The sequence below is a fragment of the Macrobrachium rosenbergii genome, chromosome 13 (genome assembly GCF_040412425.1).
Source record: "Macrobrachium rosenbergii isolate ZJJX-2024 chromosome 13, ASM4041242v1, whole genome shotgun sequence".
Classification (NCBI taxonomy): domain Eukaryota; kingdom Metazoa; phylum Arthropoda; class Malacostraca; order Decapoda; family Palaemonidae; genus Macrobrachium; species Macrobrachium rosenbergii.
Genome location: NC_089753.1, coordinates 24,002,121 through 24,064,340, shown reverse-complemented (window position 1 = coordinate 24,064,340; position 62,220 = coordinate 24,002,121). Strand labels below are relative to the sequence as shown.

The 62,220-nt window shown below is 41.1% G+C and overlaps 2 protein-coding genes across 5 annotated transcripts in view; both read right to left on the bottom strand.

Moving 5' to 3' along the window:
- Positions 1 to 16,098, bottom strand: part of LOC136845036 (uncharacterized) — a 91,367-nt gene extending 75,269 nt beyond the window's left edge. Inside the window, 2 exon segments of the mRNA XM_067114745.1 lie at positions 6,990 to 7,382; positions 15,796 to 16,098. Of these exon segments, the coding sequence (XP_066970846.1) occupies positions 6,990 to 7,382; positions 15,796 to 15,943 (541 nt within the window). The 5' untranslated portion in view covers positions 15,944 to 16,098.
- A 10,084-nt stretch (positions 16,099 to 26,182) lies between these two features.
- On the bottom strand, positions 26,183 to 51,591 carry LOC136845035 (tigger transposable element-derived protein 1-like). 4 transcript variants are annotated; one of them, XM_067114742.1, is made up of 6 exons: positions 51,391 to 51,591; positions 47,775 to 48,155; positions 35,594 to 37,356; positions 35,374 to 35,474; positions 26,672 to 27,553; positions 26,183 to 26,350 (listed from the first exon to the last, which is right to left on the bottom strand). In XM_067114742.1, exons 2-3 carry the CDS (start codon positions 47,809 to 47,811, stop codon positions 36,383 to 36,385), a joined length of 1,011 nt encoding a protein of 336 aa, XP_066970843.1. In that variant the 5' UTR covers positions 47,812 to 48,155; positions 51,391 to 51,591; the 3' UTR covers positions 26,183 to 26,350; positions 26,672 to 27,553; positions 35,374 to 35,474; positions 35,594 to 36,382. The 4 variants fall into 4 exon arrangements, with proteins under 4 accessions (XP_066970843.1, XP_066970845.1, XP_066970842.1 ...); XM_067114744.1 differs by having other exon boundaries at positions 26,183 to 26,296; positions 35,374 to 35,471; positions 51,391 to 51,558; XM_067114741.1 differs by having other exon boundaries at positions 26,183 to 27,553.
- Between the last annotated feature and the right edge of the window lie 10,629 nt (positions 51,592 to 62,220).

Below are 62,220 nucleotides of genomic sequence, written 5' to 3'. Positions count from 1 at the left end.
TGGTAGACGTTATTGGAGGAAATGCATCTAAATTTGGCGATAGCCTCTGCTGCTGCTCTAGAAAAGCCTTTCGCTCTAATGAGTCTGTAGACAGTTGAAATCCTGTCAGGGCCAGAGAGGATAGTCCTTGATGAAACCTCCTGACATGGGGCTGTCTGAGCAGACTTGGAATTTTGGGAAGGAGCCCCGGAAAATCTACGAGTAGATTGATCAGGTCCGGGAACCACTCCTCCTGCGGCCCGAAGGGCGCTACGAGAGTCATCTTTACATTTTGATGAAAGCAAAACTTCTTTAATACTTCCCGTATCATTCCGAACGGGGGAAAGGCGTAAAGGTCTCGGTTGCGCCAATCCAGAATCATTGCATCCATCGCCCAAGCTAGCGGATCCGGGAACGGGGAACAAAGCAGAGGGAGATGGTAATTCCTGGAAGTTGCAAATAGGTCTATGCTTGGTTGACCCCAAATGGTCCAAAGGCTGGCACAGACTCGAAGATCTAACGTCCACTCTGTGGGTAGAATTTGCTTGCGACGACTCAGCTCGTCCGCCAGGACATTATACTTGCCCTGTATGAACCGGGTGACTAATCGTGTCTGGTTCCAATCCGCCCAACATAACAGATTTCTCGCTACTTCGCAGAGAGAATAGGAGTGGGTTCCTCCCTGATGTTTGATGTACGCCAGGGCCTTGGTATTGTCCACGTGTACCGCTACAATCTTGTTCTGTACCTGCGTTTCAGTGTTGCAGACCTAGATATATAACCTTCAACTCTCTCACGTTGATATGTAATCTTTTTTCTTCCGACGACCACTTCCCCAAGACTTCCAGGTTCCCCAGAAGCGCTCCCCAACCTACATCCGACGCATCGGAAAAGAAGTCGAGGTCGAGGCTCATTGGAGCGAGTGACTTCCCTTCTGAAAGTCTGTCTGTGGACCTCCACCACCACAGATCCTCCTTTATCTCTGAGGTTAACAGAAAGATCTGGCAATCCTGATGAACTTTTCGATCTCAGCACGCCCTTAACCCTTAAACGAACCGAAAGCCTCTGTTTACAAAAACGAACTATGCCTAGCCTGAGTTAGTTGTTCTGAAGCGGAAAAAACGTTTTTTCAAAAATAACAATTTTTATTTTTAACATTAAGAGTTCATTTTGGCTCCTTTTTTTGCCATTGCCTGAAGTTTAGTATGCAACCATCAGAAATGAAAAAATATCATTATCATATATAAATATTGGGGATATATGACAGCGAAAAAAAAAAAAAACTCATATAATTGTATACAAATCTGCTGTAAGCACAACCGTTAAACTAATGAGTTAATTTTTTTAGTTGTATTGTAGATGATTTTGCTTGTAAAACGATCAAAGCAACACAAAGAAAATATTATCACAAAATGATGCATGATTGAGTGGCACTGGGTGGCGGAGCACCATAAATCGAATATTGTGCTAGAGACTTCCAGTTTGTTGAAAAATGAAGAATTTATTGAATATTACTAGACTGTAAGTGTTTTAGCTTTTCGGTCGAGTTAAAGTTGACTCAATTTTCTATTTATTGAGATTTATATGATTTATATTTCAAAACTGATAAAGCTACAACCATGAGTTATTTTCTGTTGATTGTCTGAAATTGCACACATCATATATAAAAGACAATGTAATGACTAATATAAAACCAAATAAAGACAACAAGACGAAAAATTTCTGAGATGTTAATTAGAGTTACTTGCATGAAGCGTAAGGAAAATGTTTTTTCAAAATCACCATAAATCAAAATATTGAGACTTCCAATTTATTGCAAAATGAAGTTAAATGATTGAATATTACTAAATCCTGAGTTTTAGCTTACAAGAATTTCGATCGAGTTAAAGTTGACCGGAAATTGAAATTTTTATCGTGAGTATTTCAAAACTTAAAAGCTACAACCATGAGCTATCTTCTGTTGTATTCTATGAAATGCCACATTTTCATATATAAAAGGAACGACTAATGTAAAATGATGCAAATATTACGACAACATGGCCAGAAAATTCTCCCCAGAATTTCTGAGATGTTCTGCAGTTACCGCGTGCATCATAAGCAAAAAAGTTTTTTTTTAGAAATTCACCATAAATTGAAATATTGTGCAACTTCCAGTTTGTTGCAAAAGAAGATACATGATTGAATATTACTAGAATGTAAAAGTTTTAGCTTATAATTGCATTTTTTTACCATTTGGTGAGTTAAAGTTGGGACCACAGACCTTCAGCACCTTATCCAACATTTATATGAAAATATTTCAAACTGGAAAAGCTACAACCATGAGTTATTTTCTGTTGTATTCTACATGAAATTGTGCACAATATATAAAACTTTATGTAACGACTAATATAAAACAGTGCAAACATTACGGCGTGAAAGAATTTCTTCACGAAGTCAGGAAAAGTTTTTCAAAAATTCACCATAAATTGAAATATTGTGCTAGAGACTTCCAATTGGTTGCAAAATGAAGGTAAATGATTGAATATTACCAGAATGTAAGTACCATTTCGGTTGAGTCAAAGGACCGAAGGTTGAAATTTTGGCAGTTATCGAATATGAAAATATCAAAACTGATATAAGGACAACCATCTGGTATTGTATCCACCTGATGGAACAGTGGATGATCCCCATCCTGAATTCTTCCAATTTCTACAGAGTTACCAGTGAAAAAGTTTTTTCATTCACATAAATCGAAATATTGATGGACTTCCAATTTGTTGCAAAATGAAGGTACATGATTGAATATTACTAGAATGTAAGAGTTTTATGGTTTTTCGACCATTTCGGTCGAGTCAAAGCATGCTGAAGGTTGAAATTTTTGGGAGAGCATGACCACTTGGCACCCAACAGACAATTTTAGTCCAAACTCTCCTGAGTAGGCGTTAAAGGGTTAAGTAGAACTGGATAGGCCTTATGTGCACTTCCTTCTCACAAATTGTTCTAGAGAAGCTAACGTCGAGGAAGAGGTTTATTTTCCTCAGACAGTCTTCTACTCTCTCGGGTGTGAAAAGCCCAAAAACTCAGAGAGTTCTATCAGAACTCCAAATAAAGTGTCCTGAGGAGGAATCATTTGAGACTTCTCGAAGTTGATTGATAATCCAGCTATCCTGAGTCAAGAGAAGTTTTCTTTAAGTCCTTCATGCTTGTATTTCTATAGCCTTTTAGCCAACCGTTTGTACAACAGAGATACTCACTCCCGCTAAACACTTCTTGGATGGCGACAAAGCAAATGAATACTTCATGAAGCACCGGTCTCCAACCTCCTGAAGCTTTGGGGATGGAGTAAAATCCTTTGTCTGTTCAACTATTTCTATAGCCTTTTTGTTTTGAAGAGATGACACTTCCTTCGACAAAGCTGAATAAAACTCTGAGCCGATGGAGTCTTCAAAAAGACAGGGTCAATGGCGGATTCTCCTTGAAGGGGATAGAGTATTCCTCCTTTAGAACTTTTACTACCCACTGATCCGCTCCTCTTTTGCTCCATCTCTCCCAAAAGAGACGAAGCTTGGCCCCTACTGGAGCATGAAGGACCAAATCCTCACTTGCGTGAGGATGATCTTGCTGAAGATCTTTTGATTGCTCGGGGAGCAAATCTAACCGATCCTCGAGCCCTGGGGTGCGCTCTCTGAATACCTCCACGAAACATCTTAAGTTGTTCGAGCGGAGATGATGGTTTAGTCGAGAATACAGGACTATCCTTCTGGCGCTTCGTCGACAAAGTCAACAAATCCTGCGTTGACTTTTGGTGCAGGCTCGCTGCAATTTCATTTATGGTGGACTGAGGAAACAAATGCTGTTTGTCCAGAGGAGAAAATAGTGGAGCTGATTTCTGTGAGGCAGTGACACCCTTCAAAGTGAATGAGACCCAGAGTTCACGCTTCTTTAAGACGCCCATGGCGTACAGTGCAGCTAATTCATGAGAGCCATCTCTAATGGCTTTATCTGCGCAAGACAGAAAATTACCCAGGTCTGTGAGTTCATCGCACCCAAGAGCTGGTTCTTGAATTTTCTTGGCAAGAACTCCTAAACACCCGTCAAGAAAACTCAACACTTCAAAGGCCTTAAAAATACTTTTCAAAAGATGATCTATCTCCTGTGCCGAGAAGAAGGTTTTTGCCGATGCAAGAGCCGACCTCCGTGCCGAGTCAATGAGCGAAGAGAAGTCCCCCTGGGAGGAGGCAGCCACTCCCAAGGAAGGAGCTTCTCCCGTTGCGTACAACAAATACCTCATACGTGAGAGGCGAGAGGGGGGGGGAATGCTAAAACAAGCTCTCCCTTGAACCCTCTTCTCAGAAAACCAGTCCTCCACTAGTCAAAGAGCTTTCTTCGAAGATTTGGAAAGAATCATCTTGGGTAGTTGCGACGAATCCACAGTCTGAGAGGTCATCAAATAAGACGAACCTGGAGAGGACGGAGAACTCGGAGAGAAAAATCCCAGGAAATGCTGAAGAAGGCACTTGAGGAGAGATGTATACAGCGTCGAAGATGTCTCCTGCTCCTCTTCTTCATCCGCCGAAGAGATTGGAGAAGTCATTGCCACTAAATCAGGGGCAGCCTGAGTTGTAGGCTTTTGCAAAAGGTTAAGGATATTATCCAACTTGCGCTGCAATGGTTCAAGAGAGGGGTCCAAAGCAGGGGAAGGCTGATCAGAAGTTGCAGGGCGCTTGGAGACTCGAGGGGTTTTGAGCATTATGGGAAGATCGGCAGCTTTGGGGTGCTCCGACGAAAAGGGAAAGTCCGGCCACTTCAGGGCGCCTGAAAGCATCAGGGCGCTGAGCATCGGGGCGTTGGCCGCATCAGGGCACCTGACTGCAACAGGGCGCTTGTCTGCTTCCTGGTGCTCCACAGGACATTCCGTCGATACCAAGCGAGCCGAGAGGACAGGGCGCTTATTAGAAGATTGACGCTGTCCACCCGAGAGGAAAATCGGGCTAGAACCTCTTTCCTGGCGCAGACGAGAGGAGAAACGTTCTGGAGTGTCCCACTTGCTGCAAGACGGCTGAGGACTAAAAGAGGGCTCCCTCAACCTCTTGCAAGGGAGATGCGGGGACTGATCCTTACCCGAGAATCGTCTCTTCAGCGGGCAAGATTTGTCAGGAAAACTATGAAGACGGCTCTTGCGAGGCGACAACTCCTCAGAACTAGAAGAAAGCCGATGAACTTCCGAGACGCCTTTCCAGCGGCTGTCTCTAGTCACAACCTGGGATGCAACAGGCTGGATTGAGGGGACGACTGCTCGTGGGCAGACACCACTGACCTCCCTTGGACTACTGGTATGCCTCCTCCCAGGTAGCAGGGAGTATGGCAGGGACCTGGGCCTAGGAGAATCAGCAGGACGAACAGGCGCCTCCTCCACTGACACTTCACCTTTTGCACTATTCTATCAGGACACGCATTGATGCCCCTAACTGGGGCGTTTCTCGAATTTATTTGCAAGGCTGGCGAGGCGATCGGGTTCGGAAGTGATGGAGCCGGGAGAAGGAGTAGGTGGTTTTGGAAAATTAATTGATGCAGGTGGGGAAGGATTAACAGCTGGAGAACAAATAGATATGTCAGCCTTATCTGATCTGGGAGTTGAAGCCTGACTAGCTACTTTTTTTTTTTTAACGTTAGTTTAACCAGACCACTGAGTTAATATTAACTCTCCTAGGGCTGGCCCTGACTTTTCCGCTAGCTTTAGCGGCAGCTTTCCTCTTCCTATCTCTTTCTAGCTTTGCTAAATAAGAATTTAAGGTCTTCCATTTCTGTTCCCCCCCAATCTCTGCATTCGTCACAAGTCAAATCTATTGAACAAACCTGACCTCTGCAACCGGAACAAAGGGTGTGAGAGTCGTAGGTCACTTTTGTCATCCGAGTATTGCAGCCTTTACTGCAATACCGGAAACTAGAACTACTAGTGTCAGACATTTCCTAACTAGTCAAAAATTTCAAATCCGTGAAAAGTCAAATGAAAAAATGCCGAAACGGCTACAAATACTTCACCAAAGAAGAAAATTCAATGCCAATACGAATTCCAAAACTCTGAACTGTCTGTAACAAAGCCAGGTGTTGACTCTACAAACGGCAGAAACAAATTGTCATGTTGGCAGTGTTGTTCCTCTTTCGTACCCCAAAAGTGGGTGGCACATGGTCACCTATACAAACAAAAGAATTGCTACTGAGAATTCAGAATTCTAACTGCCGTTCGAGTAGAAACTCTTAGCTAAGTAATTACTGGGTAAGTTACATACATATATAAAAAGGTATATATCAATATCCTTTTTAATCACATTTTCAGTTTAGTGTGACGACTATTGTTTACAAGCAAACTGTATTTAGTGTTTAAAGTGATGCGGTATTGACAAAGGTAGAAGGGAGTAAGAGTTTGTAAATTTTTGTATGCCATAACAAGCAACAAACAAAATGACAAAGTGGTGCCGATTCTTTTTAGCCAACAACAACTGCAAAAACTCTCACAAAGTCAAATGCCTGTCTTTCCTCCCCTGCCCAGGAAACTCTTTCCCTGCCCTCCCATCCCCCACAACCCTTTCTCAGCCTGTTTATGCCTGTAAGTAGTGATACTAACATCTTTCTGCCCACAGTGTTGCCAACCATCAGGGTGCATTTTTTAAAAGTTCTTATGAATTTTACATACCCTGGACAGGCAGTCCCTGGTTATCGGGATCCGGTTTTACGGAGCTTGTCTAGTGACAAGATAACCAGATTTTTTACACTGATCTTCAGTTATCGGTGCTGATCCCTACTTGTCGGCGCCGATAACCAGATATCAGCGCCCATAACCAGGGATCAATGCTATTACTGGTGATTTTCGGTTATCATCACGCTGTCAAGAATGGAACCCCGCCGATAACCGGGGACTGCCAGCATATATATATCGTGGTGCTGGGGACCTCTGGATAGTACAAAATGCAGAAGCAGTGAAAAATCATAATCTATATTTTAAAAAAATGTATAACTGCTTTTGCACTTACCAGACATATCTTGCACAGGTGCATCTTCATAACCCATTTTGTCATATTGATCTGTAACTTCTTCTTTGATTGCAGTGTTGTCTCTGGCATGCTGCCTGTGGCTGAAGTCAAAATCATCTTCTTCCAAAGACTTTACATCTTTATGTGGTAACGAGTAAGAGCTCACCCCTTTATGAGATAGTTCATCCTTTCTTGGGAGTGATGTTGGCTTCTGTTCTGAATGAAGGTCTGGCTCTAGCTCATGGTCACCTTCTGGCTCCAAGTCTACAGCTGGATTGTTATCATGCTCTGCCTCACGCTTAAACTCAGGTTCTAGCTCATGCACTGCACCAGGATCTTCCTCTTCCTCTTGCTCATCTTGGTCTGACTCCAGTTCAGAGTCTCCAGCATCTTCTGAAAAACAAAGTGGAAAGAAAACAACTTCAAAATACATTACTTGGAAACAGGCAAAAGCTTATAAACACAAAAGATGCTGTTATTCAGGATGTTAATTACGATAAACAATTATGTAACAATTACATAACTTTTTTACAATGAGAAGGTAAAGTCTGTAATCAGAAGAGGAGGAAACATTTTAAACCTTCATTGGTCTACAAGAGAGGTAAGATATACATTACCTGAGCAACTTTTCAAAATTTAATACCTTTTCACAAAAATATCAAGTTTGAAAAGTAATTTTTTTCCTAACATATAAACCTGAAGTTCTTTACATTAGGGATATGCTTGCAAATGCAAGCTGGAACAGGTGTTAAAAACTTATGACAAGTAGGGATAGGGGGAATATGGAGGTAACTTACGCTGCTTCTGGATTGCTGACATTAAACCATTGCTCTTGCTCCATATCTTTAATTAAATAACACTGTTTCCAAGTGGAAACAAAAACCACAACAGTAGTAACCACTCTTACACTATGATTATTTGCCTTCATATAAGTATGATACTTGGATAAAGTTTTTCTTGCACTACGCTTAAAAGCTTAAAAATAAGACACTGCATTCTTAGACAAGAGATTTAGGCTTGCTAACACCACAAAATAAATGTTTAACTTAACTTTGCCCTATGCAAGCTTTAACCTATCCAATTAAATTTTAATTGTCCTAAAAGCACAGAGTAGAGCCTCTTCATTCCTCACTAATGGGGTTAAATTTGGAATCCTTTCAGTTCTCAGTAAAAGGTTAGCCTTGACATCATTCTTGACTGAATAAAAGCAAACAAGAAATAACATCCCCTGTGCAAATGCCTACCATATTGGAGAATGCCTGCAACTCATTCACTCATCACTGTAGCTAAAGCTACCAAAAATTTTCATAGAAACTTCTAAGAAGCTGATTCCAAAGGCTCATAGGGATCTTCAGATGAAAATTTCAAAACTATGTCTAAGTTCTATGAAACCAACTGATACTGAACTCTGGGGACTTCAATTTCAAATGATCTTAACACCACCTTAGGTCTGGATTGTTAGAGATCCAACTGCACATGACACAAAACTGAGGAAAGCATTAATCTATACTGTACCCTTGAATAGCAGCCACTGAAAGTTTCTTACTACGGTACATCTCAGAAAGCAAAAGAACTTAATGCTGTCATCTATAGAGGTATGGGTGCTGGAAATCCTTCTAGAATGACATCAGGAGCAGAACACAAACCACTGTCTCAGATACAAGACTAGGGGTGTCTCTTGTCTTGATTTAGGGATAGATTTCCCAGATACTTTAGAAAGCCCTCTCTCTCGGAGGTGTGGTCAAACACTGGGCACCATCATCCGGATGCCTTTGGCACCAGAAAAAGTTGGTTGTAAAACCTTTACACTGTACTAAGGTTAGCAGGAGGGCAGTCCTGAGCTCATGCTCAGGACTGTCCTCCTGTCCATCTGTGGTTTGTGTTATCAAAGGGCTACCTCTCCTATTCAGTGGTTCTTTGCAGCACAACTCAGCTCATACTTTCAGTCTAAGGTTTACCCAAAGGACTCGTGCAGTACCTGAATCATGCCCATCCACAGCCAGGAGGTTAAGGATTACCTACCAAAGCTCAGCTGGTTGTTCCAGTTGAGACAAACATTACGCTACAACCTCCATGAGCTTGTAGACATGTGTCCATAGCAAAGAATCTCACTGCTGCTGTGTGCTTGAGACAATGTAGTTCCTCATTGGGCGAGCGGGTTCCGTTCTCAGCTAGCACTCTGCTGGCCGCGAGTTCGAATCTCCGATCGGCCAATGAAGAATAAGAGGAATTTATTTCTGGTGATAGAAATTCATTTCTCGCTATAATGTGGTTCAGATTCCACAATAAGCTGTAGGTCCTGTTGCTAAGTAACCAATTGGTTCTTAGCCACGTAAAATAAATCTAATCCTTCGGGCCAGCCCTATGAGAGCTGTTAATCAGCTCAGTGGTCTGGTTAAACTAAAGTATACTTAACTTTAACTTGAGACAATGTGAGAGTACGTGGTCTCTGTTATGCATCTGCTCTGTTGTGGAGCAAATGTACCTTGGAGGATGCCACATCTAGCCAATTGTCCAGGTAATGCCCCAAGAGTAAAGTCTACCCTGCGAATGGATCCACGCTGATACCAAGGTGAACACCCATGGGCTGTCATGAACCCAAAGCACATACTTTGAATTGGCTCACAGTTCCCAATGCAAAGTGTGGGTACTTTCTGGAGTTATCCTTCACATCCACAGAAAGCACGAGGTCACCTCCTCAGTTGGAATCCATCATGGACGTTGTCATTTCCATCTTGAACCAAGTCTGAAGGACAAGCTCATTCACTGGAAAGAGATCGATAACTGATCTTCAGCTGCTGGTCACTTTCTTCTCTAAGAAGAGGTGACTATAAAAGCTTGGAGACTGTATGTCTACAACCCCCAGCACATTCTGTCCCAACTTCCCTTCCACCTCTGCCAACAGGGCCAGAGCTTTTGGGGATTCTGAGTGGTAGGTTAGGAACAGTACTAGCATTAGAGATGGGGTGGGAGGATGATGGTCCTTGAAGGACAATTTATACCCATCCAGAAGAACAGAAACTAACCAGAGCTCCTTCCCATCTCTAAAATATTGCCCATAAGCATGACAGGCATCACCATACTTATGGCAACTGGAGAGGCACAATACTAACCTCAGCATCTCCCACCCTTCCCCCCTTACCTCCCTTCCTAGTTGCAGTGGTGGATGGGTAATGAAATGTCAGGAATGACTCCGTCCTTCCTAGAGGAAGAAGTCTGAGCACCTGGTCTCAGTTAACCAAGAACAGATGGTATGGCCACAGTTCCATTTATACCCACACAGGGCTTGAAGGATACCATACAGTGGATTAGTGTGCCCTGACTGTCAGAACACCTCTTCTCCATCACTGCCTTTATCCTACTCTCCAGAAATGTTAAGGGTATACCCAGAACCAGACTGTTTTCCACTCCCTGATGAAACCTGTCTCGAGAAGAAGGAATATACTACATTCATCTCCTCAAGGCAAAGTTCACCCAAAAGTTGGTACTCTGCTGAAAAAGGAAGTCAATGCCTTTCCTCCTTACCACACTAGCCTCCTGAACTTCACCTTCACCTCAGGTGACTCTTGTGATGGCAGGGAATGGCAACAGACTCCCTTTCAGAGTAAGACAAGCCCTTCTAACACACTCCAGTAGCAGGTCAATTGTCTGTCTACCACTTCTGATGCCTAATGAGACATGGCAAGCTTCAAAGGTTTGGCCACAGTACCCTTCATCACCTCATACACCTTAAAAGGAAACTGCACAGTGGATCAAGATGTCCTGGCTATAATAATGCCTCTACTCCACCTCAACTTACTCTCTGCAAAGTATATAGTGGAAGCCAAGACAGATCTGGTTCTGCTGAGCACAACTACTGTACTGTACTCCCAGGTGAAGCTTGCCCAAAAGAGGGGCTGACACACCAGTCTGTTTGGTGAAATTTCTTGGACTACAGATCTGAACAATTGGACTTGGGGTAGCAACTGCTGAATAATAATTTGAGGTAGACTCAAAACTCATAACCTCCTGAAATTATGGTCCACATACAACAGACATGTGCATGATAGATCAAAACCATGCTTAAGGTTACAAGGAAGTGCTCACCTCACATACGGTACTGTGCAAGCTTACGGTTTGGACAAACTAGGAACACCTCATAGGTCTGTATGATCATGTACATGACCTTGTCATGATTCCCACAAACCTCTGCCGCATGTGCATGATCCAGGGATTGTGTATGAGCAAGAGGAGTTCTGGACAAAACAGAAACCACCCTTGGGTTCACAGAATCATGTGCATATAGCTGAGGATGACTCATGAACAAAGCAGTGTTCTGAACTGTAATTATCTGTCTTGTGAGCTTCCTATGATTGATGAAGCAGAACTAGAAGAGACCACAAGAGCGCTGGCAAGTAAGCTAATGAACAAGCACGCTGACCTATCGCAAGTGAGCCCCCATCTGCACAATCATATTCCAAAGACAGTGTATGTGGCAAGCTTTTGGTAGTACTCAGAGTAAAACTGTGAAAAAGTATACCTTAGTTTTACCAGACCACTGAGGTGATTAACAGCTCTCCTAGGGCTGGCCGGAAGGATTAGACCTATTTAACATGGCTAAGAACCAATTGGTTACTTAGCAACGGGACCTACAGCTTATTGTGGAATCCGAATCACATTATAGCGAGAAATTAATTTCTATCACCAGAAATAAATTCCTGTAACTCTTCATTAGCCGGCCGGAGAGTCGAACTCGGGCCTAGCGGGTGCTAGGCCACAACTCTACTGACTCGCCCAAAGAAGAGCTAGTAAAACTGCGAATTAGTTGCCCTGGCCCATATGAAGGGAAATACCAGTATGAGCAAAATACCATATAATAAAAGTCCTTTACTACCTCAAAATACAGAATAATATATTTTCAAATACATTTTTCTTAATATACTTTTTTGCTTTAAAACAGAAAAGCCAAGTTAATGGAGGTACTAACCTGTGACATGGGTCACTCCTGTCGGATCATTTCAAGGTCACCACTCACCTCATGGCTAATGAACACAAGCAGGTTTACATATGACCTATGATAACTGCCATTGCAGGCCACCAACTTTTTTGTGCCTACTGTGCACATAATATGGGTTGTTTCAAATTGATATATGATATTCTCAGATTCAGTTTCAAGCCCATCAAAACAACCAAAGGCCTCGAATCATGAACATTTTGATGAAGACTGGCTCACCTGGCTTAGAATTTTTTCTTTTGAACCACACGATATCTTTTTGCTCCCACTGTGAAGCAGCGTTGAAATTATAGAAATTTGCTCTGTAACAGCCTAATCATTTTATCATCACTAGGTAGGTGTATGTGCCCTTTGTGCAAGTGTGGTAGAGTTGAATGGAAAAATCTGATTTTGCTGACAAAATTACACCATACTTGCTGGGTAATGCAATGTGCTGTAGACTACATAGCTCCAGTTTGAAAGGCACATGGTTGGTGAAATCCCACTTAAGAGATAAAATCCTACAACTATGCTGGTGGTTCATCATATTTCAACTCAGGCAGGACGAACTTGCCAAACATTTGTTGAACTTGGTACTTGCACTCAAAATGGTGGGCCAAGAAAGACAGAAATTGACGAAGCCAAATTTGGTAAAAGAAAATAATAGAATGGAAGGGAACTGAAGGAGTGTGCAGGTTCCATAAGTTCTGAACACAATTCGAAACAAACTTTCACAGTCCCAGTACCTGACTGAAAACGTGAAACCCCAGCTTAAAAGATTCATAAGTGGATTTTCCCTGGCACTAAGATTATCAGTGACTTTTGAACAGCAAATTCCAAATAAGATATGGGGGCTATTTTTAAGTTAATTGTTGACCACATGACTAGTCTAGAGCTTCCACACAAAATACTGAGCATTGTTGGCAAGAACCAAAAGGTGATAATACTAAACCTTGATCAACGTTTGAAAATAATGTAGCCTATTTAGAATTCCACTTCCTCAGAAGACAACATCCACAAACAGTCACAAGATTACCCATGTTCACAGACACAGTTGCTACCCTAAACCCACCACTTATATCCACCATTAAAGTCAAGGGTAACCTCACCACCCAACAGCCTTGGCAATTTTTTCATGCATCATTTTAATTTCAGGTGAGCTTCAGAGACAGGTAGGTTAGTATACATCCGTGTTAAAACCTGGGAAGGAAGGGGGGTCCAAGGGGCCGAAGCCTTCCATCCAGGTTTGGCCACAATGCCCTTGGTTAGTTAAGGTTACGTTAAGTTAGGCTAGGTCTGGTTTGCTTTTCCACTGACCATAACTATGGCACAGCACCCTAAGAGTCTATTCACACCATACCTGCACATGAACGGACATGCAACTGACCTGTACTGGACCGTATCCTGCATAAACATTCACACTGCACTGTATACTATCCAGCATAATAATAATAATAATAATAATAATAATTTGGTTATTTACATTACCATTAAAGTTAACAACGCTCTAAATATCGATATTGTATGTTTCCCCAATTTTAACGACAAGGGAATACTGATAAGGAGAAAAGGCATAATTCAGAAAATAAAGTAAATTCAATATGCAGGCATCGGACGTTTGAACTACTTTTGTAACCCCCTCTATCTCTGTAGTCTCTCTCTCTCTCTCTCTCTCTCACCACGGAAGGGTGAGGCGGGTTATCGTAGCGTGCATTTGGTATGGGTGTTGGGAGGGTATGGGCTCCAGAGAACCAATATACGTATTATTTATTAAGCAAATTTGAAACAAATTATATACACAAAGGCCTATGTATAGGCTGTGTCTATATCTACACATACTGTATGGTAGCCTATACATATACGATGAATATATACCTGTTGCATCTACACATTTCTTTTCCTATTTCAACCCAAGCTTTATCCTTTTTCACATTCTTGCTGTAATCCTTATCAGCCATAATGTATAAGAACTTGTAGTTCTGTACTAATGTAATGAACTTTTCCTCGTCCACATGCCGCGGAAAACAGATCACCACTTCTAGCCAACATCTGAGAGCCCAACGACTCCTGGTACAGTAAGGGGGTAGATTACAGTTTCGTATGCTGGGCCGCCTAACTCATTCTCCGCCAAGGTAAGTAGTTCCACCCAAACAGCTGGCGACCAACGACCCGAAATGCCCCGCGACCTTCCTCAGTCTCTCCCGGGTTCAAGAGTTGCTAACATGGCTATATGTCTTCCGTGTAATATCCGACCCATATGGAATTTGGGGCTAAGAATCTAGTGACCCTTATGGATTTAGGCGTTTTGTGTCACGGTAAGATTCATTGCTGGTTTACCTAATGAAAAGTAATTATATTTCAGCGGGACTTGTGGCAAGTGTATAGGCTGTCCTTGCCCCTTTAAAGCTTCTCGAATTAATTAAACGTGGCATATCCCTTAAATAAAGCCTTTTCAACACCCGCCAAAATGCGGTCTAATGTCGCTGATTCCGACTTGAATGAGGTACGTGCTATTTCAAAAGTTATATATTTACTGTTTTCACGGCCCTTCTGGGGGAGGTCGGGGGGCAAGCCGGCCAGGTAAGGGCAACGCCGTAGGTCGGTTTCTTTTTCACACCTTCGCTGTAGGGGGAAGCCCCGCCAGGTAAGTACGCCGTAAGAGGTTCGGTTAGGTCGGTACTCCGGTTGCGTAATGATCTTTTTGTATCCGTCCACATTCTCTGGCCGGTACCCAGCCACCTGGTGGTGGGTCTCGCCAAATCGGCAGACGAAACCCACAGCATACTCCTGGTAACCGCTCCCAGTAAGGATAAAACTGTACTTTAGCTGCGTGGCCTGATTCCCGCCAGTCGTTGATAAGGACAGGTTCCTCATACATAAATAGACATAACCTTTCCTGTAATGCCAGGTCCTGACCTAACCAGATCTTACCTACTTAACCTAACTTGGGGTGACGTGCCCTGACCTGGCGAGGAGGGAATCAGGCCGCGCAACTAACGTAAAGCTTTACCACAGTAAGTATCCATGCAGGTGCCACGTTCATACTATCCAGCAGTGACGGGATACCTGAACGGAACGTGACCGTACCTGCAAAATACTGTCGCCAAGAAACCCCACCGGCATTTGAAGGTGACGGTCCACGCTGGTCCAGTATAGGCTAGTGTGAATGCTACAATGTATATCTCATTGAAAAACATTTTGCCAGTCTGCTACGGTACAGTTACGTGCTGGTGCATTTACGTATAGTATGAATAGACCCTAAGTCAGGCCACAAAGGTAGGTTCTGGACACTCTAGGAAAGGTTAGGTTAAGGTTGTTTTGGTTAGCCTAGGTCGTAGCCAGTGCCAGACCACGTGTTCAAACCTTCATTTATTCCCGCAGAGGAGCCGATCTGTTTCCCATACAGTATGCTGTTACTTGGGGGTCCAAGTGGAGCGAACTCCCCCCCCCCCCGCCAAGTTAGGGCACGGCGTCCTAAATCTTGTTAGGTCGGGAAGCGGCACTCTAATTTTTTGGTATGGAAAACATCCATTTGGCCTGTTTTCACAGTCGGATTTCTCACGCCTCCCGTCTCCTTATTCTGCATCCGCTCCGATTTATGCGTATGTTAATCTAAACAACTCTAACAATAAACTTACCAGAAAATCTCGCCGAATAAGATGGAGATCGAAGTTCGACGTCCATTGTCCACCCGAAGTGCAAAGGCCGCCCAGCGGTACTCGACAGATGACAACCCCTAACCCTACACTTTTATCTTCTATTAAGAGTTCAAAAGTAAAGTAAAGTAAACAAAATAATGAGTAAGTAAGTAAAGAAAAGGCTTTGACCACAAACCTGGTTGGTCGCTGTTTGCCTTTTCGAGCGCCTCCCTCAAGCGTTCCGTCAACAACGTCTTATTTCCCTTCGTATCCAGACCTCTGGCCTGCAGTTCAGCCCTTAATTCAGCCACTCTGAGCTTACTGGGGTCTAACGTGTCACTCATAATGATAATGATCGCTTCCTAAAATGAATTTCAGCGTAATTGGTTAGATAAATAACAGGGCAAGTTTACTACCGCAAATACATCACACTCGGTAACTTCGCTTTAGATGTAAACAATTTCAAAGTCCCAGACACATGGGTTTGTCCAGCCTATCGTACAAAATGTCTAAATTATCGTATGAGTATTTGTATAAATATTGTCGTACAGGTAAAGACTTTTTTTATGTAAATATTGTTTTATTGTTTTTTACAGAACTGCGAATGTACTTCACATCATCTAAAATATAAGTACATCAACATAAATTGTACACTCTTCAAGATGAAGTCCAAATGTCGAGCAAAATATAGTCTATTCCGTGAAACGAGTTTCTGACACAGCATACATGGTCATTGAAGAAAAGTCAATACTCCCCAATTCATACAAAAACTGTGAAGAATAGTTCTTGGAGCTAAATAACTGGGTATCTGTTTTGTCATATCAAGAAGGCCTATCAGCCGTTTAGGCTGAGATCTGCATAGCTGGAATCATACATCGGGTTGCTGATGAGGTACTAATGCATACTAATAGTACCCCCATCACAAACTTCCTCACCATCAGTGCAAATGATAATTGTGATAGTTTTACTATTAATTAATCCACTTAGGGATCCAGAAAGGTTGTCCATACAACCTTGGGATGAACAACTGGACACACTTTTGCACCCCATTAGGAATAAGTTTGGTTGGATGAAAGTAGGAAAATCCTCGGTACTGTTTTGACAATTTCCAGAGGATTATGGAGATCAGGCAACAGAAGCTGAAGGGGAACTATTGGTGTAGCCATATATTTATAGCGCTGGCTCTTATCAGTTATTTACTGAACTGTACGACTTACATTCGTATCAGCTTTACCGGTTTTCTTGTCTCCATTGTAAAGACGCCTACTTTACCCATTAATTACGATCATGTATCGTATCTATCAACGCTGCAAGAATCTCATGTATACAATTGTATGATGTAGAATTTCCTGGCCTTTTCGTAATATATATTTTATCACTGTATGTACATTATGTCTCTTGTCATTGTTATTTGATTGAGTGTTAACAAACACAAATTGCTCTCACTCAACGTGCGGGTCACGGAGACCCCGGGTCAGGCACCTAGTTTCCGTCCGCAAGCTGCTATGTATACCTTATGCCCAGGTAATAAATCAATCAGTACCCAGTCCTGTCTTCTTTGACCTCGCACCATTAATCGGCAAATTGGTTTGTTATCGTTTGGTGATAGTTGTCAGTCCTTTATTTGATGTAGTCTTGAGGTTACATTAACTTTTCTGCTCAATTTTTTCTAAGCTAATGGAATGGAATATAAAATTTAGGCCAAGTGCTGGGACCTATGTTCGTTTAGCCCAGGAAACTAAGAGTAAAAAGGTCTGAAAGGTGAAACATGAGGAAAACCTCGCAGTAGTGCTATGAATGGTGGAAAGTATGATGGAAGAAAGAAAATATGAACGGAAGTACAGTAAGAAGGATGGACGGGGTTGCAGCTAGGGGCCGAAGGGGCGCTCCAAAGAAACTTAAGTAATGCCTACAGTCAGGGACGTAGCCAGGAATTTAGTAAGGGGGTGTGCACTTTTGTGGACGATGAACCAGTATGAAGTACTTCATCTGGTGGAATAATAATAATAATAATAATAATAATAATAATAATAATACTAATAATAATAATAGTTTTTGCTATTTTTCCTTAAGATCAAAGATAATATCTCACAACACTTCACTTTCATATCTCAATATCTAGGTACTTGTTACCTACACAATTTTGAGCAGAACAAAGAATAAAAAATCTTCTATAGTGTATTATTTATTTTTTCTTCTGTACTGTGCCCTCTTACTCATCATGCAAATAATGCTATGTCTGATCACAACAGAAAAAGAGGAATATAAACAGTAGCTGAACAGTGGCAAATCTGGACTTTCAGTATGCAAAATATTGAAAATAAAACAATGAAGACACATCACTGAAGTCAGAAGATGACGATGATTCTTATGCCTAGCAAAATCATCTATCACTTCGTCCACATCTAGTTCTTCGTTGCACGAGTCGGTAGAGTTGTCGGCTAGCACTCGCTAGGCCCGAGTTCGAGTCTCCGGCCGGCTAATGAAGAATTAGAGGAATTTATTTCTGGTGATAGAAATTCATTTCTCGCCATAATGTGGTTCGGATTCCACAATAAGCTGTAGGTCCCGTTGCTAGATAACCAATTGGTTCTTAGCCACGTAAAATAAGTCTAATCCTTCAGGCCAGCCCTAGGAGAGCTGTTAATCAACTCAGTGGTCTGGTTAAACTTGTAAGGTCTGGGAATCTAGTGACATACTGGCTGGGTGTCAACTGGTTTATTGGTAGTTCCTTACTCAGATTAATATACATGTTGTTTTAGATTTAGCTGGCCTTGTGCCAGCACGGGCTCTTGCTCCTAGAGCAGCCCGTAACATTTAATGTATATGTTGTTTTAGATTTAGCTGGCCTTGTGCCAGCACGGGCTCTTGCTTCTAGAGCAGCCCGTTAATAAATGTTGTTGTTGTTTTAGATTTAGCTGGCCTTGTGCCAGCCAAGATAATAAATGTATAGAATCTTCCAAGATGTTATTGACGCGTGCGGGCGGTAAAGTAGCGTCTACACACAGACAGAGCAAAAGAGATAAAAGATTCAGACATCTGTGTTTGTCGGCAGACAAACAGATGGCGATATCAAGAGACACGATTAACATACAGTGATGAAACATACATCAATGGAAAGGCCAGGAAATTCCACATGTGACCAATTGCATGAGATTCAAGACAGATTAATGAATACAATGCAGTAGCATAATATATGTGAAATGGCGAGACGTTTGTCGTCGTCACAAACAGAAACATACATACAGTTTGATAAAGAAGATTCGGTGGAACATTATGAGTACATGATTAGAATGCTTGCATGGCAATGCAAGTAGTGGTGATTGTACATAAATCAAGACAACAATGGTTAGGGAGAAACAGACGGAAACATTGTATGGTTGAAATCGCGTTCCATTAGAGAAAGAAAACGAGATGCTCTTGTTGTCTTTGTCCACTCCGATGGATGACGATTGACGAACGCACGAACACACGTGTTTGGAAGAGATGGCGTCAGGCTCTTACAACATACTGTACACACTCATACAACGGGCCAAGAGATGCGGAGAAACCCTCCATAATATACGAAGCCATTCTACGGGCCCTTGGAATGGCATCACGCTTGAGCAAAATAGGTTTCTTAAACTCTGGAATCAGTAGTTTTGAAATATGCCTTAAATCAGACACAAGAGTTACTGAACAAACAAGGATATTAAAATAGACAGCACCGACATCCAAGTTATTTTTATTCTTGTTTAATCCTTGGGCAATGCTATACAAAATACATTTCCGTAATCGTTTTTGTGGACCAGGATCTTGATACCACAACTCTCAATCAATTTCCCATTCATGAAACAATCTTCCCTCTGTACTCTGGCCTTGAATCTTAATATTCTATGGTTACATGTGTCCAGAATATCCCCAATTTTTCTTGTCAGTGCCCATGTTTCTACTGCACAGAGTAGTAGTACTCTGGCAGTGAATCTTAACATTCCATGGTCATGGGTGTTTAAAATTTCCTCACATTCCCTTGTCTGTGCTTATGTTTCTTCTGCACATAGTACAAACTTTATGTACTCTTCTCATATCTTTCCCTGAGACTCTACTTATTGGACATTTTTATTTACCAAAAGTTTAGCTCTCCATTTCATCAATTACATAGCTACTATTTTTTTTTTTTTATATCGGTGCTCCCCAACTCCAGAGTCACAGTTCAGGGTGTCTCAACAGTAGCAGACATGTTCTAATGCTTCTAAGACCTCCCTCTTTTCCCCATTTGTAATCTATTTTGGTTATCAAAAATCTTTTACTCCATGTTTATTTTGTAACCATGAGCAACTTGTGATACCATTGGTGGACAGTACATAGTTCACTGCCACACCTTTCACAGAATAATCACATGGCCACTTTCTTTATTGTACTTTATCTTTTGCTTCCTTTCCATTTACAATAAGATTTATTTTGCAATTACTGTCATTCCTGTCCTCTTCTTTTCACTCCTCCACACTTAAACATTTCCATCAACTATTCCTCAGATTCTGCTGCTAGCACTATGCAATCTGCACCAAGCAGCTCCAAAGGGCCCCCTTGGTCTGTAGCCCTCTGTCTTCTTCCATTACCAAAGGTCTTAGGGCTGGATCTTAAAAGATGCCAAAACCAATCACAAATTTTCCAGATACATCTGCTACTGTTTTCACTCTAGATTTCTTATGGTAGAGCAGTATCACTAGCTTAATGAGCCTCCCTGGTGTGGTGCCTTCTGCTGTCAAAATGGTCATTTAATTATTTTCCTCAGTACTTTGCCCAGTGCCTTTTCAAGATTCACAACGATGTTGTGTAATCTCTCACAATATTTTTTCCTATAATTGCCTCAGTATAAAGTCTGCTTGTTTTTGGTTTCTCTGGCTTGAAGCCAAGGTGACAATTATCAGTTTTAAACATTTTCCCCAGTATTTCCTCTAGCACCTTTCCCAATACAGTACAGTGCAGTATTTTGATAGCACACTCACATAGTCTTAGTTCTTTGTCACTTCCACACTGCAGTGCATCCCCTTTTTCCTCTGTATCCTGACCCCTCTGGTCCTGTCTCTCCTTCATCAGGTTTTCATTTGTTCTTGTAAGTTCATGGATAACCAGCTCTCCTGATGCTTTCATCAAGTCATTTGCTATTCTAGGTGGTCCCGAGGCTTTACCATTTTTCATCTTCCTGCGCGCCCTTTTAACATCTCCAGCTGTCACATTCTCTGTTGGTTCCTCTGCTATGCCAGCGTCCTCCAGTTTAGGTTATTTTTCTTCATTCAGACAATGTTCGGAACATTGCCTCCTTTATTCCAGCATATCTGCACAGTATTTTACGTTATCAATTTGTTCATTTTCAACTTTTATATTCTTTTCCCCTCTTACATCTTTCCTTAGCCCCTTCGCAGTCCTGAATGCTTTCTCTCTTCCCCTCAGCCATGTTGGGCTGTAAGACATCCTAAGGGAAAAAAAAAATTGTATATTGGCAAGCATTTTATCATGATTTAATTTCAGAATGCTTTTAGCAAATATTACCAATTATGTACCAGTAACTATTTTATAGTTTTGAAAATACAAAAATAAGATGTTAAATCAAAATCTTAAGTAAGTTTTAGAACCAAAATGTTTCCTTTTTCACCTGATTCTTTTCATTATTTTCAGGGGTTAAGCTTATATCCTCTACTTATGAACTTTCCGAGATACAAACAACTGTGATCGTAAAATTAAAACTGTTCTCTATAAAATACAGTACAGTACTAGTATTGTGTTCTAGTATGAAAAAACAGAAATAGTGCTGTACGTGTTGACTCCGTGTATACCAAGTTGGACTTGCAAACAAATCAAAATACCAACAGACGTTTGGAACATAACTTGTTTGTAAGTAGAGGTACATTCAACAATTCAATTTAATTTGCATTACCCCACAGCGTGACTGAGAATGGCTTTGATCATCATTTGATACTTTCTTTTTACAAATTTTATTTATGTAATTGTTTTAAGAGTGTTTCCACCACTACCCCACCATGCAGTTATCAGGGACGAGGGTTAGTTAATCTGTTTCAATACATATCATCCTCTATCATACGATATTTGGAAAATACAAAGGAATACAATTCTTACTACAATATATGACATCCTTCAACTTCCTCAGTATTATGAGATTAAACAACTGTAGGCTTCATGCTGTAAAAATTATTTGCAAAATTAATAAAATAATGTCCCGGTTTCGACGGGGTTCCGTTCTTGCGCTTGGTCAGAATCTCGTCGTAGAGACGTCAAAAATCATAAGAAAACCTTACTTTAATGCTCTGGGTGCATTGAAAACGATGTAAACTGCATTATTATTGATTTTTACATCAAAAACCTTCAAATTATGATTATTCTGCCATTTTGGATATTTCTTCCGTTTTGTCTGAACCCCGAACATGTTAAATCTGATGAATATATTTGAAAAGCCCCTGTTGCCTGTAATGTTGTCAGGTCTTTAGAGACTCTCATCATAGAACAACAAACAATTCCATTACCGGAAGTTTTGTCTGAGAGTTAAATCTCCCCTGTTAATGGGCTGACTAGAACATATATGGGATTAAGTGCGTTATGTGTTGTGTCTTAATCAAGTACTGTAATTTTACTGTACGTAAGTCATCATGGCTCCTAAGAAAGCCCGAGAGGCCAACAGAGCAAGTGAAGAGAAAATCAACCAATTCAAAAGGAAATAATAAAAAACACAAAAGTGATGTCTGAGTGGTTGATCTGGCAGAGTATGGAGTAGCCAAATAAATTCTATTATGATATGATGTAGAGAGGCTGTTAAAAGAGCTTATGTTGCCTAGGGAGTGACGTTAGTTAGGAAGCTAAGGTCTCAGGCAACTGAAAAGGTTGAGGATTATTGTTGCTTTGGATAAATTTTAACTGGTGACAGCATTTCCAAGGTGCCTTGTGTAAGAAGGCAAGACAACTGCATGCTGATCTCTTGAAAGTCCACCACAGGAATGAATGATGATACTGTACAGATAGCATTCAAGAGTTCAAAGCCAGTCATGGGTGGTTGGCAAAATTCAAAAAAGAGAAGTGGCATACACAGTGAGGTGAGGCATGGGAAGACTGCAAGTGCTAACAAAGGTGCTCCTGAATAATATGCAAAAGTGTTTCTGTGCTATGTAAAACTTAAGGTTTACAGTAGTTCCCCAACAAGTATTAAATTGTAATAAAATAGGTTTGTTTCTGAAGAAAATGCCAAGCAGGACCTATATCATCCACGAAAAGTCACAGCCAGAGAAGGATAGATTAAGTCTTGCTCTGCAGAATCCCAGTGAGGATTTAAAACTAAGGCCTTTGCTTGTCTACCACTCAAGAGAACCTGTGGCTTTCCGTGAAAAATAATCTAATCATCATTATTTGATGTGACCTCTGATGCAAAGTTTACCCTCACAGGCTTCTGGAAGATCCATTATTGAAATAGATATTGAATCCTCCACTGCATGACCCTTTTAGACGAAGCTGGTAGGAAGTAGGACCCTGAACTCTGCCTGGAGGAAAGTGTGGCCAGATTCTGCAACAGAAGGGGACTATGAAGGCTTTGAGGTTGAGCCTGCTGTGGAGGATATTATCTCTGGCATAGAGGGTCAATAATGACTGGAGATGTTCTCTGTATAACAACACTGCCTAGTTTGATGTGGTGCTGCCAGGGCAGAACTACAGAAGATTCTAGCCATCTTCAACACCTAGGATCTTCAATTATTTTTTTTCATTATCTTCCTAATAGTACTTTGAGATGCTTTTCATTGCAGAAATAGCCATAGGAATTCTTCAGAAGTCACCAAAATAACATTTCACAGGTAACCAAAGCATACTGAAATTTATTTCCTCATTATTTTATGCTAGTAACAAAAAAGTCTTAGTTAGCAAGTCTTATATTTTCAGCATATTTTGGCATATGTGCAGTGATGGTTTTTAATTTTGAAATCAGAACATCATTAATCTTATATAGTATGCCACAGGATTATAATTTGAAAACACTCTTGCTCATTAATAAAAATGTCAAGTACAGTCAGTCTTTTAAACAAGTTACTGTGATGCATCAAGATATCTGCTGTATTTTGTCAGTTGTTAAGAATTTTATGCAGTAGGTAAGACTGTTGGATAATGTCTGTACCATCAACTTTTTCAATTTAGGCATGGAAAGGCTGCATTAGAATTGTTTAATAAAATAACTTTATCAAACGAGTTTCTATACAAAATTCCAAAACACTCTTGATGAGTATTTCAGGATGACATAAACAAACTGTAGAAAATTACTTCTGTTATTCAGTTCTAAATGAAAAAGTTATTTTTTTATATTTGTAACAAATCCTGATTTAATTTATCCAAAAAATGGTAATTTCAGATTGGTGATCACAAGAAAATGAAGTGTGGTGCTGTACTTTAAGCTACAACAAAGCCCTCAAATTATTCATTTGGCAAGATGCTCTATCATTTAAACCTTATTCTAAGGACATACAATCTAATTTTGAATTTATAAAAATAATTTCTCTCTGGTTAAAGTTACTGAATCACCATGCCAGGGAAAAAATAGTATATGAACGTAACAACAAATCAAAGAATCTTGGCCAGGCAAATGCTAGGCCTCAGCCTTTTGATTTGGCAGGTAATTTTAATTTTTTTGTCCTTCTTTTAATGACAATTTTATTCCAAATACATCAAAATTACTTTCTAACAGCAGTCCTTATTTAACTGTTCAAGTACAGTATTGTTCAAAAGCCATACAATACAAAGAAGTGACTTTGCTAGTCATTCGGTTTTTGGTTTGCTTAAAAGACGCTTTCCAGTATTTGAGGTATATACCAATTAGAATGCTTATTTCTATACTTAAACTACAATAGACCTCAAAGCAATATTTTAAAATATCTTGTATAGTAATAATGAATTTACTTACTAAACAACATTCTTATAATAATTAAAAGATTATTTAAATACATGGTAAATATCTGAACCACCAGAAAAAACCCACTTCAACATATCAGGAAAAGCAGCATAGTCAGTACATTACTAATCAAAATAAAGTAAATTCCCTAAGACAGCAAAAAAACAAGTATTAGCGTTCAGTCAGTAAATCAAAAGTTAACATAATCACAAAAATTAACAGTTAAAGTGAATTATTGCTATATTACAGAGACCCCAAAACAAAGTAAATATTATACAGTACCAACATAACTATACAGTAATAACAACAGCAGACAATACGACAAACAGTTTACAATTACAAAGAAACCTGTACAAAACATTACACGTGGACAAAACAGGACCATATACCATAATAAACATAATCAACACAGGGTTACGACAGAGATAAAGCCACAAAAACACAATAACAATATCCTCCCGAGTGCAATAAACATAAACAGAAATTAACTGCAAAGCCTTAGGTTCGAAAACCCACTGCAACAAATAGTGCAGGACACTTCAAACTCGGGAAAATGTGACACACAGCAGAAACACAGATGAGATCAACTCTTGCAAACATACACGCAGCCAGAGCTACACATGCCCCTGCAGACGAAACTGCAACACAGCCAAACCTGCCAACCAGGAGCCATGAATCTAGCAAAGTAGACGAAGCTGGCACTGCTGAACATCGCACTCATACTCCACCCTGTAGGTCCTGAGTCCCAGGACCCAATGCCATTATGGACTCCTGAATCTGGCACAAACGTCCTCCATGCTGTCAAATATCGACCAGGTCTCCACATTCTCACTGACTCGGTTAAAGTCCCCCCATGCTGCTTAAGACTGCTCAGGTCTCCGTACCAATACTGACTAGACTCAAGACATCCCCAATGCTGCTTAGGACTGCTCAGGTCTCCGTCCCAATGCTGAGTGCCGTAGTCAGAAAAGAGCGTCAATTGTTACCTCACCTGCACAACTTGAAACGGAAAATAAAAACAAGATGTGAATCGACCTTCACTGGGAAACAACCGGAAAAGAACCACTCCGATCGTCCCCGGAAAGAAACAAGGTGGTAAAACTCCTTACAATAAAGAAAAGAGAACAGCCCCAGAAGCACTGCTGCCTGCTGTTTTTATGGAGAGGGACTCCCTTTCCACACAATGACATCTCCCCAAATTCATCTTCTACATAGGTAACTCTCCCATTTATAGGTAAAGTGAGAACGAATTTGCATTTGTTTCACCTATTTACTTTATATTCTCTTTTGTATAATTGCTGCATGCTAGGCTTGTTAAATTTGTTAAAATGATTTCATCAGTTGCATTTCTGGATGAGATTAATCTAGTTATTATACCTTATGGGAAAAATTCACTGGGTGAATGGAAAACTTTCTGGAACAGACTATGACTTTACATTCATCAAAGATACAAGTTTATTGGCTTTGATAACAATTCAGTCACTTTTGGCAATGATATTGCACCTGGAAAAACTAATACAAAATAAAATTTCTTTTCATTCCCAGTCTCTTTCAGAGTTCCCTTGCAGATGGCCTTGAACTTTTGAAATTGCATTTTACAGATACAGAAAGTACTGCACTTTGGTCTGCACCAGTGACTTTAAGGGCAAAATAAAATATCGAATAAAAAATACTATATTTTTATTCACAAAGTAAAAAATAATTTTTCTTTACTTATCTTTTGGCAGAACAAAAGCGTAGATAGGTTTTTGAGATTTTTCAGGCTTCAACTGCAACCCTGTAGGCAGTTTTTGACGTTACTTGGCTGTCAAAAATTTCTAAACAAAAACTTCTGTAAAGAAAAGTGGAGTAATTTTTTACCCCCAAAATCATACTCCAATTTTAAAAAATATTATGGGGTAGCAAATATCAATGATTCTTCATGAAATTTTACATGAATATGCTATAACGATCTAAAAACCATGAGTAGCATAAAAATTATTTGAAATCATAAGTTGGCCCAAAAGTATTTTTTACAGCATCAACCCCTCAGGGTGTCAAATGTTTTCTTTGAAACATTTGTAAAGAAAGGCTAAAATCTAAAATGTTAGTGAAATCAACCACGGTTAAATCTACCAGTATAATAGGCAAATCATAAGTTTTGGACATTTACCATAATGCGCTGCAGTTGAGGCAGAAATTTAAGTGATGGCGTAGGCATACTGGCTTCTGGCACCGAAGGTATATGATGCAGATCCTACTCGTCAGTCCTGGGACAGATGTATCAACACTGAAATTTCTCTTCCATTGTGGCATTTTATTCTGACCCTTGTGGTTTCTTAATACAACTGGTTGCCACAAGAGTGGCACTGACGTCATGTCAAAGCAAATGTTTTTGCTGTAGTCTCATCACGGCCCAAGGGGAACAAAATTCCTCTGCCAAATTTAAGCCAAACTGCCTCCACGATGTTTATTTGCTGCCTGACTTGGAGAAGACAACAATATATGCATTGTTGAACACCAAGTTCACAATGCCATAAAAGACGCAGTGGCCATCAACTGCTTTGTACTGCTGGTTCAGGGTGTCAACTCCCTTTTGTTCCGCTGTAGAACATCTATACTTGAGTCTTATTCTTTTAATGACGGTGGGATTATGACAGATTGTTGACAAGACCTGGAGCCTATTTGTCTTGCTGGCACAATGGCAGAGCAACATAGCCTTTGCTTCATAGTTGTAGGCTGCGACAGAGTCCCCAACATCCATCTTGAAATACAGCAAGTACTGTATGGAGGAAGGTAAGGTTTGCTCCTAATAGTCCCCACCAAATGTAAGTCAGCTTTCTGAAGCGTCAAAGCTAGAGGCAATGATGTGAACCTATTATCCATCGTGACAAAACAGCCTTGACAGCCATAGGGCTCTGTGAGCTTCAAGGTGAAGTACTCTTCCATCGTTAGTGACTTCTTAAGGTTCATGGTGTCCTTTCCCAGGTAAGGAATCGCACTGCAAATGTAAAATCTGTCAGCACCATAGGCCACCACAATCTCAATACTATACCTGAAATGAAAAAAAAAATCAGCTATTACAAATAAAAAAGTAATTACTTATCACACAAAAACTAACCCTACATTACACAAAAAAATCCTATCTTCAAACCACAAAAAGTAATCAGTCATCACCTAAAAATCATTGTCACAAAAAAGTAATCACTTGTCACACTAAAACAAAGTAAAAGTATACCTAACCTATAGTAGTGGTTAATCATCAACCTATGGTAGCACCAACTGGAAATAAAGCACTTCAAGGCTTAAGTAAAGGAAGTAATTATCACATGTCTCTAAATAAAGGTATGCTAACAAAAATTCAAGATTACTCTCAACACAATAAAAATTTTATAAAATTTACTTCACTAGTTTATTGGGGATGTATATCCTAAAGATGCAGTGGCCCCTGAAGGCGAGGAGTTGCCCGTTATTAGTGAGGTGTGGTCCAGGCCTGCAATTAGCAACGCAGTGCCCTATCATTGCATCCCATAGGACACAAATATGGGTAAACTGATCTGTTTTCCTTTGCTCCCATCTAATGGCAGAATTGTCGAAACGAAGGGCCCTCACAATGAGGGAAAATCGACGTTCAGACACTGTTCTCCTGTAGATAGGGGCGATCTGAACTTGCGACCATATCTCCACCACTGGAGATAATTGGGATCCCAAGGGAGGCCTTCAACTCCATGAGTTCAAGATCCCTCAAGGTGTTCTTGGTCTTGTCCTTGAACTTCTCCCACAAAATCTTCATCTTGTCGTTTGTATAGGCACAAATGGCAGTCAACATAATGTTGTTCAGGAAGAGGGACAGGACTCCAGCAGGAGTCTTGGCACCTTTTGTGATCACTGTGGGAGCACCTTCCTCTACAGCAGTCTTCAGAATCTTTGGCAGCGTTAGGTTCGGGTCCCTGTGTCACAAAGGTCTATCCTTGGCCCATGCTGCTTCCAAGTCAAGTTTCTTGATGGGGAGTCCTACTGAAGGAGACAAATGTACTCCCCTCCTCTTCCCACCAAGTAATTCTGATGGGCTGAGAGCAAGGTCTTCATCCTCAGGAAACTTGGAAGGATTTGGGGATGAGGTAGGACTCAACGAAGGAACCACATATGGATGTGGGAGAAGTTGCAAGGGGGTTGAGTAAGGCACTGACCATGTCCCTTGCTTTATCTACAGACAATGTTATAAGGCCTGGGAGTGGTGAAGTCCCCCCCTGAAGATGTGGAGGCCTGTGGTGAGGTAAGACTGTCAGAAGTGAGGGGTCCAAGTTTGAAAGGATCGTAAATGAGAGCCTCCTCAACTCTGTCAGTCTCCTTTGCTTCCTAGAGCTCCTCATAGTCATCATGGACTTCATTCACTTCAGGAACAGTCACTGGTTTCCTCCACATTGCTGCAAAGGTCATCCTCAGCAAGTATCTGCTCCAAAGGCTCTTCATCCCTAACAGAATGCGAGGCCAAGTTAAAATCTGTAAAAAAAAGAGAGAAATTGTTCTTGTTGGAGCATGTGGCATCACTTGCCATATTAGCATGTTCCAGCTTGAAGATACACCATTTGGCTACATTGTGTGAATATTATCAAAATATCTCTAATAGTTGTCTCTGAAATTACATACATGAAAACACCACAAAAGCAAATTTCAGTATGTAAAAATTATGAGGAATGTAATATAAAATTTAGGCCAAAGGCCAAGTGCTGGGACCTAAGAGGTTACTCAGCACTGAAAGGGAAATTGGGAGTAAAATGATTTTAAAGGTGTAACAGGAGGAAAACCTCACAAATCCACTATGAAACAACTATTAGAAGGTGGAAATTAAGATGGAAAAAAAGGGAATATGAACGGAGGTATAGTACTGCAAAAGGAATGAAAGAGGTTGCAGCTAGGGGGCTGAAGGGATGCTGGAAAGAGCCTCAGTCATGCCTACTGTGCACTGTGTGAGGTGCACTGGTGGCAATAAACCCCCTACAACCCCCTACAGGGACAAAATGATGAGGTTGCAAAATTATGAGGGAACAGCAGGTACATGTCTACACATCTGCTCTCCGTCGAAGTATTCATAAAACTGTTACAGTTTAGCTTTTACCACCTGCTGTGGATCTACAACTGCCATACCTTACCAGATAAATGTTAAGGATTACATGTCAGGATATTATGAGAAATGAATGATATTATAAGGATTATTACAGAGGTTCCATAAGCAGATAATTAATGATAAAGGGGAGATGGAGAACGATGTATATGTCAGTTTGGGTCCTCTGGTTTTCAAAAGAGTTGGAAGAACCAGTCCGACATGGATGAGAAAAATTAAATGGGAGGCTGGAGATGAATGCAGATTCATGGAAGTGAACGCAAAGAAAAGACATGGTGGCCAAACTTCATAGTGGCCCTTTGCATCACACAATGGTACAGGAGATAGTGACGATAAGCCTTTTCCACAAGACAGTTCTAGAATCTCTTGTTTTTATTAAAAATTATCCCAAATACATAAAAAAGTTAATGAGCCATACTTGCTCAAGGTGAATTACATGAGTCAAAGTATGGAGGAGAATTTTGCCTCAGGAATTGGACTCTCTCCAGAGTTTGTTGTTTGTAGTTTGCACTGCTATTCTAGTAATGATTGTTTTTATATCTTTTCCAAGTCTGTACAAGGGAGAGCTGGATTCAGGAAGGGTCACACTTGGGTGTACGACTTGTTTTATTCTAAAGCTGTTGCAGAGGCATACTCCCTCATGAAAAGGATCAAAATAAAGTGCGAATGCTTCCTTACCTAGCCCTGAAGCTTATCCAACCTTAACCTCTCCCAAACTTATGTAGTAGCATGGGAAAACAGTGAATGGTCCTTGACACCCTTGACCAGTCTATTAGAGGTAAGACCTCTGCCAGGTGAGCAAGTCTGTGAGTGGTCATCAACTACCCACAGGCCATGGAGAGCACACTTGTTCACAAAAATGTGAGTGAGGGCTACCCATGATCATGCCAAAACCTTCCTAGAAAAGAAAACTTCTGCAGGATAAAAAGGAGGGAAGGGGGGAGGGGGATGGGACTGCATGGGCTGTGTCACTGCTCTGGACACTTGACCTGCTCCCAAGGAAATGGGTGTGAGGGTAAAATGAACACTTGTATATTCAAGTCTGGCATACTCATGCTAGTCCTACAAGCCAAAAATGCTATATCAGTAGTATGGGTACCCTGGTTAGCTTGGTTAGATGATTACTCCTGGGTTCCAGTGAACTCTGGGGTAATGGTTGTACCCATGCATGAAGCCGCAGGTGCAGCAGTACTCACAGTACCATCAACACGAGCCACGTGAAGAGCTAAAGATAGAAGTGGTGAATTATTCGTGGGAAACTCACCCATTTGCAGATTTTTTCGTAGAGCAATATTCTGTATTTTCAAGACTAAATACTGAACTGTATCTACATATACATTTTATGATAATGATTTACAATACTAATTTTCAAATATTAATGTTAAGTTCAATAAGATCAAATCATAACAATAATAATTCTCTCCCTCTCTTACTGAGATGTATGTTTATTTGTTTTGTATGATAAATAAATGATTTACTAATTTTCAAATATTAATATTAATGTAAACAGCAATAATATCAATTCATTAAAGAAAATATTACAGTGAATCAGTAAGATTTTAGTTTATAAATTAATATATTATGTAAAACTTTAAAGGAATACCCCTAATCTTCTGCTGTACGACTTGGAGAGAGGGGGGAGGGTGAACCTGTCAGATATGTCAGGCAACCTGACAGGAAGGGTTGGGTGGTCAGTGCTGCCGGCTTAGTGATTAAATACAACTACGAAGGATACACCGAAAAATCTCTCTCTCTCAAGAAAAGATATAATTTTTATGGTGTGTTTATTTGTTTTGTATGATAAATAAATGATTTACCTAATAATAAGTACCATTTTCCAAATACTAAGATTAATAATAATAATAATAATAATAATAATAATAATAGGTTTTATTAAAAATGATGGGTGTATTATGCAAATTTATCTTATACAGTGTCTTTTCTATTTTCCTTATGATTCACTTTTCGGGCTCAGCAATGTTAGTCAGCAACTGGCTGATATTCATATTGGAAAAAGGATAGTGTGTGGAATGCAGGAAGTCTTTTATTGAAATATTCAATCAGAAATCCTTCATCGTCTGGATTCAGCACCAACCAAGACCCCCCTATAAATACCGACCCAAGGGCCTTGTTTCTCCAGATCTTCTTCAACCACGTCTAGAGGATGACCAACGTGCTGGTCGAAACATGTCGACGGTACTTGAAATAGAACCTGAATCCAGACAATGAAGGATTTCCGATTGAATACTTCAATAAAAGACTTCCCGCATTCCACACACTATCCTTTTTCCAATATGAATATCGGCCAGTTGCTGACTAACATTGTTGAGTAGTTTTCCAACTTTTGGGCTGAAATTTGTTGTTCTATTTCCACAGTTAGAAACCTTGACCAACTTCCACTCCCAAAGAGGGAGCCAAAGTGAGTCAAAGTTGGGTCAAGATGATATTTACTTTTTCTGGTGGTTTATATGGCATTAAAGATTTAATACCACCTTGCTGTTGATTAACTGGGATTTCCTGGGGTTAGTCCATTGTCATGCCAGAATTGGTAGGGAGGTCTGGCTGATTCCCCATACCACGAAGAAATAAATTTCGTCTAGGATGAGGTCCCTCTCACCAGGGAGGTCCAACTGGGGGAGGAGGAATACTGTTACCCACAGTGGTAACTGTCCTGGGATCCTCACCTGTATATACACCATACCCACAGTGCCTTAAGGGTTGTCAGTCTGTTGAGGTCGGACCCAGCACTGAGGGCATGGCTTGATATAAATATTTCTCCTCGCTTGACCACATCAGGTACTCTAATTTTACAAGCGAAGCGGGATGCCGTCCAACTCCACCCTCCATCAAGTTAAAAGAGCAGTGAATACAGTAATCCAATACCATGCCAAGGTCATCAATGAAAGAGGAAGAAGGGAAGTGGAAAATTTATAGGAGGAGGAGTAAAGGAATTATAGGTCCCAATGTTCAGTTGAATCTACAGCAGAGAGAGTAGGCGTAAAAGAGCATCCTCTCCCTGCAGTGGATACCTAAGTCCCCCACCTCATCAAGGGGTTGGGGTCAGGGGGAAGTATGTAGTTAACTACCGACTACGGGTGGGAGTCCTGCCCACCCAGTTGGTACGCATTCACTTTGCCTTTTGGCCCAGGGAGCAGAATGAGGGCTGGCTTGAGGTAGGCAGTAAGTGTAAAGACCTCAGGTTTGTATAGTTAGAAAAAAAAATACAAATTATTTTCAAAATGTCATTTGTTCCTACACAATACACAAACCATAAGTCTTTACATGAGAAAGACTTCCTTCCTTGGTGGGAGGATTCTGAGTAAGCTTCTGAACTGACTGGTCGTTCACCTCAACTGGGCCTCCTTCCTGGTCAAGTAAGAGCAAAGCAAGGAGACCATGCCTCTGATATGTTGAACAAAAGTGTGAATAATCATATGTTCAACTGTCAGGCCTCTGGACCTTTTGAACTAATGTGTGTGTGTGTGTGTGTGTGTGTAAACAACAATGCTTCAAAAAAGGCTTGTCTGAACCCAGAGTGTTGGAGACAATAAAACTAGGAATAACCAAAAGGTTTGTCATATCATCAGCCACTCTCTCCCCTTGCTAGAGAGAGGGGAGGAATTGCATCGCTTAATCTATCTCAGATCACAGACAGGGTACTCAGCTATGTAGGTTCACCTACATGGCCCGCCTGACCAGCATGTAATACTCGCCTCTCTCTGGGAGAGGATTGGGAGGATTGGAAAGATAAAAAAAAAAAGAGAAGGGAGGGGGGCCAGTTGCCCCCCCCTCACATTTTCTCTTTGCCACTGAATACCATAGACGGGTTGCAAAATGTCCACCATGGAAGCTGGGCGAGCTACATAACTTGTTGAGCAGCCACCACAGGACCCAGGGAAAGAATTCCCAGTGCCTATGAGCAATGTCTTGAAGGTAGAGAGATGTAAGAGTGTACAGCCAAGACCACTTTCTGTCCTAATACAGTACCTGTAAAACCGACAAGTTCTTCCAGAGTGCAAGGGACAGACCAATGTCCCTATCTTCGTCAACCAACTGTGTGGACTCGCTGCCGGGCCATGTGGACTCGATGCAGGCCAAGTGGAACCTACAGACCTGCAGACAACTGTGCAGACATGCTGCCGGCCACACAGACTCCTGCGGAATCTCAGACTCCCTCGGACTCGCAGCCAACCATTTGGACTCTAAGAGGGCTCACAGACAAGTGCTCAGACTCACCACCAGCCACAGGGACACCCGCAGACTTGCAGACAACTGTGCAAATTCGTTGCTGACCACCGGGACTTCTGCAGACTTGCCGCTGGCCATTCGGAATCGTTCGGACTTGCAGACACCTGTATGTACTCTCCGTTAGCAGAAACTCACCGACTAACGGGCAAAAACGAATATCTGGGCACACGTAGCCTAAGCTTGCAAATCAGCTCATAAAAACCAGAAAAAACTGGCTCTGACATAACAGTGGCACAGTCAAAACAAACTTGGACTATCAGTGATAAAGGGGAGAACTAGTACGAACACTGAACCTTGACAGCCTAGCTACAGACTCAGGGCTGCTAGCGATGGCTGCAGGTGTGACACCTTGTGACCACAGCGGCACTCACAACGGATCGCAATCAGTTACCATACTCGGACAAATCACTAGAATAAGCATGGGACAACAGAGTCACACACAAGATCTAGACCTATAATAAGTGTCCTATGTGATCGTGATCTAACTCTGTTCATGGAGGACTGAAAGCAAAGGCAGGAGACAGAGGACACAGTCCTAGAACAACCTTGGATGTTAGGTCTCGTCTGCAAACACACAGGACTACCAGGCCTGTCGGCAGGTGGAGCTGATGGGACAGGACAAGGCTTCATCTGTTGAGTAGCCAAAGGAACAAGGGGACACTGTCCCTGCAAGAATACACTGGACACATACGATGTCAACGAATCAAACAGTCACACAAAATTTAATTCTAGATTTAACCAAATCAATCTAATTGCACTGAATCTAGCCTACTACCCTGAACTGATATTTGGGCATAAAAGGATCTATATCTACTAAAGAAGAAACTATAAACTTATCTCTATCTTCTTGACCAGGTGTTATTTCTAAAGAAAACCTAGATTCAAGAATGATCTGTCTATCCTAAGTCTATCTTTCCCTTCTAATTCTGCAATTTATTCTCTCAATCTCTCCCAAAGACCAATCCTTGCAATGATCACGAAGGTTGACAGAATCGCAAATCACCTCTCGATGGTCCATGCAAGTTCATGCATATGTGCGTCAATTACTCAATCTGGTCTTGCAACTTACCTTACAAAATCTAACAGATTTCAGTAGGGAAGATATAGAAGAAACCATATTGCCAAATACAGACCAAAATCTATATGACCCAATTGTTAACCCGGAAAACAAACAAAAAATGTAGGGCACTTGTCTACATGTCTGGTCGCATTCACCGACAAGAGAAGACTGATCATTAACCGTAACATTCGCTGTGTTACCCGACCCCCAATAGTTGGGGGAGTAACTATTGGGAGCGGTCACTCAATAATGACTGTCTCAATTTTAACACCTGTCGAACCTGCGCCCAGTAGCCACAGATAAAGCTAATGATGGAAGGTAAGTGTCACCTAAAAAATTAGAGTATGCAATAAATACAGTAAAAATACTACTGTAAATTTTTTTTATAAAATTATAAATATAAAAATTTATAAAAATGCAAAAATAGTGAGGAATTCCTTACCTGGGTTAGGAGAAAGCCTCATGTTTGGTAGGTGATGAAAAATTCTTCTTGAATTACCAAGAAGTAAAGGGGGTTAGGGTTGGGCACGATGAAGCTCACTGCTAGAATGATGATAAAAATGATAGAGTATGCAATAAATATCAATATTACAGTACAGTACACTTTATATAACATTTATAAAACAATTTATATAAATAAAAAAAAGTGAAGAATTCCTTACCTAGGTTAGGAATGACAGATGGTGTTGGAGACTGGACAGTTTGTTTCTTCTCCTCCTCCTCCTCTAAAGTCTCCCTATAAAAAGTGAGCGTATCCATGACCCCTCTACGTATCTTGATGTACCTTTCCATGTTGGGGTCCACAGCCTCAAATAATGCCATCGCTTTCTCTAAATGGAAAAAAGCTTCTGACAAGCCCTTAGCACTTAACAACCTGGGTTCTGGGACTGGTGCCTCTTCCTCCTCCTCGATCATCTGCCTCTCCAGGTGAATGAGGTCCTCTTCAGATAACTCCTCTCCATGTGATTCCAGCAGCTCGTTGACATCATCAGCATCCACCTCCAAATGTAGCAACTTACTTATTCCAACAATGCTGTTGGTGACACTTTCAAGTGTTTCTAACTCCTCAAATCCAATAAAGTTATTCACAAACTGCGGACACAGTTTCTTCCAGGCCCCATTCATATTGGTCTGCTTTATCTCGTCCCAAGCACCTGCTATGTTCGTAACAGCTTCTAAAATGTTGTAGGACTTCCAAAATTCCTTGAAAGTCAATTCCTTATCTCTTTCAATGGCCTTGAAGGCACTGTTTATCGTCCTTTGGAGGTAGTAGGCTTTGAAGGAGGCAATGACACCCTGGTCCACTGGCTGCAAAATGGATGTAGTATTTGGGGGAAGGTAAACTACCTTCACATTAGGATGCACGTAATTCAATTGTGAAGGATGTCCAGGGGCTTTATCCAACACAAGCAAAACCTTAAAGGGCAGATTCTTCTTAATACAATATTCTTTCACTGCTGGCACAAAGTGATTAGTAAACCAGTCTTCAAAGATATGAAGTGTAACCCAAGCCTTCTGATTTGACTTCCAAATGACAGGAGTTGGCTCTTGAGAATTCCCCTGAATGCCACTGGATTCTCAGCCAAATACACTAACAAGGGCTTAAGCTTCAAGTCGCCACTTGCATTGCCCCCAAGAAGTAAAGTCAGTCTCTCCTTACTGACTTTATGGCCTGGTGCTGACTTCTCCTCCTTGGAGATGTACGTACGACTAGGCATACGCTTCCAAAACAAGCCTGTCTCATCCACATTAAACACTTGCTCGGGTAAGTATCCCCCCTCCCTAATTATCTCAGTCAACCCAATACGAAAAATTTTTGCTGCTTTCTCATCAGCACTAGCAGTTTTGCTTGGCACCTTAAGATTATGCAAATTAGCACGAACCTTAAACATATTAAACCACCATTTACTCGCCACAAAATATTCACTTGCACTCTCTCCCCACCTTTCACTTTTCAATGCCTGATATAACCTTCTAGCCTTCTCTTGAATCACAACAAGGCTCACTGGAATTCGCCGCTGGTTCTGGTCTTTGAGCCAGATCAACAATAATCTTTCTATCTCAGCAATGTGCTGCTTCGTTATCACGGCCACTTTCATAGGAGCAGCACTTTTGGCCTGTTCAAGGATATATTTCTTATTCCTTACTGTGTCACCAACTGTCCAACTGCTAATGCCCAGCGCACGACTGATTTCGGCAAAGGTTTCCCCATTTTCTGAACGCTTCACCACGTCCAATTTCACATCCAATGGGATGACTTTCCATTTCTTTGATGCACGGCCATCAGCAGAATCAGCCTTACGTTTTGGAGCCATATCTTCTCTATTGGATGGCTCCTCCACTGGTTCAATTGGCTCTTCATTTATATCAATTTCCTCACTTTTCACGGAACCATCACACCCATTTCCAAGTCCTTCCTTAACCTCTGCAAAAATAGGAAATAAAGGTGAGAGGAAAATAAAACAAGCATTAATGCTCTGACACAGATAAAAAAAACTAGATACCAAGATTCATGTTATGGTGCAGTTTGAGGATATTACAAATGAAGTTACAGATGAATCTCGAAGATTAATATGTATGGATAACGGGATTGATTGATTGATTACAGCTACTAAAATAGCATCACAACAACTAGGTTATCAATGCCATAATAAATTAAAATAGGAAACTTAAAACAAAATTTGAATATAGTTTCATATGACAAATATCTAAAAACATCTATATATATATATATATATATATATATATATATATATATATATATATATATATATATATATACAGGCAGTCCCCATTACATTCGATGGATGTGCCGTTCTGACACCACGTAAATGCAGAAAATCATCGTAAAACCTTACTTTTAATCCCCTGGGTGTCTTGAAAATTATGTAACCTGCATTTCTATTGAGTTTTTCATTAAAAAATACCCCAAATTTTGACCATTCTGCCATTTTGGAGCAATATTTCTTTTGTCGGATCGGCATCGTAAACCTGGAAAATGCCTTGTAACCTGGGAAATAATTTTTGATGAATATATTTGAAAAGCACCATAAACTTGGAATGTCGTGAGCTGAGCCCACTGTAACCTGGGTACTGCCTGTATAATCATATCTATTCACAGATACTACCTACTGTATACACACACACATACTGCATATGTATACAACGTAAAATCTATTGAGGAGGCCCGCCTCACTTACAAAGATGCACAACTGCTCTATATTACAATCCATCCTAGACCTCTTAACGACCTCTCAATTGTTCCATTTCCTGCTGAATCCCCTTCTGCCAAAATGCTCTCCAAATTCCAGGCAAACCAAAAAACAAGGACCGATCACCTGAATCGCCAGAAGGTTCGAGTAACGGGAACCACGTATCTTGGACCCAAGCCAAAAAAAAAAAAAGAACGAAAGGTATAATAGGAGGAGGTCAGAGGTTAAAGGAGGCAGATTTGGGCAGACCTCTATCAAAAGCAGACTCCGTGCTGCTTGCCGAGCGGCTTACAGCCAGCCCCCTTCCACAGAGATCCTCTCTGTCCTTTGCTGACAGAATCAGTCGCATCAGTGCCAACCATTGATGCCCCTATTAACAAAGATTCCACCTGGCTCTACATTCAAGACTCCTTGTTCTAGGAATTCAGGTATTGTGTGGTACTGTTAAGTTATTTCAGCAATAGCTTCTCTAACTGTACTTCCCACTGCTCATGTCTTCCCTTGCAATCCTCTTAAAGGTCTTAACAAATTGGTGTTAATATCACTTGTGTTAAATTGCTCGTAAGTCTCCCAGTTTGCAGTATATTATATTTTGAATGACTTCTCTCTCAGCCTTCAGCACTCTAAAGTAAATTTTTCCCATTGCTGTAACAACCCAAATTGATCATGTGCATTTTATATATTGCAGAATAGGTGTATGTACTGCTGTGTCACCCTACTGTCCCACGGTGCCTCCCCTTTCATTAATCAACCTTGACAAGATTTCCTCAATCCACTGTGAGGCAAAGTACGAGTAAGATAAGCAGATGACAGATTACTGATTTATTTACAAAACTTTCTCACGGGTCAACAGCTCGTGGGAACCGTAGTGTAGCTCCCGACCTCTTTAACCAGCAAATGGGATAAAGAGTTGGAGGAAAAGAAGCTGGTCTATTGAAATAAGGTCTCTCGCTGCCTGATTGTACGCTGCTGCCTGCGCCCTCGCGAAATTTTAGAATATTTTATAAATACTGTCATATCGGTATTGATTTATTACCCCATTGCAAAATCAAATTATCATAAGGTGAACTATCATAACTCGAGCACTACCTGAATATTTTAACAGTTTTATCACAAAAAGTGCATTTACTCACAAAAAGGAGATGAAAATACAGTAATTAATGAATGTTTCTCAGTGAAAAATACCGTGAATGGGTGGACTTTCAGCAAATAATGCGTATGTATGTTCCATAGAGAAATCAGCGAATAGGTGAGTCCGCAAATCATGAGACCGCGAATATGGGGGTTTCCTGTATACTGTACTCTAAATTCATGTATCATATTATACAAACATCAACATTAACGAATACGCATCTTTTCCATGGATCTTTTAAAATGTTATGCCTTAATTCACTGTATCCAATAACAGTGTATATATTCTTATACTGCTTTTGTGTTATAAATTGCAATCATAGCAATCAATGTTTTGGTTTGGAAATCGTTTAAGCAGTGTTTATTTGGCCGTATTTAATTCAGTTCAGAGTGCTTTTCTTGCTTCTAGTTAGCATAAATGAATCTCTAGATACTTTATTTACATGGGGCGAGGTCATTTTTCGTTATACGAAGTGTTTTTAAGTCGAAATATAACTTAAATATGTCTCGTTATGAAATTAATTTTGCTATTTTTTTTCGTTAATAGGTGAGCTGATGATGTTGGCCGTTTGTGGGCATTCATTTGTGTAAAAAAAATCAAGATTCTGTTCGCTATTTTCACTTGATTTCATCATAACGCGAGCTTTACATGTTTATCATTTTTCAGCGTAAAAATAGCAGTAATGTGTTCTTTCAAACCCAGTAGTTTTGATTAAAATACTTTCTCTCCAATTTTGATTACAGCCAAGTTTCATCTATGTTGCTGATGCATGATAATTTATAGCCATTAGCAGCTTGAACATTGCTTTCTTAGCTTCAGCTACAACTTGTGGCTTAAATTTAGCAATACATTTCTTTGTTGATCTTTTATCCATACAAAATAAGGGTATAACGTAAAAATATGTCAGACCTATTCTACTTAACGTCATTTGTACTATAACCTATGGTAATTATCTATTACCGTAGATGGTTGAAACACAAGCAAAACAGCTGTTGTTATCCGATTCGGTGATATGCATAACAGTTTCTCAGTCAATTGTTTATTGCTGTACACATTTACGTAAGAGCATAACGTTACTAACAAAACTTATATCATTCTAAGAGCATAACGTTACTAACAAAACTTATATCATTCTCTTTTACTTTTTTAACTAGAAGATGGGATAAAGAGATGGAGGAAAAGAAGTTGGTCTATTGTAATTTGGTCTCTCTCGCTGCCTCATTGTACGCTGCTGTCTGTGCCCTCGTGAAATTTAAAAATATTTTATAAATATTGTCGTATCGGTATTAATTGCTTACACCATTGCAAAATTTAATTATCGTACGGTGAATTATCGAAACTCGAGCATTACCTGAGTATTTTAATAGTTTTATCACAAAAAGTGCATTTAGTCAAGAAAATGAGATGAAAATACAGTAATTAGTGAATATTTCTTAGTGAATACAGTAAATGGGGCGGATTTTCAGCGAATATTGCGACATATAATGTATGTTCCATAGAGGAACTGTGAATCATGAGACTAGAGAATATGGGGGATTACTATATATACATATTTTATATATACTGTATATATATATATATATATATATATATATATATATATATATATATATATATATATATATATATATATATATATATATATATACATACAGTATATATATATATAAAGATAAAATCCACGAAGGAAAGGGAAACACTGGAGTGCTGAGAGGCCCTTTGACTGTCTGTCGTCCATTACCTATATTTATCATGTTCCATATTTTTGTGATTCAGTTACATACACACACACACACACACACACACACATATATATATATATATATATATATATATATATATATATATATATATATATATATATATATATATATATATATATATATATATATATATATATATATATATATATAATAATGTCAGTGTAATATATATATATAAAATATACAGGCAATCCTCGAATTATATATCTAACCCAAAACACCTTAGAGAATAGATTTCTTGGAATAAGTCTAGACTCAAAGATAATTTTTAGCGATACAGTCCACAGAAAAAATTTGTGAATTGGTGAAAGTTCCCACGTAAAAGTGAAAGATATGTTCCACAAAAATCTGTGATAAAGTGGGAGAGCGCTGTAGTCCATGGCTGAGTTTGCATGGCCGTGACAATTCCTCATGGCTGGGAGTTCAGCCACGGCTGTCCTCTCCGCTGACGGAATGTTCTCATGATCGGGACCGTTACTCTCAGATGACAACTAGTCCACGGCTGTGTTCATGTGGCCATGACCATTCTCCACGGCCACAAGTTCTGCTATCCTCTCCGTTGACGAACATTCTCATGATCAAGACCGTTCCTCTCAGAAGACAAGTAGTCCAAGGTCACGTTTGTGCGGCCGTGGCCATTCTCCATGGCTGCGAATTCAGCCACAGCTGTCCTCTCCTCTGACGGAATGTTATCATGATAGTAGTCCATGGTTGTGTTTGTGCAGCCGTGACCACTCCACACAAGTCCTGTATGGCTGCCAATTCAGCCATGGTTGTCCTCTCCTTTGATTAGTACTACACACCCTCATTCTTGCAGGTGACACCAATCACCAAGAAGTCCTATGTTGCCATGGGATCAACATGACCGCGTTCGTACGACTGAGACCGTTCATCTTGCAATAGGAGTCCTGCACAGCTGTGAAACCAGTCACAGCCATCCACCCAAGTTGACTCTTCAGTCTCATGGCGGAGGAACCTGCGACAGCCGTCCACCCCAGTCAGTTCTTTGGCCTCACAGCCGCGTAACAAGCCATGGCCATCCCACCCAAGCCAAGTCTTCGGCCTCATGGCTGAGAAACCAGCCATGGTTGTCCTCTCCTGTCAAGTCTGCAGTCTCCAAGTCAGCTTGTTCAGCTTCTAGGCCTGCCTCTCCAGTTCCTTCTACCTTCTGGGGATATACTGTACAGGGAATAGAGGGGACACCACTATCAAGAACAATATATTCCTGAGATATCAGGCGCTGATCGTTCTTATCCTCCCATAGTGAACAAGGATGCAGGGGACACTGCCATTTCAGTTGATACACTGCATTAAGAATCTCGTGGCCAGGATGCAGAAGGTCCTCTCCCTCTCAATGTAGAAAACCAGGAACTTTTGACCATAGATGCTGAAGATGCAGAACTCATTCTGGAGTACAATGAATTAACAGAAGAGACTGTGACTACCCAATCAGATCTTCCTCTGGGTCTTGAAGCCCTTGTAGGACCCAAGAAAGAGACGAAGGCATCGTTGGGGTCGCCATGTTCTGACCATGCTGACTGTGTCCTAGACCAACTCTCTTCAGTCTGACAAATCATTTAGGTTGTCCCCTCCACCTCTTCCATGACATAAACGTTTCTACATTACCCCCAACGTTGCGTTGCAAAAAAAAGCAGGTGGATCCAGACCTAGTTTGTCTCGGCCCTGGTCATTCTTTAGATCAAATCCAGGCGGATGGGTACCTCATTTATGAACCAAGAGTCAGCTTCAATCTGTGGTCAATGAACGACATTGGGCACGATCTCTTCTGCTGCCATGTCTAGTGACAGTGAGGAGAATGCCACCTTTCTTTGACTGTTGCAATCCAGGGGGCAAGACAATTTCATATTTGGCTCACCTAACAGCTAACATGTGGGCTAATTGGATACTGAAAAGAAGAGATGATGCCCTCTCTCAGATCTCCAAGTTTTCTGGCCCTGATTCTACCATGGCACTGACATATGGAACACTCCTTCATTCTTCATCTCTCTTCCCTAAGGACCAAGTCAAGGCTGCGGTGGACAGATGAAGAGCGGATAATAAAGACCATCTGGTCCACCAAGCTGTTAATACATTGGGTCCTTAAATGCCAAGGTAACTCGACTTAGGTCTCTCGCCTTTGCCTAAGAAGCATCAAACCATGATGGGTGCTCATAGGGGACGAGACCCTTCGCTTGCACCTGCAAAGATAACGACTCAGCAGCATCCCTTTCAGCCTCGCTCTTTCAGAGCCAGGAGAGGCGGCAGAGGAAGAGCTAGAGGAGGAAAACACTAAAGGAGGTGACCCTCCCCACTTGCTGCCGTTGGTGGGGGGGGGGGGGTTGCCTGGCGAGCCACAGGGCAACTTGGCAACAGCATGGAGCAGAAGCATGGGTAGTAGATGTTCTACAGGTGGGATATCTACTCCCCTTCAAGTTTCCCTTCCTTTCTCCAACTACCCACTCCATCTCAGAACTTACGTTCAGGGCTCACCAAAGGATATGACTCTCCGAGAAGAAGTGAAGGTAATGATGGAAAAAGCTGTGGAAGTCGTGAAGGATCAATCCCCAGGTTTCTACAACTGGATCTTTCTGGTAGAGAAGGCGTCAGGGGCTTGTAGATCAATCAGACACCTGTCTTACCTGAACCTTTTCATCAGAAAGACTTGGTTCAAGATGGAAACGCCTTGCACAGTTCTAGCAGCCATCAGGAAGTCTGACTTCAAGCTGACGATAGACCTGAAGGATGCATACTTCCAGATTCTGATCCAACAGTCATCTCAAAGTTCCTTTGCTTCATTCTGGGAGAGAGTTTATCAGTGCAAGGTGCTTTGCTTCGGCCTCTCTACTGGCCCACAAGTGTTCATGAGAGTGTTCAACCTAGTTTCGATCTGGGCTCATTCACACGGGATACGCACCTTAAGATACCACGACGACTGGCTGGTCTAGGTGAGTTCTCGGGCAAAGTTGATCCAGGACAGAGACAGTCTTCTTCAATTTTGCCCCAGCTTGGGGATATTGATAAATTTGGAGAAGTCAACCTCACGTCCAGCCAAATAACTGTACCTGGGCATGCTAATACTGTACAGGCAGTCCCCGGTTAACAGTGGACTCAGTTAATGTTGTTTCAGTTTTACAGTGCTTGGCTAACGCCGCTGTCAGCATCGTGAACGCCATTTATTACCATAAAATTACTGTGATGTTCCAGTTAACAGCAATTTTCAGTTAGCGGCGCTCAGTCGAGAACGGAACCCCGCTGCTAACCAAGGACTGCCTTTGACACAGCAGCAGTGAGGATCTTTCCATCAAGTCCATGCATCGACAAGCTCAAGACCATTGTGGAGTCCTTCCTTTCCAGACAAAAACAGCCAGCACGTCAGCGGCAGATAGTTCTAGGTCACCTGTCGTCCTTGGAGAAGCTTGTTCCCCACAGACATCCCCTCCTTCGATCCCTTATATGGAGATTGAAAGAGTTTTGGTCCCCAGCAAAGGATTCTCCCTTCTTCAAGTTCCTCTCTCAAAGGACTTGACATGGTGGCTGGATGACAGGAACCGAACCATAGGAGTGCCCCTTCACACTCCCCCTCCAGAGATTCTTCTGTTCTCAGACATCTCAAATGAGGGTGGGGGGGGCACATAAGGAAGATCTGACCTTGGGTGTGTGGGATCACCTAGACAAATGTCTTCACATCAAAGTCTTGGAAATGAAGGTGGCTTTCTTAACCCTTCAAGAATTTCAGGATCAGATGATGGGACATTCCGTGGTTTTAATGTCTGGAAATACCATGGTGGTGACATATATCAACAAGCAGGGGGACCAGTCTCCCGTCAACTTTACAAATTGACAGTACAACTGCACCAGTGGGCAGTGATTCACTCAATAGATCTTTCAGCCAGATACATTCCAGGCACGGGCAATGAAGTGGCGGACAAGCCGAGTCATCAGGGTCGAAGTTGTTCTATCTGTGGGGAAGGCCAACGATGGATCTGTTTGCGACTCAAGAAACTGGAGGTGTTTTGTTTAAGTCGTTCAGCACAGAACTTCAGAATGACCCTGGTGGCTCCCTTGAGGCCACATGCCGAGTGGTATCCCGACCTGCTGGCCCTGCTGACCGAGACGCCGAGAGATTCCTCCCTGGCACAAACCCCTTTGCCAACTGCACATAGAGAGATTTCACAAGTCTGTAGGGTCCCTATCTCTTCACGGTTGGAGACTATCCAGTAATCTCCTGCAAGTGAGAGGCTTTTCTTGCAGAGCAGCAACACAGATGTCTGGCTATCTCAGGAAATCTTCTACAGCCATGTACCAGGGGAAATGGGCTGTCTACTGTGACTGGTGTTGTCAATGGAGTTTTTCTCTGATTGGAACTTCTATTTAACAAGAAGCTGCCTTCCTCATATTCTCATATAGGGAGGAACTACTTTCTGTGTCAGCCCCATTAAGGGCTGCAGGGTTGCTCTAGGAATAGTTCTACCCCTATAAGGGATAGACCTTTCCTCCTCTTGGGAGATTTCCATGCTTCTCAGAAGTTTTGAGCAGTCCTGTCCCCCAAGAGAACTTAAGCCTCCTAAATGGGATTTGACCATGGTCCTTAGCAGCCTCATTTGTGTGCCATATGAACTTTACAATGTTCATCAGACAGAGATTTGACCCTCAAGACTGTATTCTTACTGACCTTGGCCTCAACAAAAAAAAGTAGGGGAAATTCATGGCCTCTCTTTTGATGTTAAACACTGATGGGGTTGGGGTTCAGTAGCCTTCGAATTTGTCCCAGAATTCGTAGCTAAGACTCAGAATCCTTCAGTTTCCGATGAAAGATTCGAGTCCTTTGCAATCCCCTCACTGAGTGACTCAATAATGATCCGGATGAGTTACTGTTATGTCCTGTTAGGGTATTGTGAAACTACCTAAAAAAGACTTTTTGTTAATACAGGGCAGAACAAGACAGAAGTGTCCAAGAACACCATCTCCTTTCGGATAGGTGAAATAATTAGACGAGCATACAGTACTTCTTCGAATGCGGATACCAATACAGTGCATACAAGAGCTCATGATATTAGGGGCTATGGCCCTTCTATTGCATTCAGGTACTGAAGGCTGGTATGTGGGTTCATCATACAACCTTCACCTCCTCCTACCTATGGGACATTATGGGACGTTGCCCATATGTCCTTGGATACCTTGGGTCTGGTGGCTGCTCAGCAAGTTTGTGTAGTTCATTCAGTGCCCCTAGCAGGACAGGTTGTCTCTAACCTAAGATGTTGGCTGTGAAAGCAAGAGTGAATGTGGTGACTGGCCTCCTTCCTTTTTCTCCTCTTCCAGTGGACAGGAGAGATTTGAGCCATCATTAGCTGGAACTGACTAGATACCAGTGAGTGAGCACCCATTCTATTTTCTATATTATATAACTGATGCATCACGGCATATCCAAGGGACAGAGAGGCGAGGCTCTCCCTACTCTCTCTCCCCCCATTGGCTAATGTACTCCTGCCACAAACCTTGTTCTATTTTTAAACTGGAATCCAGCTGCGCTTGAGATTTATTCCTTATGTAAAGACCTCAGGTTTGTTACTTATGAAAGACACTGATTAAAAATTTGTCATATTAACAACAAACAACACTACAGTTTAATTATATACAACACTGAATGCACGGTACTGAACTGTACACAAAATAAAACCAAACTGCTGCACTGTATATTGTACATAAAATGTATAAGAAAATTAACATTGAAACTCTCTCTCTCTTTCTCTCCCTAGACTTTAATATCTCTTTTATATAGAATAACCCACAAGAAGAAAATGGCAACCAAATGCAAAGCAACATGCTGCCTATGTGTACATAGACACACGCACACATAAATGTGCATACTGTACTGTATACATATGCTGATTTAATAATGAACAAGTAACTACCACTTTGTACTGCATTTTGGTACCTCCACATTACAAATAATAATCAAAATCGCATTCAAATGTGTGCGAATGCTTGCAGGGCTTTTCAAAGATGTATTACAGCAATACAGTACAAAAATTTAAGGAATCTTTACACCATCCATAACAAATTATAAACTGCTAGATTCAGGCTATCGTAAATCCTTGTTTGAAACCTTTGGTAAATGTGCACCACTACATATTTTCACTGATATGTATATTTATTCAATCCCATCAAATTATATTAATTTTATCATGTTCTGTATACTAAGTTACTACTTTAAGTATGTGAATCTTACAGAAACAAAGTGCCACATACCAAGTTCTAGAGAGAGAGAGAGAGAGAGAGAGAGAGAGAGAGAGAGAGAGAGAGAGAGAGAGAGAGAGAGAGAGAGAGAGAGAGGCTCACTATTTTTTTTTTCAAGTTACTCATTGTATACACTATATTTTGATACATACAGTATATGGGAAAAAGGTAGATATGTAATACCCTTTTGAATCACATTTTCAGTTTGAAGTGATTTAGCGTTTACAGTTGTGCAGTACCGACAAGGTAGAGGGAATATGGGTTCATAAATGTTTGTATACCACACCAAGCGATAAACAAAATGATAAAGTGTCACTAATTCTTTTAGCCAAAAACAGTGTTGCCAACTATCAGAGAGCAGTTTTTAAAAATTCTTATGAACTGTGCATATATTGTATATATATTATGGTGCTGGGCCCTCTGGGTAGTATCAAGTTTCAGAAACTGTGAAAAATCATAATCCACATTTTAAAAAATGTATAACTGCTTTTGCACTTACCAGACATATCTTCGATAGGTGCATCTTCATAATCCATTTTGTAGTATTTATCTTCAGCTTCTTGGACTGCAGTGTTGTCTCTGGCATGCTGCCTGTGGCTTGAGTCAAAATCCTTTTCTCCCAAAGACTTTACATCTTTACTTGGTAATGAGTAAGAGCTCAACCCTTTCTGAGAGAGTTCATCCTCCCTTCGAAGTGAATTTCCCCTCCAGTTCTGAATGATGCTCTGGCTCTAGCCCAAGGGCCCCTTCTGGTTCCAACTCTGCACCTGGCTTGTTGTCACGCTCTGCCGTGCACTTAAACTCATCTTCAGGATCTAGCTCATGCACTGCATCAGGATCTTCCTCATCATGGTCGACTCCAGCTCACTGTCTCCGGTATCTTTTGAAAAACAAAGAGAAAATAGGCAAAAGTTCATGAGCACAAAAGATGCTGTTATTCAGGGTGTCAATTACGATACACAACCAAGGAAACAAATACAAATTACCTAACTTTTTTCATGGAAAAGGTAAAGTCTGGAACCAGAAGAGGAGGAAACACTAAACTCTCAGTGGTCTACAAGAGAAGTAAGGCACACATTACCCGAGCAATTTTTCAAAATTTAATGCCTATTCACAAAAATATCAAATTTGAAAAGTAATCTGTACAAGCCCGGAGTTCTTTACATTAGGGATACGCTTGCTTGCGAGCTGGAACAGGTGTTAAAAACTTACTGAAAAGTTATTTAATTATCAAGGGGTAGGGGGAAGCCCTGCCCACCTGTAGGTCTGTACTCCTCTTTACCTTTCAGTCTGGGTGCCAGATGCTATGTAAAGAGCTCCAGGTTTGGATGTTGGGAAAAATACAAATTACTATTAAAAATGACAAATATTTAAAGTAATTTTTATTTTTCCTAACATAAACCCCTGAGGTCTTTACATATAGGAATTAACTTTCAGTGCAAGATGGAACTGGCCGTTCAACTTTAAAAACAAGGTGCATATGGCAATTGCTACTGATGGTAGGGGAGGAATCCTCGCCCACCCAGTCGGTACACATTCACTTCTATGCACTTTACCTTCTAGCCCAGGTAACAGAATGAGGGGTGGTAAGAGATGGGCCCTTAATGTAAAGACCTCAGGTTTGTATGTTAGGAAAAATACAAATTACTTAAAAAATCTGCCATTTGTTCCTACACAACTACAAACCCTCCCTTTTGGAGGGAGGATTCCGTGTAAATCTCTGAATTGACTGGTAGTTCGGCTCATCTGGGTACTCTCTTCCTGGTCATGAAAGAGCAAAGGAAGGAGACCATATCTCTGATCCGTATTGAACAAGAGAGATGTTCAATCGTCAGACTTCTGGGCATTTAAAATTAAAGGAAGGCAGCATCCTTGATTTGAAAAGGTTTGGATGAACCAACAGTGTCGGAAACTATAAAATTAAGAATATCCACCAACTGGTTTGCTCATAGTCAGTCCCTCTCTCCCCTTGCTGGACAGTATGAAGGATTTGCATCTACTAATCTGAATATCATAATTTTTGAAAGTAAATTGTATTTTTCCTAACTATACAAACCTGAGGTCCTTTACATTAGGAATTGCTTTCAGCGTAGGCTGGAAACGGCCGTTAAACTCTTGAGCAAGGTGGTTAGGCAGTAACTACCGCCAGGTAGGTGGGAATACCCGCATGCCCGGATGTAAACATTCCAGTTTGCCTTTCGGTCCAGTTTCAGATTGACATGTAAAGGACCTCAAGTTTGTATAGTTAGAAAATATACAATTTACTTTCAAAAACTGTGATTTGTTCTGACACGATATACAAACCATCAGTCCTTTACATTAGGAAGACTCACTGGTTGGAGGGAGGAATCTGAGTGAGTCTCCTGAACTGACTGAGTTCTGCACGCCTGGGCTGCTCCTCCTGGTTGAAAGAGCAAGGAGTACCATGCCTCTGACATATGATCGGAGTGTAGAACTGCAAGATCAAATGTCAGATACTGGACCTTTTCACAAGCGAGGAAACATAACTCCTACAAAATAGCTGGAAGGATCCAGAGTCGGAGGCAGTACGGAAAAGCCGAGATAGGGTTCCCTTATTGCCAGTCTCTCCTTCCTCCCCTTGCTACAGGAAGGAGTGGAATTGCTTCTATGATTCTATAAGAAAAATAGAAAGGGTGCTGGATGTGGAGTCTTTTATTAGATTTCTCTTATAAATTCTTTCCCATAAAGGACACCCACGAGAATTACTTGTTCGGTCACAGTTGGGACGTGATGTCACTTTCAAATCGTAACTTGCCTATGAGGGCTGCTATCCTCTGCCCTGCCATTTTACATTTGGATTCGGTTCTATGGCTTGCATTGTTGTGGTTGAGATTGAATGGTGGGCTTCTTGTGACTTTAGTAACAATACATGGCACATGATTTACTGCCCTCCAGGTCAGATTAGGTTGGGTCTTGATCTGCTTGTCGTCTCAGTGTTCTGTGCTTGTTGTGGTCGAGGCCTACCTAACCTCACCACCCTTCAATTTTCCAATCTTCTTCGCTTAGGTTAAGTTCCTTTGTGAAAACCTCACTGCACCTCTCTTCACCTAGCATAAGGTCTTCTACTGGTAAATTTTTAGAAAGAGGAACCAGCCCAAAATGACATGAAAATATGTTTTTCATGATTTTGATGTGTTTTGCCACCTTCCAAATTAACGGTTTTCGACTTTATCGGAGCACCTATGATTTCCGGCCCACTCGATGACCGAAATCGCGAAGAACACCAAAACCAACATGTTGTCTGTTTATGTGTGCTGTCAGTAGGCCGTGGCGGCTCATCCGTGATATTTAAAGATTCTTGGCAAGCACGACATGTTGGTTTTGGTGTTCTTCCATTGATTTCGGTCGGCGGTGAATGGGCCCAGGAAACTGTAGGTGCCTGAGTAAAGTCTAAAACCTTACGGAGGAAAGGAAGGGTGATATTTAGTAAAACACATCAAAAATCTTAGGAAAAACATATTTTCATGTCATTTTGGCCAGTCCCTCTAAAATAATACCTTCTACTCATTTCACCTCCTCCTGAGGTTCTGGTAGTGAATATTACTTTTTCCTTCCTTCCCTCTTGCCTGGTCCTGAGCTTCTCTAACTTCTTGAATGGTTTCCCTAGTGATGCTGCTGCTGTTGAGAATCTTTTCTCTAACTTCTTCGGCAAGGGTCTCTTTGACGGCCTTAATTGTTGCTTCTACTTGTTCTAGCTTACTGTTAAGAGTCAGATTCTCCTCCTCGAGTTCCTATTCTCCCTATCTGGCTGGTCATGACTCTTTCTACACCCTACACGATACCAATTATTTAATCTACCACAAAGGTATTTCATGTTGATTTCAGGAAACTTTACTTTATTTCAATAGTCATAGAATCTATTTCATGGCAATCGTTTATGCATTCGGAGGGATGACAAATTAAAGGTACAGTACGATAGGCTATATGAGTCATACAGGATATAATTTGTTGATAATTTTCTTAAGGGCAAAGAAAACTGCGTTGACGAACTGCAACGACCCTGGCTCAGGACGCTGAAGGTTCATATTAGCCTGGTGTAGGCACAACCAAGTGTCAAGGTTCAAAAGGGAACAATGAAACCGATTTCTTCCCACCTGTCAAATGTCGAATTCTCTGGTTGAACACACAAGTGATATAGACCGTTAGTTCACATAATGATGGCCGCAGAAATCTGATAGGACAAATTCATTCGTTCGGTTCTATACTGAGTGACATACGGAGTGACATTCGGGTGTTATCACTACACAGCAGCGCGTGGGACTAAAGTTTTGTTTACAGTCGACCCAACCTGGACTGAGATTACAGTGTTGCCAACTCGATTTGACAGTAAAGCGCTAAAAGTGGATCGCAAAGGTACTAAAAAGGCGCTAGACTTTCTAATTAATGCACTAAAAAAGCGCCAAATAAGAAATAAACAGTAATTAATAAAGCTTATGCTGTACTTACGTGTACTGATCATCATTAAAAATTATATGCGTGCTTCTGCTAAATTTAAAGTCTTCTAACATTCAATAAAGTTTCATCTGCATCTTCATTTCGCATGGCTTCTCTGAGACTTCAATTTTCTTGACAACATCACTCTGGACTCACGTTGTGCATAACATTGCCCGCGCCTCTTCAATCCATCTTTAATGGCAAGAATACTATTTAATGTTGAAAACCTCTTTCCTTAAAAAGCGCTAAAAAAAAAAAAAGCGCCAGCGACAAACGAAAATTTTTGGGAGCCGAAATAATTGAAAGCGCGCCAAATCTAGCGCGAAAAGCGCTAAATTAGCAACACTATCCAGGCAGATCTTCTTCTTCCCAGCTTGTTCCCATTTTTATATGGGGTCGCCGTTTTGGATGAGCCGTTTCCATCTATTTCTATCCCAGTTTCTGCCTCATCAGTTCCCTTCTCACGCAGGTCTCCCCTCACAGTCCTTCCATCTCTTTCTTGGTCTCCTCTTCTTCTTCCCTGGACCTCCACCTCCGCAGTCTGCCCCTACCAGCGTGGTCCTCATCTCTCCTCAACAGGTCCATACCATCTCAGTCTCCCCTCCCTGCACTTTGATATTTCCACCACCCTTAGTCGACTCTAATGTAATCATTTCGGATCTTATCTCTCTCGTCACCCCAGCCATCCACCTAAGCATTCTCATTTCTGCCACATCCATCTTCTTCTCCTCTGTCTTTCTCAAGCTTGCTGTTTCCGTGCCGTACATCATTGCTGTTCTTGCCACCGTCTTATGATATTTTCCTTTTAACCTCAGCGGTACTCTTTTGTCACAAAGAACTCCGGAGGTCGCTCCCCAGTTGTTCCAGCCTGCCTGTAGGCTACCCGATGTTTTACTTCTTCTTCCATACGTCCTCCAGCATTGACAAAGGATCCCAAATACTTAAAATTTTCAACTCTCTTTATTGGTTCTCCCCCAAGCTGAATAATGCAGATGATCAGCTAAAACATGACCGTGAACGAAAGGCATTGCACACCTGTGTTGCTGATGCACTCGAACGAACGTGGGTTGTCACCTTTCTAGATGCATGCAGAAGTGCTATCATTGCTTTTCGCCCGATGGAATTGAACAAGTTGGTGATCGGATGAGAATCGGTGCTTCAACGTGATATGGCCGTAGGACATCTCGTTCTATTGCAACGGACGTGAATCTCTACACGGCCTTGAAGGGCTAACATCATGTCCACGGCTGTTTGAACCTGATCGGCGATCACGTTCGAAGACAGTCGAATCCGATCGGTAATCAAGGTTTCTCCTAGGAGATTGCCGTTTGGAGAGACGGTGGGATGATGGAGGATGTGAATGATAAGTCCGACCTATTAACCCTTCAGAGCCGGGCTAAAAAACCATATGCAGCACCCCTGACCGGACAAACTTTGAGGTCAGCAAAATAAAAAAAAAAAATCACATTAATGGAAAGAGAATGACATGTACATGCAAAATGTAAAAAAAAAAAAAAATTCTGTACTCGCCGCAGCAAGTTGAAAGTTAATACTGTACTTGGGCTAGCGGTAACCGCGGGGCTAGGCAGAGTTTGTCTCGTTGTGCGGCCCTCTTCTACGATGACAAGCCCAAAAACAACATTGTTGTTAGCTCTCTCTCTCTTTCAGCATCGAGTGAATAAAATTTTCCAGTAATTGATACGTAAATTACAAAATTATTTTAGCAAAAATTAAATTCTCACTTGCCCGTGAGTGTAAATTCCCCAGCAAATGTCATATACCCAAAGCTGGTAAACATGTTTTCGTCTCTTTGTCAGCTGACCACCCACGATTAGACCCGTAAAATTTTACAAATGAGATACAGATAAGAAATAAATAATTCACCTGTAATTGTAAAAATCTAGCTAACTGATACGTGAATGACAAAATTTTTCCTGTACAGTATAGGTAAATTACAAAATTATTTTAGTAAAATAAAATTCTCACTTGCCGCGAGTGTAAATTCGCCAGCAAATGTCCCAGTAATACATGTTTTGGTCTTCCCCTGCCCCCTGACCATCACACGTGCTCTCCCTGATTTCTTCCTAAGAATTTGTATTCGGAAACAAGTGTAATCTCTCTCTCACATCTCTCATAGAAAAAATGTTACATGACAACACTCACTCGCATCATGCGACAGTGGCTTGTGGAAGGGAAACCCTTTTTGATTTCGCCGTTCGCTTTCGAGCTACAAACACGGAATTCATTGTTGGCTCTAAAGCTTTTTACACGCAGGGGTGGTTTCAGGTCACCCTCTATATAAAGTTCACTGGATTACAACATTGTTTCCACTGTGATTACAATAACCCACTATGACACTGCAGTTGTAAAGTCCCCGCCCTTCACAATCTACACGGACCAACAGCCGCTGGTCCATGCCTTCACCAAGCAGGGGGACGCATGGTCTTCCAGGCAGCAGCGACACCTCGCGGCCATCGCAGAGTTCACCTGCTCAATCAAATACCTCCCCGGCAGGAAGAACCCTGTAGCAGATGCCCTCTCCGGGATCGAGCTCAGTGCGGTGCAGCTCGGGATCAACTACAGGGACCTCGCCCGGGAACAGGCTGCCGACCCGGAGACTCCAGCCTACCACACCGCCATCACGTCCCTGAAGTGGAGGGACGTGGCCCTCACCTCCGAGGGACCAAAACTCCTCTGCGACGTCAGCACCGGCCAGCTTTGCCCCCTAGTGCCCGCCTCCCGCCGCCGTCAGGTATTCGACGTCATCCACGGGCACCACACCTCCGACAGGACGACGGACAAGCTGCTGACAGAGAAGTTTGTCTGGCACGGAATGCGGAAGGACGCGAGGACTTGGGCGAGACAGTGTCTTCGGTGCCAAACCAGCAAGGTAGGTCGGTAAAGTCCCCGTTAAGCGGGTCTTCTATGATGGCGACCCGTTTTCTATGCTGCTCCTAGAATAACGGGTCACGCAGGATCAGCCATACCCACTCATTTAAACTAATTTATGTAAATGTTTACCTGTTACTAACTTGTACGGCATATGTTTCTTTTGCTCGTATCAGAATGTCGTCAACTTCATTATTGTCCATTTTTGCAGCTTAGAGTATATTTATTCATTGTCAAATGTTATTGACCTCAGGTCACCCTGGTTCTCACTGTGTTCCTCCGAACCCCGTTCCCGACCATGGCCCACAAAACCAATCGTTTTCGTCTGCCAAGGGATAACCTGGTACACCAGTATCATGCTGAATGGGAATCAGTTCACCAGCCCCAGCGACAGCTGCCCATTCCCGATTTAGACATCAATGTTTATTGCCAAGTAGTGTCTGATGATGAAGAGTCATCGACAGAGACAGCCTCTCTCCCATTGGAAATCCCCGTACCGTCCCGGCCCCCGAGTGCTGCCGACACTGAGTTTCCAGAGCCACCCTCAACAGTCAACGACCCACTGTGATCGTCCCCTTCTGTTGAGGAGCCAGAGATTGACGCTGAAAAATGGACAACTGTGCGAAACACAAGAAAGCCAAGAGGAGGATGCTTCACCTGAAGGAAGATGCCCCCCTCCCAACCCCTTCTCCTGCAACCAATCCCCTGCCACCTCTTCCAAAATACCGAGTGCATCAACCAAGGAGAGCTGACTGCCTATGCAACAGTAGCTGAACTAGAAAAGAGCAACCCACAGCTGAAGATCTCGGTGAAACCCAACCTGAATTCTGACATGATCATCACACCGAAGACGAAGGAAATGGCCGACTTCCTAAGAGAAAACACCGAACTCCAACTACTGGATCCATCAGAGAGAATTAGGAAGGCGATCATATCCAAGTATCCAACTGCCCTGCCTTTGGATCCCATTCTACAGCTACAGAACGTGCTAGCAGCCCAGAGATGCATTGGGAAGTCTGGAAATCCCATGAGAAAAGTCGTTGCCACCTTCCAAGGAGACATTCCAGCCCAAATTTTCCTTGGAGTATGGGGATCCTTCCCCACAGAGACTTTCACGCCTGAGCCTCTACGATGCTACAAGTGCCATAGATTTGGACACCACAGCAGCCGCTACACAGCAAAGGAGAGATGCGGTATATGCAGCAAATCCCACCCTACAAAGCAGTGCCTTGACGCCTACAAGAGGGGAGAGACAGTGGAAAGCAAGTGCCCAAACTGTTCCCTTAAACACCATGCTTGGAACAAGCGTTGCAGAGCCAAACTTGAGAAACTTGCAAAGATGAAGGGCATCCCTCCCCCTCCGAGACCATCAAGATCTACTCCAGAACCCAAGCAGCGAACAGAGATGACCAAAACAGAATCACACCAACTACCACAGCAGCATTCACCACCCAGACCGCGGAAGCAGCGGCAGACTCCGAGAAGAAAAGTAGATTACACACCAATGCCACGTAAAACAGTCCCAGCCCCTTTCCTTCCTTCTAATCCAAACCTCCCTCCACCTCCCAAACCTGATCTCCCTTCCTCTGCCCAGTCCTTACACCCTTCTTCCTCCTCCAAAGTTTCAGCCAGTGCCACAACAAGCAGTGACAGTTCATCACTCTCACTATTGAAGGACTCATCACTCTCTTCGAGCAACTGATAGGAAAGTCTGTTGATAGAGACACTGCTGAAATGTATCCAACCTCACCTCATCCAAACCTCCCAGCCCAAAGCAGCTGCTGTTCACTTTGAGTAAAAGCTGCCCCTCCAAATCTCACAACAAAAGACTATAATTTTCCTGAGTAAGTGAAATCTTTGGAGCATACTCCTTAGAGTTTCAGCTTTTTTTTTCGATCTGCAGTTTTTCAAATTTCCTTCCTGGTCCTCTACAAGACAGCCAGGAATCTCTGCTGTAGAAATTTTTCTCCTACTGATGGGCACCGTAAAGTTTAATAGGGTTTGTAACCCTGCCTGTCCTTTTCTTCCTTTCTCTTTATAACCATCCTTCTCACCTCGTTACACAAACTATCCACAGTTACGGGCTGCTCTGGGAGCAAGAGCCCGTGCCAGTGTGCTGCTGGCTGAATCTAAATCCATCCATCCATCCAGCAAGAGCCCGTGCCAGCACAAGGCTGGCTTAATCTTAAACAACAATCAATAAATCAGCAGTAACTTTCTCCTGCTCGTTTCTTTAGCACCTCTTGAACAGTCATCCAATGAACTGGAACTGTTTGTTGCCTGGCAGGGCTTGCAAGCCTATGTAAATAAATTTTTCTGTGACCTAAACTCTTAACTGCCCAAACACTGTCTTTTTACATTTTCCTTCTTCAAAATCATTCGACCATTCCCCTAATCCAAAATACCTTAATTCTTTTATCTATCTCCTCCTCTTTATAAGGCAATGATATGTGAAAAAAGGATGTAAACCAAGGGCCCATGCTCGATTATTTTTCAGATATACGCCTAGTGCGACCTAATTCGGTCAACAAAGGACAGAGAGGATCACTCTTGGTGGCCAGCAGAATGGCATCCAGTATGTCTGCCCAACAACTACCTCTTTTGACATCTGACCTCAAGGCACTGACAAAAGGCAATAATGGAATGTATGTGATTTCCCGATACTTCAGTAAAAAGTTCATACCTGAAGAGGAATGCCTAGCCACGTAAAGTTTGACCCATTCACTTTTTATTTATTTTTTTTTATTACATTACAAAAACAAAAAATATATGAAGGTAAAAAATAACCTCTAGACAAAAAATATATTTATTTATAAAACATGCATAGAAAAATACAAGAACAATAACCAATTTTTTTTGCAAATAATAAACAGGCTTCATATAAAAAAAAAAAAATATTTACAATAACAATGGATAGAAAACAGACAAACCAAGTCTTTTTGCAAATAATAAACAGGCTTCATATACAAAAAATTATTTATTTACATATAAAAATGCATAGAAAACTTACAGAAAAACCAAGTCTTTTTGCAAATCACAAAATAATTAATTTATTTATTTGTTGCAAATCACAAATAGGCTTCATACAAAAATATTTATTTATAAATTCAAGAACTATATAAATAACAATGAAACCCTCAGCCACTCACACATCCTCTCTCTCTCTCTCTCTCTCTATCAGCAACTGGTAAACATGTTTTGTCTTTCTCCTCTTTGTATGCTGACCACCCACGAGTTCTACCTCTCCCTCTTTAGACCCATAAAATTTTACAATTGAGATACACAGACAATTGTAAAAATCTAGCTACTGATACGTGAATGAAAAAATTTTTCCCATACAGTAAACCCCTGTATTCGCGGGGATGAGTACCACACACCCCCAGCGAATAGCTAAAATCCGCAAATACTGAAAATCCCTCTAAAAAAAATTTAGAACTGCCTATTTAGATAGTTCAAAAAAAAAAAAAAACTAAAAATGCTTAAACCCGAGTATTTTAATAGTTTTATCACAAAAAGTGCATTTAGTGATGAAAATGATATGAAAATACAGTAATTTTAGTGAATACTTCCCAAGTGAAAAATACTGCGAATAGGCGAATTTTCCGCGAATAATGTGTACATAAGTTCCATAGAGAAATCCGCGAATTGGCGAGTCCACAAATCTTGAGAACGCAAATATGGGGGGTTTACTGTATACATAAATTACAAAATTATTTTAGTAAAATAAAATTCTCACTTGCCTGTGCATTGTAAAATTCCCCCGCAAATATCCAAGTAAGACATGATTTGATCTTCTCCTCTTTGTTCCCTGACTGACCTCTCACGAGGGAAAATTTTCTCTCTCGTATCAGCATAATTTTACCAACTGGTAAACATATTTCCGTCTTTCTCATCTTTGTTTGCTGACCACCCAAGTTCTCCTATATATTTCCCCATAAACTTATATGTAAAATATTTTCATAATTTGCAGAGATAAATTCCCCAGGTGCGAGAGAGATTCTCTCTCTCTCTCTCTCACAGTATCTGGTTAAATGAAACTCTAATACACCCGTAACTGTAAAACTCTAGCTACTGGTACGAATGACAAAATTATTTTAGTAAAAATAAATAAGGGAAAAGTTTTCTCTCTCGTATTCAGCTTATTTGAAGAAATAAATTCCCCAAGTGCGAAAGTGATTTTCTCTCTCTCTCTTTCAGTGTCTAATACTTGACAAAGCTATGGTACTGTGTAAAGCAGTCCAAGCATAAGGCCACCTGACAGGCTAGGCACCAGGTTGAGACTTTCTTATTCTTGACCTGCTCACGCTTCTTGGTATTTACTCACACGTAGCACAGCCTCTGTCCTTTGGCATGTGACTGTGTTGGTGACACAGCAGCATGGCAGTGCCTTTTGCACCACTGCTGGGGTGCAATGCGTTTAATCTGCATTGCTGATACCCTTCTTCCGTGCCTCTCCGGTTGATACATGCCGTACTTGTTGACTACAGTAGTTGCTTGCAGTCTCAGAGAGAAGTCCTACAAGGACATGGACTTGCTAGTTCTGCGCTTATATAAATTATAAGCACTCAGCATGCAAATGTCGATGAGGTGTAGCAATGCTTTTTTTATACCACTTGTGTGTTTTTCTTACACACCCAACCGTACCAATCTGCATGTCTGAGTTGTCGACAAGACACATATTCTTTACGTAGTCCACTATGACATCCGGTTTCATTACCGGGTCCCCCGTTCGATGTTCACGTCTCCTGTGGGTGCTAGCATGCCAGTGTGTATTGTTGTCAGTAGGGCAAATTCTTTCCTATCCTTCCATTTGATGGCAAGGTGATGCCCTTTCTTTCTAAACACCATGTCTCCTCTGTTCGTATCTAGTTTTACAATCGCAGATAACACATATCTTTATACCGAACAGGTACCTCTTTGACTGAATATATTGCCTGAAAATAAGGCACCCCTTGAACAAAAAAAGACTTTCATCAATTACAAGCTTTTGAAAAGGATGATAATACAGTCGACCCTTGTTAAGCCTGATCTCATTAACCCGGACATCGGATAAGACAGACAACGAAGAGGGTTAGCTGATTTAAAATACGTAATGTTCGACCATGATTTAAGATAGTTACGGTTCCTCCGCTTGTCATGTACCGTTTTCCTTTTTATTTACCAAAGGTAAATAAAAAACTTTTATTTACCTATGCTGAAAGTAATTCCTAATGTAAACCTAATGTAAAGGACCGACGGTTTGTATATCGTGTTGGAACAAATATAGTTTCAAGATGTATATCCCCAACAAGCCTGCAAAGTAAGTATTATGGAATTTCATTATGTTATACAATGTAACTTATGAACTTTGATTTTTTTCCTATTAACTCATCTTTTTTTTCATATACTTTTGGGTCATTCCAGTACATATTTGTTATTAATTGTACCTTATTATTCATTATGAAGTTTATTTTCCATCTCAAATACTTAGCTGTTATTCCAGTATATATTCACTTGTTATTAGACATTGTAAACTTGATTTTTATATACATTTACTTACCTGACTACTAAAAATAAATATTTAATGTGCAGAATTATTTATATCTTAAATTATTTTAGACTTTTATGCTAAATAGCCTTATACAGATATGGCATGAAGATTGTGATGATGTGCAATGCTGATACACATTTTATGTGTAATGCAATTCCTTACCTGGGGAAGGGTACTGTTGACCTTGCCCGTAGCAAGACTCATGGGGAGTACTACCTGGCGGAGTCGACTGCCCCATTTTCATGCTAAGGAAGAGTTATAACAAATGACAATTGGTTTAGCACCCTAGGAGGAGAGAAGCATTGAAGAGGAAAGTTCTTGACTTTGTCGGCACCATCGAGGACAAGCCTTACCTCCCAAAGCCACTGTCTGAGATGTGGATTAATGGTGGAGAGTCAGTGGCCATGTTCCATTAAGAGAAGAACATAACTCTTGTTTGTCACCAGGCCAGTAGGACGAAGAAAGTGCAACTCATCACCACCATCCACCATAACCCCACAGTTACTGAGAAGTTCAAAACAGATATTTAGATGTTTTATAATGCTTCCAAGGGAGGCGTACATACTTTTGACCAGCAGTGCGCCAAGACATTTCAACCTTTCTTACAGTAAAATGTTTACATCACACATCAAGTGCAGACAAAAGGGGGATGGACTATGACAAGGAAGGACTTTGGCATGGAGCTGGCTGATGAGCTGACTAGACAGTGGTCTCTTTCTAAGCTACACTCCAAAACCTTACCATGGGGACTCGGGTATCTGATTTGCTCTGTCTATAAACTAAAGGCAGACACTGACCCTGTAAGCTATGAATTTGAAGAAGTTGCAGGGCCCAAGAAGAGGAACCAGTGTTACCTGTGTCCACAGGCCTCAAACGAAAAATCAAGGGTCACTTGCATAAGTGCATGAAACATACCTGCTCTAACCACTACCATATCATCTGTGGCTACTATGAATAATAATGACGTAAGAACAAAAAACATTGTTACTCACTGCAGGAATTTATATTTTGTATTCACAAACAATTTGGTGGTCATACATTGACTTTTGACTAAGATATATGGTAAATACCACATGACTATCAAAACTCAAATGGCCCTTTCAGAAGAAATTTTTGAAAATTCATTTTTGACACCTAGCAACTGTTCAGATTTACTTTTTTGGACTTGTTTCTTATTCTAGAATGCTTATATTGTATTCACAAACAATTTTGTGACTTTTGACTAAGATATATGGTAAATACCAAATGTCCATCAAAAATTTAAAGGGCCCTTTTAGAGTGACATTTACGTACAGAAATTTTCTACACCTTTTAACTGTTTAGATGTCTTTTTTTAGACTTTTTCTTATTCTAGGATGGTAAATGCACAAGTGTACCAAATTTCATAAATATAAATTAATATTTAGGTGCCCTTCAGGTAATTATTAAAAAATACTGATTTTGTCAGAAAATTAATTTTCCATTTTTTCACCCGTTACAGATTTTTTGTTTGTGGCCACAGAAGACTGAAACCTCAAACAAGAAATTACCACACCATCCTACTTGAAGAATCTGAAGCTGTAATTCCATCAAGACCCTTCAAAATAATTCATAAGACTACTTTCTTATATATTTCCATTTTTCACTACTTATTTTTCAAAAATATTTGTAATAAATAGTATTTAATGTACTTCTTTGCTTTCCTCCTAGCCTAAGATTAAGTATCAGTTATATTTTATCATGAAAAAATCCAGAAATATATATGTTGAAAAATAAAAATTTTTTAATAGGTCAAAGTGGTGGTGTACAAAGTAGGACCACATTACCCACGAGGTACCTCAACTAGAAGGTTACCTATGCAAGGTTAAGCTCATTCTGGGGCCCACCCCAGAGTAATAGGTGGGCCCCAAAATGAGCTTAACAACTTTACGATCTCTCTCTCTCTCTCTCTCTCTCTCTCTCTCTCTCTCTCTCTCTCTCTCTCTCTCCCTGTTAAGGGTAATGTAAGATGTATTTGAAATTATACTGCTGTACTGTAAAGTGATTTTGGATGATAAAGCATACTGTACAGTATCTGAACTATTCGCTAATT

What these genes read in the sequence shown, in the direction of transcription:
- LOC136845035 (XM_067114741.1), bottom strand. Translation starts at nt 47,811, where the DNA reads ATGGATTATGAAGATGCACCTATCGAAGATATGTCTG. An exon ending in ACCTATCGAAGATATGTCTG is followed by an intron (nt 37,357 to 47,774) that starts GTAAGTGCAAAA and finishes CTATTTTTGCAG; the next exon opens with AGGTTAAGGAAGGACTTGGA.